Genomic DNA, 53,633 nt, shown 5'->3' with positions numbered 1-53,633 from the left:
TGGCATATACCCACTTGCAACCAATTGTCTTCTTTCCTTTAGGGAGTTGTACCAAATCCCAAGTCTGATTCTTGTGGAGAGATTTCATCTCTTCATCCATTGCCTCGTTCCATTTTGCACTTTCTACACTCTGTACTGCTTCTTTGTAGGTGTAGGGGATTCCATCATCAATCACTGGAAGTGCATAAGCCACCATGTTACAATACCGAGCAGGTTTCTTGATAACCCTTTTTGGTTTACTCGTTGCAATGGATTCTTGTTGTGTGGTTGCTGGAGTTGTTGCATCCTCTTCATCTGAACTTTCATCTGAATCTCCTTCAGTAGGGACTGTCTGAACAGTCTTTATAGGGATGACTGAAGTCTCCAACTCCACCTGTTGTGCATCACCAGACTGTTTTTCCTTCTCCTGTGATTTCTCTTGCTGTAACATGCCAGACTCATCAAAAGTGACATCTCTACTCAAAATCACTTTCTTTGATTCAGAACACCAGAGTCTATAACCTTTCACTCCTCCACTAAAGCCCAAAAATATAGCTTTCTTGGCTCTAGGATCTAGCTTAGATTCAGTAACATGGTAATATGCTGAGCAACCAAATATACGCATAGAGTCATAATCATTTGCAGGAGAGCCTGACCATACCTCCAAGGGGGTTCTTCCATTTAATGCTGCTGAAGGTAACCGGTTGACAATATGACGAGCATAGTTTAATGCCTCGCCCCAGAACACTTTGCTTAGTCCTGAATGTGATAACATACATCGGACTTTCTCCACCAATGTGCGGTTCATGCGTTCTGCTACTCCATTCTGCTGTGGTGTTTTGCGAACAGTAAAATGTCGCTTGATCCCTTCATTCTGACAAACTTCAAAGAAAGGATCTGAAGTGTACTCACCACCATTATCTGATCGAAGAGTCTTAACTCTCCTTCCAGTTTGAGTCTCCACCATTTTCTTCCATTTCAGAAAGATATCAAGGACCTCATCCTTGTGTTTCATCATGTATACCCATACTCGTCTTGAGAAATCATCAATAAAAGTAACAAACCAACGATTACCTCCAATAGATTCATTCTTTGAAGGTCCCCATACGTCTGTGTGAACATAATCTAGGATCCCTTTTGTGTTGTGTACCGCAGTGCCAAACTTGACCCTTGTCTGTTTTCCAAGAACACAATGCTCGCAGAACCCATGCTTCCCAGTCTTGGCGCCTTTTAATAGACCTTGCTTGACTAATCCTTGCAAAGCCTTTTCACCAGCATGCCCTAAACGCATGTGCCAAAGTCTGGAATTATCTGCTTCATCATCTTCTATGCTTTTGGAGACAGCTGCTGTACCAGTAACTGTAGATCCATCCAGGAAATATAAGTTTCCTTTCCTCGTGCCTCTTAAGACAACTAATGCACCACGGATTGCTCTCAGAACTCCACCATGCATGATAATCTTATAACCACTGGATTCTAGGACTCCAAGTGAGAAGAGATTTTTCTTCAAACCAGGTACATACCGTACATCTGTTAGTGTCTTGACTACCCCATTATGCATCTTCAGATGGATAGTCCCAATCCCTTTGATCTCACTAACATCATCATTACCCATCAACACAACTCCTCCATCGAACTCCTCGAGTCTCGAGAATAAGTGCTTGTTAGGGCACATGTGATAGGAACATGCAGAATCAAGAATCCATTCACCACAATGGTTTTCTGGTGATGAGACCATGAATGCAGAGTCTCGTTCATCCTCATCTCGTGCAACGTTCACAGTTGGTTCATCTTTTTCCTTGTTGCCCTTAATTGGACAATCTTTCTTCCAGTGCCCTTTTTTGTGACAAAAGGCACACTCATCTTTTGCAAGATATCGTCTGTTTGATGATTCTCCTCTGGATTTTGAGCGAGATCTCCCTCGCCCTCGAAATCTTCTGGGGTTTGTTCTGCCTCTAACTGTCAATGCTTCTGACGTTGACTCCTTGTGAACAATCTGGTCCTTCTTCCGGTACTCATTGTTCACTAAAGCATTGGACACATCAATGAATTTAATCTTTTCTTTACCATACAGTAAAGTGGTGACAAGATGTTCATATGTGTCAGGCAGTGAATTTAATAACAGTAGAGCTTTATCTTCATCATCAATTTCCACATCTAAATTCTTCAAATCAGCTATCATTTTATTGAAATCATTCAGATGCTCATTCATAGAAGTACCTTTCTTGTGCTGAAAACGGAAGATCCTTTTCTTCAAGTAGAGACGATTCTCTATACTCTTCTTCATAAACTTGTCCTCCAGTGCTTGCCATAATTCCTTTGCAGAGTTTTGTTCTGAAAAGGCGTACTTCTGATCCTTTACAAGACAAAGTCGGATGGAGCTGCAAGCCAGCCGATTTATCCTTTCCCAGCTTTTATCATCCAGATCCTCTGGTTTATCTTCTAGAGTGAAATCTAAATTCATTTGGACAAGCATATCCATGACTTCACATTTCCACATGCCAAAATTACCTTTCCCATCAAACTTCTCCACCTCAAATTTGGTATTCGATACCGGGATGTATTGTGGAGGTATACTAGCATTCCCCACTGATTTTTCTTCTGGAATATCAGCCATTATGACGTCTTTGGATTACAAATGGAATCCCGAACTTGTTAAAACACACACTTTTATGCTCAAAAGTGCCAAAACAGTAACTTCGGTATGCTGTTTAACAAAACGGACACCACGGTTGCGTCCGGAATGGTTGAAAATGCTAGGAACCAACTTGACTCGGCCAAAAACGGGTCAAAAAATCACTGAGTTGGCCAAAAAACCAATCTGACCGAGTTGACTCAGGAAAGGAATATTCTGTCTCTGATAAAGAATATTCTGTCACAGGAATATTCTCTTACTGTTAACGGAATATTCTTATTCTGTCAAGAGAATATTCTGTCACTGTTGGATGACGTGGCCGATGACGTGGCGATGTGGACCCTCTGTTGATGCCGTGGATGCTGACTCAGCGCCTACGTGTCGGATGACGTGGCTGTCTTCTCAGGCGAGAATTCCGGCACTGACTGGTTTTTCCGGCAGTTTTCCGGCGAAACTTCGGCGAGCTCTACAGGGCTCGTTTCAACTCCGATTTCGACGATCTTTATATCGCCGGACTCGTGTCGACGAGAGGAATCTCCGCAGCTGGTCAAAAGCAAGATCCGAGAACTTTGAAAATTCTGCAACTTTGAACAGAGAGCTGAAAAACGTGTTTTTCTGTGTTTAAGCTTCCCTAATGCTCTGATACCAATTTGTTGTGCATACTGGATCGAAAGCAAACACAAAAATAACACAAAACAAGCAAATTTACGTGGTTCCCCAAAACCGGGTACGTCCACGGAGGCAGCAGATTGTATATTAATGGAGGAATGATACAAACACTCAACTCAACCCAGTACAATCCCTCAAACCCAGTGTTTCACTCTTTTCTCAGTATTTCTCTCTCTCTCACACAGTTGCACTCTCTCTTCTTCCTCTGCACACACACTGCACTCTCTCTTCTTTCTTGTTTTTCTCTTGTATCTTCTTGAGAAAGGGAAGCATCAATATAATGGCTGAAAAGGAGAGGGTGGTTGGAAAGGAGAGGATGGTTGAGGGTTGTTGAGAAAAAATGTTGACAATTTGCTACAAAGTCAAATTAGCTTGGGATCGAATATCCAACACTCGCAATCGTTCTTAACATTTCTCGACTAATAAATAAATAAATTCTTAACACTGGAAATATGAGTCGATTTGGAGAATATTCAGAGTTATCAAATTTCGAGGTGTCCATAAATATCTATATATCACTTTAAAGTTTAAACAGTTTAAACGTGCAAGCGACAAAGTAGTGAGTTAAATGCTAGGACCCAGCTCTTCCAGTTGTACTCGGTGGCGTTCGTAAACTCAACTTTCATTGCCGAAAAGCATGAAAGGTAAGGGACGCCTCCTCCAAAAGATCTTGTATTTGAGCTTTTCCTTTGTTGTAATAATAATAAAAAAAAACTTGCTTTTACTGACGTGGCAGCATGCATGTCGGCTGGACCTTGAATACGTGCCAGATTATTTTCCAGAATGGACACGACAGTCCGTTAATTTGTATTAATATTAGTTTCTATTAATTTACGTACAATAATGGTATTTTCAATTTTGTATAGGATAGTAGACAAATAGTGAAGCTCAACCCACAAATTGGCATGGACCGTGTACAGTGATTTTCGTCAACTTTCACATTTAATGCTCGCATGCATTCTTTACTCCTTATCGTCTGCCCTTTTTAAAGCAGGCCACTTTGATCCTACGCCTGGAGGGCACCGTTAATGAATCGTGCCAAAAGATTCAGATGGGAGTTATGGTTTACGGTGTCTTACCCATGATGATGCTAAAGCATTACTCCTCTAGCAGGGCGGCCGTGTGAAAGCTTCCGATATTCCTTTGTCGGCTATACTGCCGTGGTTTTTGTTCAGGACATTATTAATACTTTATATATATATATAGTAATAGAATAGAATTAAATTAAAAGATCACTATTAAAATATGGTACTGATATAACCTTTTTTTTTTAAATTCATTGTGTTTCTTCCTATCATTATATGAATGACTGTTTTATTAAAAAATTAATTGTTTATTATAAAAATAAAATAAAAATAACACCATTAAAAAGATGATGATCAAAAAAATAAAAACTTACCATCTAAATTAAAGAAAGGAAAAATAAACAAAAATCAAACTAATTAATCCAGTTTAAAACACATTACTAATAAACCCTGGGATAAAGATGCAGATGAGTGAAAGAGGAGTTAAAGTGGGAGTCGATATTGGTTTTCTAGTACCGATCGTAAGTTAGGCGACCAACCTAACTAGAAAAATGACTCAGAGAGTCATATTTATTGTTCGATAGCTTAGAGTCAAACCGGCAAGAAACACTCTTTATGTAACCGGCCGCCCTGAAAACCTTCAGGCAGGCATCATCCACGTGAATAGGCAAAGACAGAGCAAACGTCCCATCTGGAATGCTTAGTTAAGGAAACGTTGGACCATTAAATGGAGAGTACATGACTGTAGTGATTCTCTCTCTCTCTCTCTCTCTCTTTCTCTTCTGGTCACCATTTGATGGTAATAAAAATGATAATAATGGTAGTGTTAGTTATAATAATAATAATAATATTAGTAGTAGTAGTAGTATAATTAGTAAAATTAATAGTAAAAATGAAGATAATAATATTGTTGATGATAATAGTAAAAATGATGATGATGATAATAATAATAGTAGTAAAAATAAAAATAAAAATATTTCGATGATGATATAACAATAACAACAACAACAACATTATTAAATTAGTAATGATAATAATAATAATAATGATAATAATATTATTAATAAAAAAAATAGCGGTGATGATAACAACAACAACAACAACAATAAAAGATAGATGAAACAAAAGAAGAAGAAAAATTTATATTAAAAATAATAATAATAGTTGTTGTGATGATAGTAATAATGAAATTAAATATAGCAATAGCAACAACAATAATAATAGTGATGATTATTGTAGTAATGATCGTTAAAATAGTAAAAATATTATTATTATTACTAATAATGATAATGTTAGCAATCGATATGGTAATAATAATAATAATGGAAATAATATTATGGCTATAATAACGATAGTAGCAGTGATGGTATTACTTATTAATAATAGTGATTTTGATCCTTATTTTTTGAAGATTTGATTTTTTTTCCCTTCAATTTCATCTTTTAATATTTATTTTTTAGAAATTGAATTTCATGGTTTTTTTAAACTTGATGCTTCAGGTTTAATTACCCAGGTCACGGGTTTAAAACTGTATTATATTTTAAAAAAAAAAACTATAATTCTTTTTATTTTTAATCGGATTATTCCAGTTAAATAATCTAGACCGTGAATTTGACAGAACATCAGTGTTGATCTAGCCCTAATTAACATTTTTACATATTATTCATAAATTTTTTTTATATAATTTTTTTCCATTTTCAGTACCTAAACATTATTTTATGTTTAAAATGATAATTCAGCCTCGAGCGAAGTACAAACATGAAAACTAGTTAAAAAGAAATGACAACGACTTATTAATTTTAAAAATCAATGAGAAAACGTCTTTAAATCAAATTTAAGGTAACTTAATTAATTTTAATAAACTCTCAAGTACTCTAGTATAAATTCATACCCTTTTCCTAATAACCTTCACAGCTATTTCACTGAGACTTGGGACATGCAGTAGCCACCAAATTTCATACCATAGATCTGATCTACTCTTTATTTTATTATTGTCTTCTTATTTATAATAATCGAGTGCGATCTCTACTCCTTGCAAGATGTATACATATACGTATAACGGTATAAGATTTAAGAAATGGCTATGTATTTAAGTTTTTAACAATCACGCACCTTAATTACCAGCGCTAGAAATAATAATTAAGACTTGTTGAAAGAAGCCACTGCCCATAGAATTATGAAAAGTACTGAATTAAAGAATTGAATACAACAATACTGTTTTTTTTTTTTACTAGCTATTATTATCTAAATGAACATTATTGAACTGTTTATATTAACAGTTTAACACCCAGATAAAGCCTGGAACTGATCAACTAAAGCCAACGGTAAAGTAATTCCTACACAGTATATCATCCTCCCGCCAAACAAACCACCGACCGACCATCTAATTTAATACCCTCATCATCACCTCCTCTTGTTCTTGCTCCCCAACAACAAAGAGACGTAAAAGAGAATCCTAAACAAGAACCCCCAAGCCACAGTGACCCACAGGCAATTCCACTTGCTCAAACCTGTAATATCTTGTTGCTGCAACACGTCTGCCCCTGTAGTCAAGCATGTGGAGCTAGTGATCTTCATCCCCAGTGTTTTGCTCATGGATTCGAGCAATTTAAGTTTCAATGATGTGGGTGCTTCCACGAGTGGACTTTGGTCAAAAATCTGGACACCCCTTACGAAACACTTGGCTGCATCTTGAAACTCGTTTTGCAAAACAGCTTCATAAGGGTATTTCACCAGCGACAAGTAGTGAAACCATATCCAGTAAGAAGGGATTCGATCACGATTGATAAAGAACCCACTAAAAAGGAGGAAATATGCCAAAATAGCCACAACTATGGTATAACCAAGCATGACATGAGGCACCACACCAGATAGAAATGTCACAAACGAACTCCCAGCCCAAAATGAAGCGAAGATTATCAAGAAGTAAAACAAGAACCCTGAAAAACCACCATCTAGCCCAACAGCCCAAAACGTTGTCGCAGCAAACGCAAATGACAAGAAAATCAACGATGGCAGCACAACAAGTCCATGAGATAACACATAAGATGATCTTCTATAAGCATTATAAGCCGTTTCTCTCATGAAAATATACCTTTCTTGAAGAAAAACTGGAAGGGCATCAGCACAAGTGTAGAATGTTGTTGACATGGCAAAAGCGAAAAACCCTAATCGCTCCTGCACTCCTTTTGGTGAACTATCAAGCTGCCAAAACACTGTAGCTAAAATAAACCCAGTAACCATGACAGCACCCAATCGGACCCCAAACAATTCCGGAACCCTTCTTGAATTCATAAACGATCTTCTTGACAACACTGCCATTTCCTTCCAAACCGGATTTGCAAAAGTTGGCACCATTGAATTGGGACTTACAGCATCATTATTAGTAGCACCAGACACCAACTTCCCTTTAGAAATGGCAGCACTGATAGCTTCTTTAAGTGACAAACCACCCCCGTCCGGTTCACCCCTTCCATTTCTTGAAAGCTTTAAATTATGCCATGATTTGTTAAACTCCACCAAACTCTTAGTCCCTCCTGGTGAACCTTCAAGATCTCTAATCAAATCCAAGGCATACTCCGTCCGGTTCTCGCTGTCCGGTATCGGATGCCCAAAGTCCGAGAAATAAACCGGTAAACTCATCGGTGAACCACTATAAACAGTTTGTCCACGCGACAAAAATATCAACCGGTCTAATAACCCAAGAATTCGATAACTTGGCTGGTGCACTGACATAATCACAATACTTCCACTCTGTGCTATCCTTTGCAAAACTTTCACAACCATGAACGCACTTGTTGAATCCAAACCGGACGTGGGCTCATCAAGAAAAAGAATGATCGGATCGTGAATTATATCAATCCCAATCGATACACGACGTCGTTCACCTCCACTTACACCTCTATGCCCTTCATCACCAATTACGGTTTTTGCCGCGTTTTTAAGCCCTAATTGTTCAATTAAGGCTTGCACGCGCAACCGCTTTTTGGATTTTGACAAACTCCTCGGCAACCGAAACTCAGCCGCAAACATTAGAGTTTCTTCCACTGTTAGCATTGGAAACAGCAAATCGTCTTGCATGACGTAAGCTGATATCACCCTCAACATTCTAGACTCCATAACTTCGCCGTTTAGGGTCTTTGTGCCTTTCAAGCTTCCTTTAGCGATTCGGTTCGCAAGTGCGTCAATGAGTGTTGACTTTCCGGATCCACTCGCGCCGAGAACGGCCAGAATCTCGCCATCACGTGCCTCGCCGGAGATGTCGTTCAAGAGAGTCTTAGTGGTGGTGGAGAGGCTTTCACCTCCGACTGGATCGCTATCTGTGGTAGCGCCGGTGCGGTGGATATTCCGGCTGGGGAGAATTGACCGAAGTCTAAACTTCCGGCGAACCTTGACGCTGTAAGTGAGGTTGTTGAAAGAAAGAACAAATGGAATCGATCGCGGAACCTCAAGATTCGTGCTTCCAAGCTCGAGGATCTGGTGCACCGGGGTCTCGCTGCCATTTCCGGTGGCTTCACGGCGGACGTCACCGACGTTTTTTAGTAATTGACCCAGCGTCGACGACGTTGCGGTGGAGGAGAAAGGTGGCTGGGGGTGGTGATTAGTGAAATCCATGGAGATGGATTGGGTGTAAAATGGCATCGTACCAGAATCTCGACTAGGTGAGTAATCTTCTGCTACAACGCGTGACATTTTGATTTTAGCAGCTAGAGAAGTGATTTTAAAGATTCTTAAAGAAAGTGAGGATAACGGTGTGGAGGATGGTGAGGTTGAGGTTGCATGCGTTACGCAGCGGCGGTTAAAAGAGAGGAGACGTGATTAATGTGGTGGTGGTGGAGGTGGTGTTTGGTTGGGGGGTTTTAGAAGCAAAGAGGAGAAGATTTTGTTTCCAGTTCGTTGTATTGTTTTTAAGTTCTGTGGTTTCTATATATAGCGATTTGAACTTCACTGCAAAAGAGAGACTGTGTGGAGAAGTGCTGTGTTAATTTAAGTTTAGATGTTTAATTAATTTTTAATTGTTTTTTTTTCTTTTTCTTTTTTTTCATCGGGGGAGGGGGTGGGAGAAAGGTGACCTAAATCTCCTAAATCTTCTGTCCATCCGTCTTCTTTTCTTTGGGAGAGTAAGATATGACACGTGGGTGGTTTTGGTTGGTGAGAGTTGAAATGTGGCAAAATGGGTTTTGTTACTGGTATTTGTATTTAGGTTTTAATTAAAGAAGGTCGGATGTTGATCTACTGTTTGCGTGAAGCTGGGTTTTAGTCCAAGTAAACAGCTAAAACAAAAATTAGAGGTGAGCATTTAAACATTAGACACTACAAGATTTAACAGTTTTATCGACAGAATTTTTTTATCGGTGTAAGACATATATTCCATCAGTAATTATATTATCGACATACCCAAGCATGGAGGAAAAATTTCATTAAGCATATTAATTAAAAAAAAACTAAGAGGATAAAAGAAGAAAGAAGAAGAAGACATACCCAAGCATGGAGGAAAAGAGAAGGAGATGAGGAGAGAAAAGAAGAGAAAGAAATAGATAAGAAATGATGTTTTTTACATAAAGTGAAGAAGAAGAAGAAGACATACCTTAATGATGTTTTTTACATATAGTGAAGAAGAAGAAGTAGAAGAAGAAGAAGAAGAAGAAGAAGAAGAAGAAGAAGAAGAAGAAACGGCTATATCTCTTGTGAAATAAAGGCATTCAGGCTTTTATTAGGACGATTTACCGACGGATAATTAAATATTAATATTTTTTAATTATTCTGTCGGTAATTCCATCGGTAATATTTAATTTAAATTTTCAATTTCGTAAAATTTTTTCAGAAACCGCCAAAAAATTACCGATGATTTTTCAATCCGTCAGTGATTCCGTCTGTAATATTTAAATGAAATTTTTATATTAATTGAATTTTTTCATAAAACTGCCAAATAACACCGACGACTTTTCAATTCGTCGGTGATTTACTCTCTGGAAAATACCAACGGAAGTTTTCGTCGGTAATTCCCTTTGTAATTAATATGATGAACAATGTTCACAATTTACCAATAAATTTACCGACGGAATTACCGACGGAATTTTTTTCGCCGGTAATTCCGTCGGTAAATCCGTTGGTAAAAATGACACGTCATTTTTTTTTTGCTTTGTTTTAATTTTTTTCCCACGATAATTCCCTCGGTATATACCGAGGGAATTTCTGTCGGTAAAATCCCTCGGAAATTTATCGACGGAAATATTTCCTCGGTATTTCCGTTTGTATTTATCAATTTTCTGGCAGTGAGAGTGATTCGGTTTGGATAAAAAACAAATTTAATTAAATTTATTTTTTAAAATCTAAACAAATTAAATAATTGAATCAATCTATCGGTTTGGTTCAATTTGATTTTATATTTTAAAAAATCAAATAAGTTCAGTTTATTTTTAAATCGTGGATATTTTAATTAAATTATTTTTAATAGATTTTGAATATTTAATGAGCTTTTAATTTATAAAAAGTCTTTAGTTTTAACGAATTTTTTTGTTTGAATTAGTTTGGTCTTATAAGCCGGATTTATTTAAAAAAATTCTAACCAAAATTAAAAAAAATAAAAAAACCATTTGATCCAAGTGATTTTTTCATAAATGTTCTTAGATAATTCCATTAATTTTGGTTTCATAAACCAGATTTATTTAAAAAAGTTTCTAACCAATTTTTTTTTTTAAAAAACCATTCTATTCAAGTGATTTTCTACAAATGTTTTTAGATAATTCCATTAATTCACTCTCATCCCTTTGAAATAAGTGTAGTAAGCTGGTAGCTTCTATTGCTCCCAAGTCTTAAATCATTGAAGGATCACTTTTACCTTTTACAAAATATTTGATATACTTCAAATATTTTTTAAAAAACAATATGTGTGATCATTTAATATATATATATATATATATATATATATATATATATATATATATATAGATATGGCGATTCTCGATCAAATACGGATCATCAAATGAATGAAGTACTTGTAATTAGATGAATGAATCAAAATTCAATCTAACTCACTCATCCCATCAGTTTTGATAACAGTATTATCTTTATGGTCCGTAATGGATTCATAAATATTGATTAAAATGCGTAGGCAATTGCCTCGCTAAGATACAGACCTTGACGAAGCTGTAAAAAACTGCAGAAGAGGATATTTATGTTTTTGCTAAAGCTTAAGAAAAGATAGAAAGATATAGAAACTGGGCCTAGCAGCAAGAACATTTACAAAATAAGTCCACTTTATGAATTTAATTAAACAACCTTCTGATACTCGAATTAACATTAATAGCGACTTGTAGATAAAGATTTATAGCGAAAATGACATGTTTGTAAAAGCTGCTCTCATTATCCACCAGTAACCAATCTTCGGGAAGAGGTTAATTGTCACAAGAAATGTTTGTTTTTTTAGAGTGTATTTGTTTTTTAAAATATTTTTTATTTAAAAATTTATTAAAAAAAATATTTATTTTATTTTTAAAAATGTTTTTAACATCAACATATTAAAAATATTAAAAAGATTTTAAAAATAATCAATCTTCAAATCATAAAAAATGTTAGGTTTTTCTAAAATGCGATGGATATTGCTTTTCAAAACGATTTTTATTTAGAAATTTATAAAAAAATATTTTTTTATTTTTTAAAATTTATTTTTGAATTTAATATATAAAAAGATCTAAAAATATTTAAAAAATAAATTTAAAACTAAAAAAATTATAAGATTTATAAAAATACAATTTAACAAATATATATATATATATATATATATATATATATATATATATATATATATATATATATATATATATATATATATATTGTTTTATTGGCCTGTATGTCTATCAAAAACTGTTTACAAGTTTAAATTAATGACTTCGGTATCAGAAGAGCATTGAATTCACATGGTATATTCAGATTCTAATAAATACAAGCTGTATTTGAACCATCAAAGCTTCAATATTTCAAGCAATAGAATATGGATTGCGTAATGAGCAGGCCCTATACGTGCCTAACCATCATAACATAAATATAATTAAGTTGCGGTGCCTAACTCATCTAAAGTTGGAATACAGAGTCTTTACCGTATTGGAGGGGTGAATTTGGCTAAATGATCGATACTGTATTTGCCCTGCTGAAGAAGAAGAAGACGACGATGGATGCAATTACAGAAGTTAGTAGTTAATTAGCGGGCACCCAGTGACGAGGTCCTAACAATTCCAAGTCTTTCTATTTGTTCCTTCAACCAGGAAAAAAAAAGTAATGCAAAATTTGGACAGTGTAATTAAAGTTATTTCAAAATTAGTCCTATTATGTTCTAAATTTGGTAACTTCTAGTTAAAAGAAATTTTCTAGTATTAAACTATCAATGGATGCCAAGCAGCATATTTGAAACTGAATCAATATAGTATATGACAGCATTGGTTCTATCAAGCATCTCTCAAATTAATTAGTCCATGCAAAGAGGCATGCTCGTAACTCTATGTTTTCTCAAAATGGAATTTTAAATAATATGGATCGGGTATCGATGGCTCCACAGGTTTAATTCAACGAATGGAACTTGTAGAATATTTAAAAAGTTATTTAGTTCAACCAATTTAAGAAAAAAGGAAACCAAATAGAAAACAAAATGGAAAGATGTGGTATGAACGCGCAGACACACACACACACACACACACACAACCCACTCATGATCATGGTCTATCGCAAGTACAATGGACAATTTCCTCAACTCAAATTAAATGATAAACAATTCTTACAGAAGAGTTGTCTTGTTAGCCATGAAGTGCCCACCACCATGCCTATACTGCCCCTGCACCGTCTCAAAAAGGAACAGAAAACAGTGTCAGCATGAAATTCAGAAAGCAGCATGACATTTTTGGTACATAAGACTCTTGGTGGTTTAATGTAGATAGGCTAGCGTCATTCACCAAATTTCAAGCTATCCCGCACCTGCAATTAAAGCTGTGAAAAATCTCCCTGGTCAAAATAGAACATGGGCATAAACAGTCGGCGTGTGTGAGGGCAAGGGCATAGGACTCATTTCTCAACTGTTTGTCAGAATGTAACTCTTATGTCAACCTTCATGAGGAGGAAGGCCGCCAGCAGGTTGTTTTGTTACCCGTCTTATCGAAGCAAGGGGTAATCTGTCATGAACTGCCAAGAGCCATTTCAACAAATAGGACTTGGCCTTTTATCAATAGGATTCACCAGGTACCATTTACTTTAGTAGAGCATTTTTTCAGGTCCAGATCGTGACCTTAAGCAGCCATTTCCTCCCTCTAATTAATCACAGTAGCTTTGAACCAAGCAAGCTGCGCTGTCGCATAATAATAAACATTATTGAGGTTGAGTCTTAGGCATTTAGCCCACATGAAGGTTAATTAGCAAGTTTTTTTCCAAGGAAAAACAACCACCACATATTATATAATAGGTAGTTTGCATTAGAAATAGAGATAATTTAATATGTTTAAATATTATTAAAAAAAACATAATGCTAATATTGACGCTATTTATATAAGTGTTCAACTAGGCATGCCTGAATTCTTAAAGCAACATATAATTATTATCTAGCAATTCAACTAGGTATACAGCCAGACCCTAGTAGCTGCCACACTGCCTTAAAGAAAGATCATCCATCAGGGTACTACAACTGTTCAACTTGATGATAGCATTTGCATTTAAAATTCACAACTTTGAAGCCCTTTTCTGCCTAACCCCATGGACAGAATGGTTCAGAAACATGGAGTTCAAATTTACACGTTAAAACTCTACTTATGAAAAGCATACAATGATCCAAAAGCCCATATGGGTGAAAAGTGCATCAAAGTAAATCTCAGAACTCTGAACCACAAAATGAAGGAAAGTAGCTGAACTTCAACAAAAATCAGTAATGACCTGGTGATGCTTTCATCAAAGCAGCCTCTCACATTTGATCGTCAGAGAAATTGACAGCAAGATCCCAATAGTGGGCAACACCAGCATCAGCTAAATATTTTCGGGCTGCAGCTTCAGTCACACAGTCATGTAAAGAAAACCTGTGGAAGCTAGGTTTGGCAACACTACCTTGCCACACCAGCATGCATTTGTTCACAGGTTTCTCCTCATTGTCATCTCCTTCATCCTCATTAACAGCTTCAGCCCAGTTTATACGCCTAAGCATTAGCTTCCCATACCTTTTGATGGATTTGCTTCCCCCTTCAACCACCACCACACAAATTCCCTCTGTAATCACCGTGCACCCAGTCAAGCGGTTCTCGTGAGCATTGACATCAACTTTGAAGCGAGTTTTCTTGTCTGAGAGGTTGTTGATTCTGTAAATAGAAACATTAGTTTCCATGGTGTTCGGGTCATCAAAGAGCTTTCTCTCCTTCTTTTCACGGCGCTCAGCAGGAGTGAGCTTACGTGCAGTATTTCGATCAATATGAGCTTGTTCACGTTCAGCAGCTGCAGTACGAATTTGCTTTTCAAGTCTGGTGGGATCTTGTGTTGCTTCTGAGCCAAGAACTTTCATTAAATTGCTCATCTTAACCTTTGGTTTTGGAGGTTCAATCAAGCCTTGTCTAATCATCTCCTGTCTATCCTTTTCCCGAGCAAGTCGACGCTGTGTTCTGAGCTTCTTCTGCTCCTTTTTAGTTAGTTTCAAAGGTTGAGGCGGTGGAGGAGCTGGCTCAGCCGGGGGCTCAATAGGACGTGGGTGTTGCACATAGATAGTAATTTTATCCCTTTTCAATCTATGCTCAGTGATAAGAACATCATCATTTTCACCATAAGTCCCACCAGTCAGTAAAGGAGCATCCCTAAATTCAGCAACCAAAAACATATGAACTTCTTTCCAGATAAGTTGTATAAGGTGAAATGGTATTAAGTACATAGAATAACAAAAGAAAAGTTTTCCAACTCTCTTCAATTAGGTTAATAATATAAAATTTGCAAACATCCAGACAGATACAGATGAAACCCATGTCAGGCTTCACAAGAAGGACAAAGGAGCCTAGGATGTACTGGAACAGAGCCCCTGACATCCTCCTCCTCTCTCTCTCTCTCTCTCGCAGCTAAAGGAAATGTTGAAGGATTCAAAGTTATCCACAATTCCTGATAGTCCTGAACCCAGGTTAAAAAGCCACTCAGACCAACTCTGTGAATAAGTAGAACACAACTTTAAGATTCAGTTGTCGTTGCACCTCAAACATATCAACATTTTAGTAACTACACAAGCAGTTGCAAATTGTTCCTAGCATGAGAGTTAGCAAGACCCTTACATCTTAGTAAATACACAACCAGTAACAAGCACTTGTTCTTAAGATGAGATTTAGCAAGCAATGGTTCCAGTTAGATAGATCATGCAGACTCAAATTAGTAAGTAACATATGAAACAAATTCTGCAACGGAGTAACAACCATTGTTGTTATTGGTAAGAACCATATTATATAAAGAAAAGTAAAATGTCAACTTACCACCACTCTACATCGGGAATCGGATCCTTAGGCTTCGCTTTGGTTATAACTCGCTCTGATACCTCTATCAAATTAGGATTTATATCCGGAGCTGCCTTCGCCTTTGCATGTAATGCTTGCCTTGCCTTCATATCCTTTTCTCTTTCTTCTCCAAATTGATTCTGGGAACAGAAATTAAAAACCATAAATATTTGCAAACAATTAAAAATAGCAATGAGGATTTAGCAAAAAGGCGTGAAGGTTGCAAGAATTACCCTCAGTTTCATTATTTCAGCTTCTTTTAACCACTTGCCTTCCTCTACAAACTGGAAGGTCATTCGTTTGGGTCTCAAGAACTTATTCTTATTAATTCCCATTTTCACATCATAATAAGGGTTCGATTCAGGATCCACATCTAATTCAGGTTTAAGAATCTGGAATGCTTCCTTTTTCTGCTTGTTGATGTTGACCTGAAAAAGATCATATGTATCGTGTGACAGCCCTTCTCAGTCAAATATCACAGCTCCAACAAAATGAAACTAAATTAATAATAATAAAAAAAGAAACTGTATAACTTATAAAAATTACCCAACCTTTAAGGTGCTAAGGTTGCTTGGTTTAGTCACATTCACCACATTTCCATGTTCATCTATTTCCCTACCAAGTGCATCCACACGAAGAACAGGGGTCTTAGTAGGCTTCTGTGGCACAGAGACTTCTGCTGGCAACTGGCCAGGGAATAAGTTTATAAGAGGAGCAAACTCAGGGTCCTGGCGAAATCCCATTTTAGCAGCAAGTTCCTGGGCACGCTTAACAGCTTCATAATTGGGTATGCTAGTAATATCGGGCAGAGGTGCCACACCAGTTGAAGGTGTCTTTATAGACACCAGAGTGCTTGTAGATAAGGAGGATGAACTAGAAACTGCCCCAGTCGAAACAGCAGTAGTGGTGGTTGCTGATGGCAATACCCTTTGTGAGCTACCACCTGAACTTGTGTTATTACCCTTGCTCGACTACAAGAACAAACATAACCAGTTCATAAGTACTGGAATCACGGGAGGTAAAACAGTTTAATATTAGAACATGACAAAGAGAGAGATGGCGAAACAGCAGCACATGCAAAGATATGATAGAAATTCTATGATGGGAACTTACCAGGGGTAGCTTCTTCAGCTTCTCTGACAGTTCCTTCTGCATTTGCAAGGCTTTCTTAGCTTTTGCTAATGCATCAAGTGATAGATTTCCACTTTTCCCAGCAGCTGAAGATGTCCCATCTGTACTAGATTTTCCAGGAACCGCATGAGATCTGGCAATACTAACTCCCTTATTTTCATTTGTGTTTGAAATTGAAGATACCTTGGTAGGAAGGGGGTGAACAGGTGCCACAGAGGTCTCAGGCTGATTGCTTGGAGTCTTAGTGAATGATTCCAGAGAAGCACCCTGCAGGTATGGAACAATAAACTTCACATGTCAGCATACAGGCTTGACAATAGGAGCACCTTAAGAAAGACCATAGCAAAAGTAAATTTGTTGGAAGGGTGGGTGGTGGACAACAAATAAGATGCTTTAAAAAGATACTAGGCTAATAATAAAATGAGAAAAATCACGCAAAACGCCACACCACACAAATAAATTTCAGAAGGTTCTGAATGGTGGGGAAATCTACTAACTTCTTCTGTAAAACCCCAGATTCTTTGCATACAAGTTCTACTTGTGCATTATACAAAATCTGAACGTGTATAATTAGGCGTAAAAGTAAAAATCAGACACCACTAACCTTGCTTAGAGAGCAGTTAAGGTTAAAAAATTCATATGCAAGGTTCACAGAGCACATCCTTTTAAAGCGGGTCACACATTCATTGCATAAAAATAGAAAATAAAAGCAGGTCTAACAGCAAAGAGATATAGAATGTTCTTTTCAACCTGCATCTAGAGTGATGGGAATACAGCATCCAGCACCAACTAAGAAAATCACCATTCCATTTCAAAAGTAGAGAACTTTTAGAAAACCATGGTTTGGAATCTCAGAATACAGTTCAAAAGGATCCTATTACTATTATAAAACTGGTTAAGACAGAGAGTCCATGTGCAGGAAGAAACACGCCCGCAAGGCAAAGAGTAAAGGGTAGAGAGTAGAAAGGACAATTAAGCAAGTGAACAAAAGAGGAACAACATTGAGTCCCTTTACAGAATTCCTTAGACATACAAATCCAAAAAATATGAGGATTGCACACCATAAAAGATCTTCAACAGAGGAAATGGATCTTCCAACAATGTGCCCATTGATCTATAAGGACTCCTTGTTAAATAACAAAAAAAACTATAGAGTAAATAAGGAAAAAAATGCAAAACGGATTTCACATATAAGTAAAGACGATAAAAGAAAATACCATCTGTATGTAACTCGACCAAAATCAACAGAAAGAGAAGTTCCAAACCACCCAAACTACATGGCTCCATTGTCCCTTAAAGTTCCATTAACCATTAAGAGTCACCAAAATGCCTACAACATCAAGAACGACATGACTAGCAATGTAAAAGTGATGAAACAGCATTTCTCTGAAAGCAAATATTGCACCCAAAGGAAATAAAATTTCACTTACCAGCTTTCACTTTACACAACCTCTATATAAGAAAATTAAGAACACTACTTGCCAAACCACATATGCCACGAACACTCTACGTCTTCCATCATTTAGCACTAAAATTGACCTCTACTTTTCCTACAGAACCATGTAACTTGAAACATATAAATATCAACATGAGCCAAATAATCGCTAAATTTTCTATTTCTAACAAAGCACAGATACTAATCATCTTACAATTAAAAAACCACAAATTATCCATTATAACACCTCCATTCTCATATTACCTACATAGAAACACACAATAACAGTCCCAGTCAATCATACATGAGACGTAACAAGAAATAAAATAGCTTATAGCTGTGACAAACATACACATAATAAGAAACACAGCAAAAGCAAAAGCAAAACCTGTACAAAAATCAGTAACCGCCATCATGCACACCATATTCAACTATAACAAGCCAGCAAAAGCAAGCATGGTACCGGAGATAACCCCACTCCCAGTCCACCTCCAAATCACACACAGACCACACAGGAAATTGCATAACCCAATTTTCTGCTTCAGGCATAAACTTAACAGAGCTATATCAAATACTGTGACGAACCACTAATCCCATCTCGCCGCTCCCCACCTTCATTATCCCGCATGTAATCCAAAGTCCAAACAGACAATAAAAATAGCTAATTAAACCAAACATGCGAGTACATAAAGAGCATGACCCTACTCTCTATTCTTAATATATCACGCTAGCCCATTTATCTAGACTAAACATCTACACTTAATACGCCGCAAAACAGCAAACACACATCGAAAAAAGCACACTAAAAAACAAAATAGAGTCTGAGAGAAAACTTACATTTGTAGTCTTAACACCACCGTTTTCTGTGGTGCTGCCCCTGCCGCCACCAATTGGCTCATCATTGACTTCCTCCTTCACTCCAGCCTCACTCGAATCCACCCTTTTCACATTCTCAAAACTATTACCATTATCATTGTTGTCAGTCCTATTATCCTCTTCTTTCACTTTTTCACCAAATCTTCTTCTACTCCTCTTCTCCTTCTCAACAACAGCCCTATCTTCACTACCTCCTCTCTCCTTTCTTTTCTTTCTCTCCAAATAATCTTCATCTACAGTCTCTCTTTCTCTCTTCTCGCGTTTTCTCTCTCTACTCCCTTCTCTCTCCTCTCTCGCATCATATGACCTCTCTCTCTCCTCACGCCTCGATGAGGAAGACGATTTGTGATCGTGAGATCTCTCTCGCCTATCCACACTCTCTTCTCGTTCGTGAGATCTTTCGCGCTTTGTATCATCGCGCCTGGATGATTTGTGATGCTCGCGTTGGTGAGATTCTCTCTCTGATCGGTGGTGGTGAGAATCGGAGGAGTCTCGATGCTTATCGTCTCTTGATCGATGTTTGTGGTGGTCACGATCACGGTCGTCACGGGTGTGTTTGAAGGAGCGGTCCATTGCAATCTAGGGTGTTGTTAATTGCTATCTGATTTTGTTGCTCTCTGTCTCACACTCTCTTTTTCTTTATGTCCGAGAGATTAAGATTTTCGTGAAGGTAGTGATGGAACGGCTAGGATTATTGTATTTGTATCTATTTATTTATTTTACGAATTCGGGCGGTAGAGAAATGAATGGGAGAACTAGGAATATTGGCTGTGTATTAAAGCGTGATTTTGGGTGTTTTTTAAATAATTTTTTATATTAAAATATATATTAATAATATTTTTTTATTTTTTAAAAATTATTTTTTATATCATCATATAAAAAATTTAAAATATATAAATTATATTAAATTTTAACAAAAAAAAATTAATTTTTTTAAAAATACAAGTTGAACCAAGTTTCCAAACAATTCTTTAAAAAAACCGGTTCATCGCTAACATTTGAATTGTCCGACTCAATTCACTTGTCGAAATGGAATAATACCGGTATTAATTATAGATGATTTGAAATGATGAATTTTTTGAAATCCCATGTTGTAAAAAAAAAGACATGCAATAAAAACAACAAATAAAATTAAAAAAAAAATAGTAAGAATTGTACTAGAAGGGTGGTTGTTAGCGTTGTAAAAAAATGCTATATTTTTATATAAAAATAACAAAATCAACTTGAGTGGTATTTAATTGGATACCTTCCTAGAAAAATTATAATAATTTAATTTTAATGAGTTTAAATAAAAAAATAATAATAAAAACATTCACAAATAAAACTGGATTTGTAATAAAAAATAACAATAAAAACATTTACAAATAAAGTTGAGTTTGTGACTATGATTGAGTTAGCTCATAACAAAAAATTTATACAAGTACAGGTCTAATATTTTATTTTATTAAAAATAAAATAAATAATGCATTATTTGCTTGTCTAAGTTTCAATAATTGGAGACGTGGTTGAAAATTCAGTCAAGTATTTTTCAAACAAAAATAAATATTTTTTAAATTAGTACCATGTAAAAACACATGATAAACACTATTAAAGTATATAGAAATCAATTTCTCAACTTGAAATGGCCCTAAACCGTAAAAAACACACACAAAATCAAATAGAAAAATAATATTATTTTCAAGACTTGGTCAATCAATAATTTTTTATTTTTTTTTATTTTTCTAACAACTTTTTCTTTTTTAAAAAAATTAAAAAACTAAAAAATAAACAAAATAAAATTATAGACCAAAACTAAACAAACAGTAAAATAATAAAAAACAAAAGTTAGACTAGAAAGTGTCTGATGCGAATTCAATGCTGGTCACAAAGTTTTTACTTATTTTTTAGTTTGTGTTTTTTTTAAATTGTCTTTTTAACACAAATTAAAACTATATCTTATTAGATGTTTGTAAGTTTGTAAGGAAATATAATAAAAAATACTTTTTAAAATATTTTTTATTTTAAAATATATATTTTAAATATCAAGATATTAAATTATAAAAAAACATTAAAAAAAATATTAATTTTAATTTTATTGTAAAAATAAATTTAAAAAATATAGTCAAACCACACTCCCATGCTAACATAATTCGACCCCAAAAAAATTATAAAGCATGACAAAAACCTCTAAACTGACATACTACCTAAAGATAGAATACAACCATCTCGCAAAACAACCGATTACACTCTTAAAATGATGTAATTAAAAAAAAAATTGATGCCCAGTATAAAATAAAAATTCACTATTAGCATGACATTGTTTTCATTCGAGTGAAGCAACCACGTTTTTAATGGTTTTAATTTGAATTTGAATGTTGATGATTTACGTAAAATTGTGACTAATATCAGTCTTCTTTAAATATATTTTGATTGGCGTGGAAAATAGAAATCAGGAGAGAGAAAAGAAGCTTATGCAAAAACTAAAAGGGAAAAACTGTCATGAGCTAAAAAAATTTGAGACACGGACGCATTTATGCTATCCAGCAGGGAAAAAAAACAAAACAAATGGAAATCTATACAAAGTGACTTGTTGACTTGTTGAGTGTTTGAGAGTGTTTTTAAAAATTTTAATTTTTTTTTTAATTTGAATTAATATATTTTTGATGTTTTCAAATTATTTGTATGCGTTAATTTTAAAAATATTTTTTTAAAAATAAAAAATATTATTGACATACTTTTTTGAATAAAAAACACTTTAAAAAGCAACCACAACCACACATTTATAAGGTTTAAATACAATCAAAATATATAGTAAAAATTATGTTTAAATCAAAATAAATATTAAATTTAAGATTTTTTTATAAATATCAAGATAAAAACATATTAGATTGATTTAGATCAATTCGAGTTAACATGATAAGACCATAATAACTCCGTAAAAAATAAATCAAAAGAAATTATAAAATTTAATTTCAAATAAATCTAATGTTAGATGATAAAATTAAAAAAAACTCAATTAAAAAAAACAAAAAAAATAACTCTGTTCAACCCGAGCTAACTTGTCAAACCTACAATATAGATTATAAGACCAAGATAATCCAATAGAAAGCAAATTGAAACAAGCTCAACTTCTGATCTACTTAGTGTTGAAAAATAAAATAAAAAATAGATTTGATTATAAAATAATATAAAAATAACTTGATTTAACCCGTTTTAATTAGCTAAAACCATGACCTGAGTTATGAGACGATGATAACCTCATAAAATCAAAAAATAAAATAAAAATATAAAACTTAATTCCATGTTTAAGGATAAATTTTAAAAAATAATTAACAAAAAAATTATAAAAAATTCGAATCAACCGAATCAAATAATCAAATCTTAGATCTAAATAATAAAACTAAGATATAATTTTATAAAAAATAAATTAAAAAAATATAAATTCTAATTCTTAACCCATCTAATATCAAAATACATAAATGAAATTAAAAAAATAAAAACCTTGAAGGGAAAAAATTATCATTTTAATAAATAATATGAGTTACAGCGAAATAATAATAAAAACTTAAAGAAAAAAAAAGAAATAGTGTTTTGAGTTACAGTTTTTATTTTTTTTAACGAGTAACATCTGCAGGTCCTCGTCCATTTAAGCAGCCATTCAATACGACGTCGCTTAACACAACTTTCAGACACCGGACACCTGACACAGTGACACATGCCCCTAACTCGTCTCATCTTCAACACCAAAACCCCACCCCCTGCATGCCCAACAGTACACACTATCAGCAAAATCAGTTTCTCTAACAACACCATCGCCTTAATTTTCTATTCAATCCCACCTTTTCTTATTTTCATAAACGTTTCCATTTCTTAAAAAATTAAAAAAGAGAGAGAAATGTCGTGGCTGAGATCTGCTGTGAGCAAGGCAGTGGAAGTAGGGAACAATAACAACCTGACCCGAGCAGTTAAAACCTACGCCGACTCTGTTGTTCACCAAGCTGGTCAAGCCGTAGCTGAAGGAGCCAAAATATTGCAAGATCGTATTGTAATCTCTCTTCACTTTGATTTTTTATCTGCAATTAGGGTTTTTTATTTGACTGGATACATTTGATTCTATTTCATATATATATATATATATATATATATTTAATCAAGCTTCTGCGTAATTTAGTTAATTTATCTGTTCCGTTATGAATTTAGGGGAATAGGAATTATAAAAGTGCTAAGCAGACTGCCAAGAGATTAGAGGACGCTGCCGTCTCCTGTCGCGGCCTGGAGAGGGTTTTGTTGCTGAGAAGATGGGTGGTTGTGCTTAAACAATTCGAAAAGTTATCTGGAGGTTTTGCGGAAGATAAACAGACACCCGTTGAGCAAAATGTTGGCCCTGATGTATCATCGGGCAGTCCAAGAAATACATCACTGCCCATGGTGAGTTATTAAATTGCTGTGCACATTGAAATAATCGAACTACCGAAATTACTGGCATCTTGTGCTTGTTTTTCTAATTCTTTATTTGATGGATAGGTTCTGTATTATGATTCTGATGTTGGGGGCGAACCAATGACTTTCCGTGATGTTTTTTTCCAAAGTCAGGCTCTAGAAGGCATATCAATGTCCATGGTACGGTAACTTTATTCTGATCCAGTTTTGTAGATGTGCTTAGAAAGGTGGTCAATACTGGGAATCAATGGAAGAGGATGCTAATATCGCAATGTTTATCCTCCATTTTTAACCCACACTTTAAAAGAATAGTAAACGCTGATGGTTATGCTTTGCAAAAGTAGTTCTCAGTGAATGCTCTTAGTCTTAGGAATGCATTATGTTAGTTTTACATTTGTTAACCTAAGGCGCAGGTGTAAGCAAGTATAGGCAACGACATCATGATTCAATTAATTTTTTTCACAAACTAGAACACAGTTGAAGACATATTAATGAAAGAGCTTTAAATATGCTAAGTTGGACAGGCTTCCATGCTTTCTTTCTTGCCATTTCTGATCGTGGAGGTTAACCGCAGGTTAACATTTTTCTCTGACTCAGATTCTTGAAGCACCAAACGAGGAAGAAATTTCTTTGCTCCTGGAGGTGTTTAGGTGAGTCTTCCAGACTGCTCAATGCATAAATGCTGGTCTGAAATGCCAGCACATATATATTTTAGGGGCTTTCCAGGACCAATTTGGAATTCTTCCTGGTATAGGTCATGGAAATTACATTTAATGCTCTTAGCTTCATGGAATCATTATTACATCAGCCTTAATGTGGCAAGGAAATACACCTATTTTGTTTTGGGGTTCATATTCATCGTCTTGGATATATTTTAAATGATAGAAACTTAGTCCTTATGATCAATACATGTGATGAGCGTGAATTCTTTTTGAATCCCTTTTCATAATCTGGTTACTTGCAGGCTCTGTCTAACTGGAGGACAAGAAGTTCATAATGCAATCGTGAGCAGTATACAGGATCTGGCTTCTGCTTTTGCAAGTTACCAAGATGAAGTGTTGGTAAAGACTTAAGAATGCAGATTGATTTCTGATTTAGGCTAATTGCCATGCAAACTATAGAAAACAGGCTGATGTGTTGTGCATGCAAAAATCATGTTTAGGCGCAGAATCACTTTTGAACATGTAGTACAAAAATGATTATCTGACTGTCAAGTGATGGTTTTTTAAAAAGAAAAGGGCTATTTTTCCGTATCTTGGAAGCAGTCTGGTATAAAGTACATGTTTAGATATGCAGGAGAATTTGCTTTGACTGTTGCAGCTGCATCTAGCATTCACGCTTGGGATTTCTATTTTCATATTTTAGCTTGTATATGAAGATTGCTAGGTTGACAATTTTCCTCTCTTCTTCTGGTTTCTAGGTGAAGCGCGAAGAATTGCTCCAATTTGCACAAGATGCAATTACAGGGTTGAAAATCAATACTGATCTTGCAAGGTTATTATCATTTAGTTTTTGAACTTAGTCTGAACCTCTTTAAACTTGACATTTTTCCATCTTCTTAAGAAGATGTATAAACTGCTGACTTTTTTTCCCATGGATATAAGGTTTCAATTTGCTACCTTCAGAACTACAAATGACTATGAATGTTGTATAATACTGTCCATCCATTTTTTTTCCTTACTATGGATGTCTATACATGGAGGCATGATTTAGTTAACGGACATGCCGGCCTCTCCTTCCCCTACATTCTGATTCACAATCCTCAAGTTTGAATACAGTTCTCCATGTTGGAAGTCTCAAGTTTTAACGACTGGGAACCTGAATTGTTAGCTTGTAAACTAGTGCTAGAACTTGTGCTTCAGTTAGGATTTGTCATGCTGTCACCTGTCTAAATCATCCGCGCACACTTTTCAGTAATTTGATATGTAAGGTACTGTATGTGATATAGTTATTCATTATGAAATGAAGCTATGCAGTCAGTGGTTTGTTTATCTAGTTCTTTCTTTGCCTATTGAATCCTTTCTGTCCACAGAATAGATGCTGAAGCTAAGGTTCTGAAGAACAAACTCGATGGAAGTATGCATTCTGACAAGCCATCAATTGAAGATCAGGAAAAGGTGTCTGATGAAAAGGCCAAAGCAACTATAAAGGTGAGCTTTAGTTTGTGAATACCTCATTTTGTCGCTTTTCTATGATAGGAATATGAGCGTTGATCTCATGCGAGGAGACTGATTGCGTGGGTATTTGATTCTTCATTGGATGCATTCAATGCTAATGACTTGTACAGTGCAGATCAACTCTAGGTTTCTCTCTGAAGTATGAAATGAAACTCAAAATAGTGCAATTTATGAATTGTACATTATCAATGCACATATTATGCTGTCATGGTTATTCTGGAAAGGTGTGCATTGTGCAATAGGAAGGCAGGGAGAAGATTGCCTGGGTCTCCACTTCTTATTCTTCTAATTTGGACAACACAATGTCTATAATTAAGTTGCCAAGAAATCCGTGAACTAAAATCACTGCCTAATTAATGATTTCCTTTTTCTTCTCACTGTCTTAAAGTGTTGTGGGATGTTTAGTGTATTTGTTTATGTTTCTGGAAGCGTTAACTGGTCTGTCTAGTATTTTGTCGAGTAGAAAGCTGTTAACTAAAGATCTGACCCCTGTTTATGTAGGCACTGAAAGAAGCTCTTGCACAAATTCGAATTTGTTCCAGATTGGAAGGCCTTCTGTTGAAAAAGAAAACTTTGAGCTTGGGAGATTCGCCTGAGATTCATGCTCAAAAGGTATGCTATGCTCACGCTGTCGAATTGTTTCTTGATTGTGTTTCTGAAATCTTAGCATCATGTTTGTTTTTTCCAGCTTTTATTATCTGTTAGCTATCTCATGCTTGCCCTTCAAGTTTCTCTTTCATGTTGTCTGTCAGCATGCATATAGAGACTAGTGTCCATTTCAGAATGGATATGCATTGCTGCAGCCTGTATCCTTCATTTTTCTAAACTACAGACAGGGAGCATATTTACAAGTGCGTGTCTGGGGAAGTGAGATAATTTTCTATGCGAGACATAAAAGACATTTGCAGGCTTAAATTTTTACGCGTAAGAAGCTTTGGAAGTGAAAAACAGCAATGATAATGATAGCAGTATATGCAATGATAAGGGCTAGATACCTGGAGCATCACACAGGTTAAATGGGTTCAAATCCTGATAATGAACAATATCGCCTATCAAAAAAGAGAGAGAGAAAACATGGGCAACGATGGTAATTTAGGTACCTCAATTACAAAACTAAGGTCAATAATGGCAATAGCACTAACCGGAGGAATAACTCTAATAAGTACCTTATCTTTAAGTGAGTGATTCCCAAATGAAATCATTTTCTGTGAATTGTTTCCCGAAGCAGGTGGATGTTGCAATGTGTCGAGTCTTTGACATGCTAAATATTGATTTGAAGAAGTCTTTGCCACTTGCTGTTAGTAATTAGCATATCTACACCTCTCATTCTTGTAATCATTTCCTTTTGCGTTTTCATCATTGGATTAATTGCTTGCAATTTTTGGGAGGCCTGTTGTTTTTTCATCTTTATTCTGGATACTTTATATATGTACTATATGCATCCTTTTGTCTTATTAAAATGACACCTGTCTGCTTCACAAATTTACTTCTCCCCTTCTATTTTCTTTCTTTCTATTGTATCTTAAGTGGTGACAGATGTTTTTATTTTCTTTTGAGTCCCAACTACCAACTCTCTCTTTTTTTCATATTAGTCTGAAAAGTTCTTGTAAAAGCTGTGCCAGTTTGTCGCCAACAACATTTTGCTTATATGAGCAGGTTGACAAGTTGAAGGTGTTATTGGAATCTCTTGCTAGCTCTACATCAAAAGCTGAAAAGCGTATCTTAGATCACAGGTATGAATTCATTCTGAAGTATTATTATGCAGCCAAAATGGCTGTGCCCTTATACTCTTAAAACTTGTGGACTCCTTGCTTTCCATTTCACTGCATACCAAACTACTTCACAAGTTCTGTTGAGGTGGCTGAACTTCACCCTTCTCCACAAACTACTAAGCAGTCGTTATTCTTGCTCAAGTTATGATGACATCTTTGGAAAACACAGTCACCTTGGTTCTCTTAAAATATGTTGTCTTCTTGGTGCTTGGGAAGTTCTCTGGTAAAAAGCAAAGGTGATTGTCAAATTGTAACACCTCAAGACCAAGAAACAAGACTTACTAGGGATTCTCTTGGGAACCACTTGTTTGACTTCCAGTGTTTGAGAGTAGATATCATTGAACCCATCATTGCTTTTAGAATTTATGGTGGTTTTTGACCCCCATCCCATTCCCACATAATTCACAGATTGCAAAAAGAAGAGGCACTGAAAGTTCGTGTTGCCAAAGCTGATGAAGCAAATGAAAAGGAGAAGGTAACGTGCTTCAGTAACAATGCCTTCGTTCTACTAAGTTATTATTAGATCTCAAGGTAAAGGTAAAGTGATTATTTTCTCATTCTTTTGGGGTTTGGAATGCAGATTATTGCCATCACATCATGGGTTATCTTAAAAGCTGCTTTAGTTTTTCCTTGTTTTATGTAATGCTTTAAACATTTGTATGCTTGTATAAATAGCTATGTCAAGCCTTCTTTTGATAGTGCTATCTTATGTTGTGATGGTCTGCATGGTTGTGATTTATATTTTCACTCTATATGTGGAGATTTTCTTTTTAGGATTGCCTGCTTCTTGTCCATATATATTGTGAGATTATTGACTGCCCAGTTTAATTGGCTTATCAAGAGTTCTTGTTTGTTAGTTCATATTGTGTTTAGCATTGCATGGTTACGTATCAGTTAGTAATTCATCTAAAGCAAACACCATGTGAAACTTGTGGTTATAGTGGGTGTAAATTTATCCATGATCTGTGTTCTCTGAAGCTTTGGGATATGTGTAGAAAGTAGGAATGCTAGCATGCTTCTAACATGCAGCTAATGTATTTGATTTGATGGAAATTTTGATTTTTTTCTTTGATTCCCTTCCAGGAAATAGTAGCTGAGATATCAGTACTTGAAAAACAAAGAGATGAACTTGAAGCTGAATTGAAAAAGGTTTAACTTCTCTATCTCATTTCCTTTTGCTCTTATAAAACATGTATTTTCATAATTTTGAACTTAAGTTTGGATTTTTGAGCTGGAAGTATGAGATTATATTTACAACTGATTATCTGAATCTTTTTAGTTCACGCTTTCTTTTCTTGTTCCCCATTCATTTGCCCTTTATTGATCACAAGCATTCAAAGACTGTCCTCACCTTATAGGTTAATATCTCCTTAGCTGCTGCAAATGCGCGCCTTCGCAATGCCAGAGAAGAGAGGGATCAGTTTGTTGAAGCTAACAGCCAGATTGTTGAGCATTTGAAAACAAAGGTTTGGATTTTCTCTTCTGGTTTCTTTCTACCTAATTAGGTGCCAAAATAATTGCATAATTTATGGTCTTCGGTACTCAATATTCAACCATGTGATACATCTTTTTCTATGAGTATATAGGAAGATGAGGTGTCAAAATCAATTGCTGCATGCAAAGTAGAAGCAGATATTCTCACTACATGGCTCAATTTTCTGGAAGATACCTGGGTTCTCCAGCGATCTTACAGTGAAGCTAAGGAGAAGCAGGTCAAGTATGTACATCATTGTGGTTTGCATTTTCCTATGACTAGTTGTTTTTCTGTACGATGATCTTGTAATTTCTAATATTGAAAATTGTATTATCCATCTTCTTACCTATTTCCTACATAATTGCTACTTGTTATTTCACTTTCAAGTGATGAACTGGAGACACACGTGGACTATTTTGTGAAGTTGGCTATTCATCTTCTCTCTGAATACAAGGTAAATTTATATTCTTTTTGAAGAATGTCCACAAACTTAACTTATGGCTGTGACTCTCTCTCTCTCTCTCTCTCTCTCTCGCACACACACACAGAGAGAGAGAGAGAGAGACATGCTCTTCTGTGTTGTGATTGAACTTGTGTGTTTTATGCAGAAAGAGTTGGAGCCTTCTATCATCTGTATAGAGAAATTTGTGGAAAGCCTAAAGAATTTAAGTGGAGGGTAATGTAATTTGCTTCACTAATAGGTTTCTGATTGTTTGTTATCCCATTTGTTCATTTATTTTTGACAATGCAGGTTAGAGATAGCATCTAGTGCGGGGAATGAAGATTCTAAAGAATTAAACCCAAGGAAAAATCTTGAGAAGGAATATTTGGATTGTGAAGCAAAGGTATGGAAGTGCTTCCTTAATGCTTCTCATTTCAAATATGCACATGACTGATTTATTCACAGTATTCTGCTTTACCATGTGTAAAATGCTATATTGCTGTTAAATCCCCTTTTGGTAGATGATTTTCCTAACATGGGGTTACTTTAATCGTAAGTATTAGTAATTTTGCCAACTTTTGGATGAAAGAGTCATGAATGAGGTGGGTTTGCATAAATAATTCTTGTTGGCTCATGCTTATAATTTATGATCAGAATCAAATGGCTATCCACATCAACTGTTTAATTTTGTGCTATCAACATAACTTCTTGTAAAAACCTCTCTTTCAGTAAGAGTTGAGCAGAAAACTCTAATGCAGTTTCCTTTGAAGAATATTTTGGCACTTCCATAATTTCTTGTATTGCTGGTTTCAAGTTTCTTTCTCACTATTTTCCAAGTTTTTACTCTATTCTATTTTCTTCTCTGTACCTTTTGAATTTGAACCCATTTGTTTTATATGTGCCTTGCAATTTGTTGAACTTGAAAAGTTGCATAAAGGTGCTAAATAGCTGCACCTGTTGAGGCATGCCTTATTGTGTTCCTGCACGTACATAGCTGGTAAAAGCATTGCAAGCATAGATTGATATCTTAGTTTGGCTGTCTTGTTCCAGATTATAACCACTTTCAGTGTGGTGGACAACATAAGAGAGCAGTTTTATGCTCAAAAAGGGGCAAGTTCTAGGTGGGATTTTGGTTCTGTCCTTGAATTCTTCATCAGTTATTTACATGCTATAATGTTATTCCACTGTGGTAAACATTGCCTGAAAAATGTCATTCCTGGCCTCCTCTATCCAGGAAAGATGATACCTCGGTTAAAGAGCTATTTGATGATATTGAAAAGTTGAGAGTGGAATTCGAGTCAATTGAGAGACCAAATCTAGAACTGGAGGCTCCAACCCCCAAGGCTGATAATTCTTCTGAGAAGGCACTGGGAAGTCCATCTCATACCTCATCACAGAACGTGACTACCCTTAAATCCAATATCGATAAGCATCCCACGGAACCTGCAGTGGAGGCAGATGAGGTGCTCGACCCTGCCGCAGAACTTGCAAAGTTAGAGTCAGAGTTTGGGAAAGATGCTCGAGACTACTCAACGGAGGAGATTGGTGACTGGGAGTTTGATGAGCTTGAAAGGGAATTTAGATCCGGTGATACAGCAACGAAAAACTAGCTCTTTGAACATGCCATACCTGTAGTGAAATTCTATTCATGCAAGCCTGTGTCTTGATGACATGCATCTATATCCAAAAGCTGGATCTTAGATCATAAGCTTTTCCGTGTAACTAATATTTTCCACTGGAAAAAGTTTCAATTTGTTAATTCTTCTGTAAATTCTCAAAGTTGTAAAATGTGACTGATGAAACAAACGAATGGAAGTCTTTGTTTGCTTGTAAAAGTCTGAACCTCACTCGGATCAACTATTCACTTGTAGTAGACGTGCGCGTTTATGCGAGGTGGTCAAGGGCACTCCACAACTTTGTGTACTATTCACGGTATCCTTTTTCCATGAACATCCTAGTTTTGACTGTTATTTTTTGTTCTGAAGTTGTGATGACCATTTGATTTCGAAGGTGACCCGTCATGCATCCCCTTGCAGAGGGATGTTGGAACAAAACCAGAGTAGGTGGGGGCTTTGCTATCTTCTTGATTCGAATTTATGGAAAGTTGAAAAGATTGTTTCAGGTATTGCCAAAAGGTTTCCTAATCTAGGAGGCGGAATTTGTTGTCTTTGGAGTTTGGAGAGCACCATCATCGTGTTGGGTTTTGAACACACGAGTACAGAAGCTAGTGGATTGCAAGCCCCTCCACCTATTATCTCTTGTAAAGGTCGTCACTAAAACTACCAATGCACTGTTTATTTTTGCAGTACAGAAGCATATTCGAAAAAAATGATTTTTTTAAAATTATATATATTTTTTATATTTTTAAATTATTTAATGGGTTAATGTTAAAAATAAATTTTAAAAAATAAAAATATTATTTTAATTTATTTTTTTAAAAAATATTTTAATAACGAACGTAACCTGAAACTAAAACCTAAAACAACTACTAAAACTGTTGCAATTCCTACTTTCGTTTGTCCTGGTAGGACACCCGGCGAATGGAACCCATTCGATCGAAAACAGAGAGGTTCTGCATGTCAATTGTTGAACAAAGAAACTTTGTATTTTTTTTTTAATTAATATGAGTGTTCGGGTAGTTTATATATATTTTAATTAATCTTATAAATTTTAAAATTAATAATTATATAGCTCTCTAACTGTCATGAGATAATTTAAACTTAAAATTACTGGGAAAAAAAACTTAAAATTTAACTGGTTATCCCATTAAAAAAATTAGCATTCTGATTTTCCAGGTATCTATAGCTATCCTTTGCTTGTACTTTTTGTGTCCCTGCAGAATCCAAGTTCATTATTCAAGAGAAAAAAGACCCTTGGGCTTGAATTAATTCGCAAGAACTCCTATATCGAATTAAGAAGGAAGTTTAATTACACCCGAACCAAATCTTAAGGATTAGACAACATGATATATTTGTGAGAATATGTGTGTAAACTCCCTTGAATTGTTTTTGGGACAAAGTACAACATTCATTACCATTCAGAATTTAAAAATGACACGAAGTGCATATTCTCGCGCCTGTTATTCTCTCAATTGACGGGACCGTACAGCCTTTCTTGATTTCCCTTCCAAGGACAGACATTGTCGCTATTTCTACATATTTTGGCAAAAAATAAAAATAAAAATACAAACAAACACGACAGCAAAACAACACAGAAATTGTTCCTTTTTAGAGTTTTAAAGTCAGCACAAACATGAGTTACGAACCCTTGAATCTTGCTGTTGTATACAATCGATCTAAGTTGAAATGGAGAAGGGTTTATCAATTATTCAACAAACGCATCGTGTGCATATATATATACATATATGTCAGCATTATTATTGGATTCGCATAGGCTAACAGCTTGCTCATGACAATACACATGATGGTACCTTGAACATAGCTAAAAAGACTAGAAACAGCTTCTAAGATACAGTAGTTAGATGTGTTTTTCTATGCTTGTTTCAAAACATAACAGCTAATTAACCTATATATAACAAACTGTTTTCGAGTTCTTGAATGATGAGAAAAAAATAAAAAGGATAGAAAAAAATAAAGATCTTGATTGTGGGGAGTGTGTTAAAAGGAAAGACAAACAAAAGTCTCGAGCTTTGCAGGCATTCCATCCATAATTCCCTTCTCTCCACCATCAAATGTCGGATCACATGTTGTTTTCTTGGTGAGGTCAACAACTCTTTCTCTTAAAATCTTCTAATCAAATGTAACCAAAGAAACTAGGGAATGTTGATTGATGGCCATAAGAATCATGAAAAAGAAGAGAACACAAAAGTTGCACAAAGTATCGATCAATTATACAAGAAAGAAACAAAGTGAAAAGACAAACCCAGGAATCAAGTAAAAGTAGTGAAACCAGGTAAAGTATAAAGTGATTCTTTAGCTCGAAGTATTATAATAAGAAAGGATTTTGTTTTTTATAAGCTGGTTTGGTTAGTTGTGGGGCACAGTAAAGGAAGAGAAACCAATGAATTATTGTATGATGAAGACATGAGCTGCTTTTGGATCCGAGTTTAGTTGAAAAGAGCTTTGGTCAGTGTTCCAGAAGATAACAGAAATATCTAATATAATTTCCATGAGCATGCTTTTAAGTTTTGAGTAATTGAATCATTAACAAATAGAAAATGCCATCAGGATGTGGGGATTCTATCCCTTGACTCCCCAATTAGGCATGCCAACTATTTAATTCACTTGCATCTTCTTAATTTCTTGTATTTGTTTTTGCTTCTGTGGTTATAGTTTAATTTGTTTAGCTGATTGAATCAGCAACATTATTAATTAAGCTTACTAATGTGAAATCCATGACATTTTTCTTTGAAAAAACAGAGTAAACAAGAGAGGGAGGAGGAGGAGTAGAGTTAGATCAACTGTTCATTCAAACACCGTTCGATCCAGCCATAAAAAATTGAGAATTAATCAGTCAAGACCCCTTTGAGCTGTAAGTCTTAAATCTCAGTTCCTTTGGGTCACTGAATTAGCTTTGTCCCAATTTTTTTTTTTTTTATACGGCACTTTTTCAAGAAGAAATGGATGGAAAAAGATTTTGAAAAATAACACCGACTGACAGATTGCGCGGTTAGAATCAGTGCATTTAACTGGCTGCGCTGTTAGGACCAGTCAAAGAAAAGACAAGGAAGGCACATAGGTCGAAGACAATCAATATAGCATGAATCATTTACCTGAAAATCACCAGTTAGAAAGAATTACATGAACGTTAGGGCAAAAACCAATATTGAAAAGACTGTCGTCGTGTTAATGCATGTATTCAGATCAGTACACGAGTTTGACACCCTCCTTTCATTAGCTCTACTTTTTTAAAAGAAGAAAAAACGATTTATTTCTTCCTTATAAAGCTAAATGTATAAAAAGATACAAGTTTTAACCATATGGAATACCTGCACCGCCATAAAAGAGGCTAACACGAGCAGGATTTATCTCAAGTTCAGAAAAGCGAACCCTATCCTTCGAGTTAGTGCTCTACCCTTTCACAGCACTATGTTGTTGATGCTCTGAAAACTTGTATCTTTTTATTGTTTTTATTTAAACCATTCAGCGGGCCACCGGTTTGGTCTAATAGCCTCAACCTTTGTGAATCTCAGTTGAGCCTTCTGCAACCTCATTCTCAATTCTCCATAGCAGGTAATTTTGCTCTTTTGTTTTATTGCCAGACCCAACCAAAGGTGCTGTAACATCTAAAATAGTTGGGGGAAAATGAAATTAAAACTAAAAAAATAACTATTGATTTAATCAGTCAGAAAGTTTGATGCATAATGAGCTCTTCAGCCTCATAGCGTATGTGCTGTTGTATATTAACATCAAGCAACCAATGAAGGCTAAGAAAACCCACGAATTTCATTGGATGGAAAGATCCCCCTGAAACCAAGACAATCTCGTCCAGGATCCCTAAACCATTGCCATCCAACATCATTCCCATGTAAAGATGACATTGCAGAACGATCAACCCCAGAGCCCCAGCCAACACTAGCTGCCTCTGGTTCTTCTTCAGCTTTTGATTTTCCAGAAAGGTTTCCACCAAACCGCTGCCAGCAAAAGAAGTCTTCTGCCACATTATCAATTTCAACATTAGACCTTAACCGGTATCTGCAGAATCGAAAATAAGTTAATGCTTACACTGCCACTTGAAAAGAAAAGCCCATAATTGATCCAAATAATCCACTACCGTCATTCCACAAAGCAGTGAGCATACAAGAACAATTTTTGGAAAATGCTTCTCCAAACATCAGATCAAGCCTGAGGTCATAGTAAGGTCTGTGCAAATGAGACATCCATGACTGATCCCTAAATAGCTCCTGCGTGCAAAATCCAGCCAAAAAAAATCTTTTAGGGTTCTGAGGGTGGGTGCATGTGCAAATGAGACATTCATTACTGATACCTGCATGGCTCCAAAATCCCACCCTCTCTTCTTCCTTTGCAGTTTTGAGGGTGGGGCATCAGCTACTACAATTTAGAAGAATAAATAAACAACAACCACTAGGTTTTAATTTTGAAACATCTTAGTTGATAAATCTTGTCCTTAACTTATACGGTCCACAACCTTTTGCTCTAAACCATAATGGGACTACAAATACATTTATACTAAATCATCCGCTAGCATACCGCATTTGTCAACTTTCCCAAATAAAATTCCCACGCTAAATTGATAACTATTCAAATTTATTGCAACCAAGTATGGCTATGAACATTAAATCAAACAACTGTGTAAAAATATTTCTCCTCAATCCAACATCACTATAACCCGCAAACCAAGCAAGCATGTCCGCCCCCTTCAGTTCATCTCCTACTTGCGCAAGGTTCTTTCCTTTCACCAGCTAAAAGGGCCAAATCAATTGAAATAGTATCTTACAACAATCAAACTTTCTCTAAAAACTAAAAAATCTCACAATGAAGTGTCCAAATAAGAGAAACAGATCACTTACTTTTTAAAAGTCTGCAATAGCTCATCAAGAACAGAGCTATCCACATCAGCAAACAACTCCAAATCCCCACAAGGACCTGGCCCGGACCCATCAAGCTTCTCTTCACCTCGGGGCTTTCTGTACAAAAACAAATCAGACAAGAACCTCCCTTGTGGAGTCGAAAACGCAGCGTACATAGGAGGGACAGAGACAGAAGCCAAATTCGGAGTGGGCACATACGACGTTGTCTCGCTAGGGAGTTTCACTGAATTTTTTAACATTGTGTGTTAAAAAACCTTGTAAGAACTTGATTGTGTCTGACTGTCTGGACCACTGAACCGAATTACAGAACGGGGTTTTAAGAGGGAGACAAGTGGACCTGGGCGTGTGTTTGTTTAAGACGTGGTAGTTTTTGGCGAAGATTGATTTGGAAAGACTCATTTTTTATTATTTTTTTTTGGATGCGGTGGTTGTGATGATGGGGATTGAGCTTCCATGACAACTTGAATTTGATTACTGCTAGCAAAGTGAGAAGTGGAACTCAATTATACTTGCATACCCCACGAGCTAGATGCTCGGATTGCTGACACGTGCGTTGCGGACCCAGTGAATGATGTCACGTGCTTTAAAATTGAATTTTAATGCTTCATGAATTGAATTTCTCGTTAAAATTATAATTCTCAAAAACTGTGAAATAACGAATCAAAATTTGACCCCTTTTTTTTAAGCTAACAAGCTGCACAATTTTCTTTCTAAAATCAACTTTACCAAAGGTAAACAGGGCAAAATTTCTTGTTTAAAAATGTAGTTATGTTTATTTTTTAAAATATTTTTTATATTAAAATAATATTTTTTATTTTTAAAAAATTATTTTTTAGATCAACATATTAAATAATCCAAAACATATAAAACAATTAATTTTTAACAAAAATTTAAAAAATACAATTTATACCATATTTTTAAAAATTAATATCTTATTTGTAAATGATAGAACATCCAGGAAACTTTTATTCAATTTTATTACTACTTTGACATGATAAGTGACATAAAAATAAAGAGCCATGGGAATGAGCCGTTAAATATAAATTCAAGGAAAAAGAGAAGTAGAGAAATGCTTCAGTGCTGAACCATTAGATGATTATATTTCGAATTTTATATTTGGAAGCATTCAAAATTCTGACAATTGTCTTCAGTGTAGAACTTTTCATGATCATGTCAGGTCTATTAAATGGTGCACTTCCCTTCCTTCCCACCTCACCAAACTCAGCTCCCACGAGTCACTCCACAGGCACAAACATACAACCCGGAGAGAGAGAGAGTTGCCTTGAAATACTGTGAGTTGCTAGAAATGGCCATGAACCACCTCTTATCATATGACCACGATGATGATGACTACATTGACATGGAAGTAAGCTCATACTCCACCTTCTTCTGCCAATCTATAGGCTCGCCTCCATTCCCAAAAGAGTTCGAGTTCCAAAAGTCCACAGCTTCACTAGAAAAAGACACCACAACTTCCCCAGCTGACGAGCTCTTCTACAAAGGCAAGCTCCTTCCCCTTCACCTTCCTCCACGTTTACAAATGGTAGAGAAAATCCTAGAAAACTCTAACTCTTCATATGATCATAGAAAAGACACATTTGAAGAATTCTTCAGCACCCCGCTAATGACAACTGCCCCTACACCGACTTCGACCAGCACTCCATTTGAATCCTGCAATATTTCACCTGCCGAGTCTTGTTATGTCAGTAGAGAACTAAATCCAGAAGAGTATCTCTTTGAATATTCAAGTGAAACTGGTGGTTTTATCGATGAAAACCCAAAACCGTGTAGGACCAAAAAGCTTAATCTGATCAAACAGTCCTCACTTAGCTCAAAACTTAAGGCTTCCCGGGCTTACCTCAAGTCTTTGTTCGGTAAGTCTGGTTGCTCAGATGATTCATGTACAGTGGCTTCAAAAGTTGCAGATGAAGTAACAGTTTCAAAAGCCAAAGAGACTTCGAACAAATATGTGAAGCCAGCAAAGAAGACGCCTTGTGGGCAAATCCAGAAGGATAAATACCAAGCTTCAACTACTGCATTGCAGAACAAACAAAGGATCAGCGAGGACGGTAGTGGTCGCCTCCACAGGAGATCATTCTCAATGTCCATCAAACGGTATTCAACAAAGAAGTCTTCATCATCATCTGACTCGTCATCATCTTCAAGCTCGACTAGTTCAAATGGGTTTCAACGGCTGCCATTTCTAAAGAGAAGCAGCAGTGCAAAATCCGAGATAGAGAATCCAATCCAGGGAGCAATTGCACATTGCAAACAGTCCCAGCAGCTGTTCCATTCGAGGAAGACTGTAAATGAAGCCAAGTTATACTCATTATCAGCTTCCAGAATTTCCATAAGTGATGAACAAGAAAGGCCAGTTCTTTGCAGAGGCTGATCTTCACCTATAACAAAAAAGAAAGCATAAATTCTAACCTAGTTTCCAATGCTTTCCTTTCTCTGGTTTTTCTATATTGATCGTACGTCTATCCTTTGTTCAGGGAAGGAGTAAAACTCTTAATGCCTGTGTTTTAAGTGCTAGATCAGACCATGCTGCTGTAGTTTCTGAAAACGCCCAATAAATTCTCGTTTCCTTAAAGCGCCAAGGTATAATGAGCACGGCTATATGTGGTAATGAGTGCTAGCGAATTAGGTACTTCTCAAGAGAATGCCAAAGCTTTTCTCTCACTAGTCACGATGTAATAAACAATGTAGCATTATTCATCTTGAAGCCAAATGCCAAAGATAAAAACGAGTAAATCATACAAGCTGAAAATCAAACACATGTTTTTAACATATGCAGGGATATATTCCCTTCTTATAAAATGCCAGCAGTTTTGAAGAGCGTTGTTACAGGTTTCCAATTTTCAGGGGAGAATAGAACTTAAGAATCCTGATTTCAACTCTCTTAAGTATATTTTCCCAGAGGTATAGGATTTTACTTGGCCCTCGGCTAACCTAAAATGTTTCTTTAAGATTAGTACTTTTACCATTAATTGTTTCAATGACAAGGAGAAGAAAATCAATCTTCTTACCATCATTAAGTTCCTCTAGTAATTTGACATTGCTTTCCTGTAAAGTATAGATGAATCTCACTAAGCATTCATTTGAAAACCCCAAAGCAGAGAAAAGTAGAAAGTAATGCAGATTAGGCAAAGTTGAACATCATTATGTCAAGCCAATGATAGGATGACGGATCTAATCATGATTAGGATTGGAAAAAAAACCCCACCTGTCTGCCTCTTAATCGCAACTAAGAGACACCTACCTGTATTTAATATGTAAACAAGGAAAAGTGATTCCAGATAGGTAAAAAAAAAATAAGAAGAAGAAGAAGAAGAAGCACGGTCTCTTCCAACAAAATACATAAAAGGTAAATTACAAGATGTGGAAAAGGATACAGTAGCCAGTCCCTATACATGCCCAGGGTGCTCTATGTCAAGCCTACTGAGTTCAGTAGAGAAAGATATACTACGAGCACGTAAAATGAGAAACAAGAAATCTTCAGGCGGCTCATTTTCCCTTCTTTTAATTTTCTTAGTGGGTGTACTAGACCTTAAAATAAGTGAACATGTCAGCTAGAATTTTGGCAAGATTAGAGCCAAAGAAAGCAGTGAAAAGGCTAATTGATGTTGTTGAGCACTAAGGGATGCCATAAAGCATATATTAACAAACACTTTTCCCCACCCAACTTCCTGGTTTTTCTACAAGGAGAAGTAAAGGTAGGCGGCCTCACATACCTACTGGAAACCAATTAAATAAGTTGCAATAAACTAAGATCTACCACTTCACACGCCTATTTGGCTAATTAGAAATTACAAATCTAAGTTCTGTGGGTGATTGAGAGGTTAATGCACTCAATCTCACCATCGCACTATCTTATGATTGGGTATTGAATTGTTTTTAGGGAAAGAAGACATGATCACAGCCCCATCAAGAATCGCCCACTACTATTGCCACACAGGTTATAAAATCAGAACAAAAATCACATTCGTGTCTCTTGGCGGTCGAGTAAGATAATCTAGGTGAAGTTCAAACAAGTACAAAGTTTATTTCATATGGGTCTTGCAACACCTTTGATAACACACCGAGAGAGGAAAAGGCAAGACCGGACAGCTTGCTTGGTGGGCTGGTTGGCCTAGTCCTCTTTGCTGTGCCTGTCCGGTCAGCTTAAGTGGGCATTTGCCCAGCCCCTAGACAGGACAGCAAGCTGTCCGGTCACATGGGTTGGGCCACGGATTCACATGATTAGGCCGAAATGCAATGCTAGAATGGAAACTAATCGGGGCCCGAAAGAATCGCTGGGAATACCTTTAACTAATGGCCACTTCCGGTCACTAGAAGCCATCCCTTTAGCTATAGAGCTGGAAAAACGCAGATTAAAAAGGTCAGGAGAGGTTGACAGCAAGAATCACGGGCTGTTGCACTCATGCAATAGCATATCAGCAAGCATAAAAGTGGAGTTCTGAAAACAAATCAGGACGCGTGTTTAGGCTGCAATCGAAGCACTATCTGTAGTCAGGAATGTAATAAAGGTGTCAGCACTGTCTGTGTTTAGGCTTCACTTGGATCCTCCTTTTTTTCTTGAGCAATGAAAAGGATGACTCTGAACGCACCGTTTTATTTATTTTTAGATGCCCTTTAATGGGCTCAAGGCCTGAAAGTTGATGGAGAAAATGGCTCAAAAGTTTCCCTAAACCTATTGCTAGTAGGCCCAGTAAATAAATATGGGCTTTCTTGCAAAACCCAGGGTTATATTTTATTTTTTCATGGGAAGGTGCAATAATAGCTACACAATGAGTTATGAGATTATCCTTTTCCTCTTCCTTTTATTTTGATAGATGAAGGGGCTTAAAGCTTAAAAATAAAAGGGATTACTAGCAACACCGTGTGATGGCATAACTATCCCCGACTGCATCTATGTAGAAATGCAAGGTTAGTTTAAAAAAAATTGTTTAAAAATCATTTTTTTTATATTTTCAGGTTATTTTAATTGATATTAAAAATAAAATAAAAATATTATTTTAATATATTTTTAATTAAAATATATTTAAAAAAACATCCGTTAATACACTCTAAAACATTTTTATCATCCAAAAAAAAAAGTCATTTTCACAAGAAAGAGTCAAAATGATGCACTCCAAGAATAGAATTCTGATTCTTGATTCGTCAAGCAATCATTACTCAGATGTATAATATAGTTTATATATATATATTAGTAGGCACTAAATATTCTTTGGTGATTTTTTGTTAAATTTTGCGTCAAGGACACTGGGCACCAATTCTATTTTCTTTCTTTATTTGTTTTTTCTTCTTTATTCGAGGGACCTTTCATTGCGTCAAGGAAGGAGTGAAAAAATGTTAGGCCAAGGAAAAACCTAGGCCTAGTTACGAACCATCCTGCTCGATAACAACATCAAGTCCATGATATCTGATCTGTTACAAGTTATGTACCATCAAATAAATATATTCCATCTGACAGCAGCGATTTGATACAAATCCCACTCTCATTCCCGGTGAATGAAGGTGGCCGGAAATTACCTTATGAATGAAACACACACAAAAAGGGTCCCTGTACAGTACTTGTATTCTTGTAAGAATCATAGTTTAATTTTATATTCAAGGGGAACAGGAGTGCCCCATAATTTGCAGATGCGTTTTTTGTTCCAAGCACTATCAGAAACCTGGTTTCTCAGATGAAAGATCACTTAGGCTAATTAGCAATCCTCAAAGCATTGAGACATTTTCTCTAGAAGAAAGTCTCACCACTACGAAATAGTACTAGGAAGGGTGGCTTTTTTTATCCTGATCCTAGATCAACTGCAGAGGCCTTCGAATTTCATCCTTGCATTCCCAGATATCAACTTTGGGCTCAAGAAAGAAGTCATTCGCCAACATGCATGAAGTAACTTTTGAAAGTACTACTTTTTATTAGCCATAAAGCTTTCGGTTACCTGCTGAACTCCCATTGTTTCTGGTGTTCAATTGCCAAAAGATGCAAATTCACACATTAAAGGGCATAAATTCGGTCGACTTCTGAATTGGAAAACTCCGAGTTATGGTGCCCAGAATTCGATGCACTTCTCTTTGAATGCTTATCCCTTTTCCTCATTGAGCGAATCCTCTTCGACTTCACCACATAATATGTCATGGTTCCAAGAACTGCAGTCATTATAACACCGCCAACAATTGTAATGAACACTGCAGCCCATTCATGTCTACGGCCAACCACTATGTAAGAGGAGGCCATAAAAGCCACTGATGTGCACACGGAAGCCAACCACATCAATTTGTTAATCACTTCCACTACCCGCCTCTCAGCTTTTGTCTCACCTCTGACCAAAGTAATTTGAACCACCACAACAGCCAAGGATGTAAAGAGAGCAATAGCATTAAAGATGAAGAAAATTTTGAAAGAAGCATGGCTCACCACCACAGCCATCCCACTATTTAAATCACCACCAGGTACAGTGAAGATAGCTGCAAAAGCAACGGTAGCAAATAGCACTGCGACCACCGTTACAGAGTTGGTGGCATTGTTGATCCCTTCACGGTGTAATTTTCTAAGCTCTTTTGAAATATTATGCACATTCTTGTTGGTCCTTCTGGTTTGTTCCAGCTGGGTGTGAACATCATTCTTAATTTGAGTGACAGTTTTCCTCAACTCGTCCCTTGGTTGGTTGAGTTCATTAGCTCTAAGAGCACCATAGCGATAAAGACACTCCTTTATATCTGATGATTCTTCAGAAAGGACAAGCTCTTCTGCTATATCAAGCGCTGTTTTGTGGTCTCTGGTCAGAGCATTGACGTTGGTGTCAGGAAGTAATAACAACTCATTCACTATCTGCAAAAGAAGAGTCAACCTTGAGATGTTAATTAATCCACTAAAAGTAATTTGATCATTATTTTTTTAGAATTCGTGGTGTATTTTAAAAAGGGGATGGAAACTAATGAGCAATCCATATCATACCAGAACCTAAATGGGTTGGGTGTGTGTGTCATATCATAGAAAGAATCACACCCGGGAAAACCCACCAGCATGATGCATGCATTTCTAGAATACATAATCAAAATTAAAAATTGAGATTGCATTCTGACACAGATATTGCTTCTAGTTTTGGGAGAAAGATTAAAAATTATCACCTCTGCTCTCTTTTTCCTAGTTGCTACATGTAATGCTGTATTGCCAAACTTGTCCGGAAGCATCACGATCGCAGCATCTGCGTCGAGAAGCAATTTCACCACCTCACAGCTCTGCCCTTTTACAGCCATATGCAAAGCAGTCTGCCCCTTCTTGTCAGTCCTTCGTGCTAACTGGGGATCTTTGTTAAGCAATGCTTTTACAATATCTACATGTCCCTGTCGGGCAGCTAAATGCAAGGCATTTTTCCCATTAGATCTAGAAATCTCCAATAAGCTACCATCCTTCGACAGCAATTCGATGACTACTGCAGTATGCCCTCTTGTTGCGGCAGATACAAGAGGAGTTGCATTCGATGGGCCATGTGTTTGGCTCAGACTGGGGTCGTGATCTAGTAGCACTTGGACAATGGCTGTAATAAAAGTATTATAGTGAGAACATCTTCCCTAGGATTTTTATAAAATGTTATAGGTAATGGGAAAACTGTAAGCCTATATCAAGATTTTTGTGACATCAGATTTCACTGTGAAACTTCTTACAGAAAACAAACCAAAACATTACCCCCAAGACTAAAAGTATTCGATCTAAAAGTAGAGGCATGGTTGAAACCAGTGCTAGCAATTTTCTGGGAAGGAGTGAAAGGACAATGATTCTTGAAATGGAATTTTCTAAAAGATGAGACATGCTCTATGGACTACAGCCCTGGGAAAGCCACTTCGAGACATAATCATCTTTCTAATTATATTCCTGTTTTCTCTTTCGAACTAAAGAGATTACTTATGACGCTCATGATTCACAACTTGAGTTAGCAACATGACTAAGATTATTTCCAGTAAAGATCAAGACTATCCAAGCTTGCTTGATGGCTAAGAAAGATGATTCTTCGTGGTTATGGCACTTTTAATATGGCCGCTTGAATTTCAATGGCTTGAGGACACTTTATTAGAAGCAAATGATGATTGGCCTAGGTCAAATTAATTTCTTTATTCTAGTATATGATAAAAAAAATACAAAAATTGATATCCTCAGCCCAATACTGAAGGATCAAAATCAATAAAAAACCTCATACTAAATGATGAAATTAAAAAAAAAAAAGATAATAGAAAAGAGTCTAGTCGTGCTAGGATATATTTCATTTTCTTGGTAAGAGGTTAGATGTGAAGTTCTTATAATAGTATAACAAAATATACTTCATCATTTGAGGGGTGGAGGAGATCTTATAAACAAACTACCGAACCCAATTCACCATATTGCTTCGTATCTTCTCAAGGAAACAGAAGGACAGAAAGCTACACCATCTACTTTATTGAAGAATCATAATATACCATGAACCTTAAGACTCATCATCAAAAAACCACAAGTAACCAAAAGGCCAGATTGCTTGAGATATATGGGATTGTTTTATGGAAAAGATAATGTAAGTAATAATTGAGCTACCTATAATTGCAAGATAATATACTGCCATCAAGCAACACGTAATTACAAACAATCAAAATCTACAAATTAGTGTGCAACGACGAAATGCGAAAAGCTTAGATTATTACCATGGTGACCTTGGACGGCAGCAATATGCAACGGGTCATACCCGGACCTATTCTTCCTCGTGAGGCACTCCTTATTCGAATATTTCAGTAACTCCTTAACCACCTCAAGATGCCCTTTATCTGCGGCAGTAAACAGCGCAGTCTCCCCTAACTCATTCACCTCATTAACCACCGATGCCCTTATCTCTGCAACCTCAGCATCAAAATCAGCTCCACTCAAAGTCCCCACCATTTGAGAATTAATATCATTAAGTATCTGCTGCACATCAGCCAAATTGCCACGCTGGGCCGCCAGATGGAGCTCAGTATCGTTGTGGCGACCAGTGACTTGTTTTACATACTTCTTCTTTCCTGCTTGATCGATTCGTTTGCCAGAATTCGACAAAACTAAAGCTGGGGCAGTTGATGTTGAAGATGGTGATGGTGTTGGTGATGGGTCGGTAAGAGGGTTTTGGTTTAGTTGTGGCTGCACTAATCCCTTCTCTAAATCCCTCTCCGACCCTACAAAAATCCATCAATTAATCAATCACAGAGATTATGCAAAGTCAAACAAATACTACTACAAAATTTGCTATTTTTACTCTGCTTTGTTTCAAGTGAAAAGGGATATAGAAATATAATATTGTTCTCGGAGAAAATGGAAAAAACTTTATATGGGCTGTAGTCCTGTAGTAAGACACATGATTTGCTAGATTCAAGGATGTGATATTCTATCAGAATTCAGCAACCCAATTTTTCTAGTTCCATTTCCTTCAAAATCGGGCAGATATAGGCTTGAATTTAAAAGAATATTTATATGCATCTCAAAAAGAAGAAGAAAAGGTAAATTGATCAGGGAAAAATTCAAAAGTCTCTTTGACTCAAGGGAAAATCACAAAGAACCAGAAAAATTAAATCTTTGTTCCGATTACTACTGAATTTAGCTGCAAAATACATCACTTTTTCGTACCATCAAACAAGCAAACAAAGCAAATGAATAAGTAAATAAAAAGATCGGAAGAAGCAAGAAAATATATGAAGGGATGTTGATCTTTGACCATTAGATAAAATATAGAGACATAAATCGATGTGTGAATAGATTAGTACAGTACCTTCTTCCATAGGTGAAGCCATGGTTAGGACTTGGAACTTGCTGGTGAAGTTGGAAAGAAGAGAGAGAATGGGCGTGTGTGTGAGCGATTGTACTAATAAGAGATTAGACAAGTCAAAGGAAAGTTCGTGGAAGGAAGAGAGCATGAGCGTGCACCATTCTTCGATGTTGCTTTTTGTTTGTTTCACTTCGAAAAGTTTTTACTTTCACTACGCGCTTCTTACTGAATTATTTTTATTTAGAGTATATTTTTTTATTTTTAAAGTATTTTTTATTTTAAAATATATTAAAAAAATATTTTTTATTTTAAAAAAATATTTTTTATATTAATATATTAAAATAATATGAAAATATAAAAAATATAATAATTAAAAATTAAAAAAATTAAACTTTTTAAAAACACTTTCAAAATGCAATACTAAATATTACTAATTGATTTGTGTTTTTTTTTAATTTAAATTAAAAAATACTCATCCTATTAAATTTAATTAGAGTAGCTGTGATCTATCGGTTGAAAATAGATTAGGTCGGTATCAAAATTCATATGAACGAAACAATACTGTGTTTGATAAAAAATAATTTACACGATATCCCATAAATTAACTTAATACCTAAGTTTTATTCGAACGGATCTGAAACAATACTGCTCGTTTCAGACAAGAAGTCGTTTTTTTTTTTTTTAACTCGGTATGATATTTGTTGGATTTTACTTGGGAGCCGTCATCCAAGGCAGATAAATCTGTACATCAATTAAATTTGCTCTTTCCTTGTCCCTTTTTTTTTTTTTGCCGTTGGAGTTTTTTTAAAATATTTTTCTGATTTTTAAATAAAACAATTCAAATTTTTATAAAATGTTTTTTAAAACACCATTCTAAACAACCCTAAATGAAAATCCTAGAAGTTCAATGGGTGAATGGGTGAATCGCATGTGTTACGGTTGAGTGATTTTTTTAGACCAATTTTCAATTTAATTTAAATAAAAATTGTTCATTCGCGCCAAAATTGAAATTTGCAAGAATTTTTGCGCCAACTCACAAAATATATTTTTTTAAAAAATCAAAGTTAAGGAGTTTAATCTAACACAACGACCTTGAAGCTAGTAAGTTCTAGTAATCAAGAATTCTAATCTTACTAGAAGCATAATTCTCTCTAAAATTTTATACTTATCGTGAAATCTTATAGCATTAAGGTCATGTTTGTTTCTCGAAATTCATTTTCCGGGAAACTACTTTCCAAACTTTCCTGTGTTTGTTTATCATTAGAAAAGTTGATCAACGGAAAACACTTTCCGGTCAACGGAAACACTTTTCGGTCAACGGAAAACACTTTCCAGTCAAAGAAAAATTTGGTTTGGTTTCTAGGAAAGTGTTTTCCCTTTTGGCTGTGTTTGTTTTCCGGAAAGTGGTTTATGGGAAACCACTTTCCAAACTTTCATGTGTTTGTTTGCCATTGGAAAAGTTGGTCAACGGAAAACACTTTCCAGTCAAAGAAAAATTTGGCTTGATTTTCAGGAAAGTGTTTTCCTGAAAAATTTGAGCGGAAAACACTTTCCGGAAGTTGTGAAAAATTTAGAAATGTCATTATTTGCTGATTATATCAAATTTGATCCTCCAACTTTTGATTGCTATATATAATTTGTTTTGAATATTTATTTTTCAATTTCATCTCTTAAAATTTAATTTTTATATTAATTTTTGTCCTTATTTTTATAATTGCTATTTGCTTTTTCCTTGTCATTTTTTTATTGAAATTTTTTATCTATCAAATTTGGTCCTCATTCTTTTGATTTTTACTTATTTTATTTGAAATAATTTATGAAATGTTAATTATTATTATTTTAATTTCTTCACCTTTTATTTTTTTTTAATTTTTTAGATTTGATCTCTATTATTTTGATTATTATTTATTTTATTTGAGATAATTTATGAAATTATATTTTTTTCAATTTCATTCTCATTCAACTTTTTTATTTGTGAGATTTGTTTCTTATTATTTTAATAAACTTGAAAAAATAAAACATCAATAAATTATTTTCCAGCTCATTTTCCATAACATAACCAAACACTGGAAAGTGTTTTCCAACTTATTTTTCATTACACTACCAAATATCGGAAAATATTTTTCTGAAATTCACTTTTCCGAAATTCACTTTCTCAAGAATTTACTTTTCTTAAAATTTACTTTTCAAAAAAAACTACTTTCCTGCAAATAAACGGAGCTCAATATTTATCCATAAAGCTGGTTTGCGTGCGATGGATTTGGCGCACAAATTCTACCCCTGACAGGATAGTGAATAAAATTGGAATAAGTGGATCACGTGGAGAAACTATAGGCTACAGCACAAACTTTATGCAGGACCACTGGGCCCTGAAGCTCCAAATTTTCCTCTCGTCGGTCGAATAAGAGTAAATGTGATAGGACAGGATATTAAGCTTGGCAAATAAAGTCCATACTCGCGTATAAAGAAATCCATAGCTGGAGCACATTTTCGAGGCACCGGAGTGGAAAATAATTTTTGATGACCATCGTCAGGACGGGAATCGGGATGCAGTATTATGAGTGATGAATTTTGGCAGCAAGCAAAGGCAACGGACCCAAAAATCCAAGTAACTCCGGTACCGGATTATATCTAAGGCCTGTTTATGGTGAATTTAAGAAATTTTTAATTATATTTTTTAGAAAAAAGCTCGTGATATTTCAGAAAAACACTCTAAAAATAAATATTTAATTAATAATAGAGATCAAGAAACCCTTTATTTCAATGACTCAGTAAGTTTTTATAATTCATAATTTTTATCTTTTGACAAAGAACAATACTAAAAATTTATATTTCAATCATAGCATTTAATATTCATTACGTGTCAAAGAAAAAAAAAATATTTATAACTCATTAAAATTTCGTGATCCAACATGTCTAAGAAAATTCCCAGAGTCACGAGTACTTGGGTTCGACAAGTAACTGAATTTAAAGATATTAGATTTGGTAGCTCGATCTATACGTGTTTGAGTTCAGCACCTGACTAAGCTCAAGAACAAGGTTTAACATTTTATTAGACTCCTATATATTTGGACTCATTGCTTGGGCTCATTATTTGATATTAGAGTATGTTTGACAATGTGGTAGCGGTTGCTTTTCAAATAACTTTTCATGTCGAAATGCATGCTAATGATGTTTTTTTATTTTTAAAAAATTATTTTTAACATCAGCACATCAAAACGATTCAAAACATACAAACCATATTAAAATTTATCAAATAAATAAATAAATAATTTTTTTAAAAACACGATTTGCACTGTGTCCCCAGACATATCTAAACCTAATAATAATAGGTTTGATAACACATTAAATTTTTTAAATATCCTAGCTTAACGCTTTATTGAGTTTAAAATTATTGGATATAAGAGCTTGTCAAATCTATTCATAAGACGAGCACAAAAATATTGAATCATCATCATTCCTCTACTTTCTTTAAAATAAAGAATTCAGGTAAAAAAGAAAAGCATGTCGATTTATCACTTTCGAAGTCTAGTTTCTTTCAGTGTCATCATCGTTGGCATTTTGACAACGTAATTCCAAATTTAAAAATTCTTCTCACAAAATGCTGTGGCAGGCTAGAGAACAAGTGGAAAAAGGAAAGGTGGTTTCCTGTTAAAAGTTCCTTTTCCTATGATTTTGATGCAGATTAATTTATGATATATGATAATGATTTTACCTCTAAAAAGTAAACGAGTGGATTTTAGTTGTAAAAGAATCATTTTAATTTAACAATTTAAATTATTAAATTATATTTGAAGATATGATTTATATTATTTTTTAATATATATTCTCAAATAAAAGTTATTTATGCTTGAAACTTATATAAACTCATACTATCTTATATTTAATTTTTATCAAATAAATAGAGATAATGAGATTTGAGTTCGTGATTATCTGGTTATCAATACTTTGATATCATGTTAAAGAATCGTTTTAAATCAATAACTTAAGTTATTAAATGAAGTTTTAAAATATAATTTTTATTATTTTTTAATATAGATATTTATTAATTTTTTTCCGGATAAATAGTAAATCCTTAACCGAGGTGATGACAAATACAATTTTAGGCTTTTTACTTAGAGTTGCGCTTACTATTGTAGTTAATGTGAGCACATCCTCGAGTCTCATTTTGATGATTATTTTGTGAGATAAGGTTTATTTTAGAAATAGATTAATTGGTAAGTATTTAATATTTATACCTTGTTTTTAGATATTATATTATTTTTGTAAGGCCCGGTCCGGTTAGACGGTTTTAGTTTTTGCAATATTCCTCCTTCTATCAAGGATTTACTCCATTAAATAATCACTCTAAGTGGGTTCCTAGTTCGAAGTAAAGTGGTTCAAACATAACTTGCTGCATGCTTGGCTTCTATTCAGAATTCAGAATCAATAGCCTTTTAAAGTTGCAAGATGGCAGTTGCTACCGTAAAAGATGCATAAGCAAGCATGATAATGGAGGTTTACGAAGGTAGACTGTACATCTGTCGTCTCCCTCTCTATGAAGGCTTACTGATCTTTATATTTATTCGTCTTTGTTTATATTACATAAAACTTTCAATCTTTCACACTTGTCTTCATTAAAGGTCCGCATAATTTTTTTCATGAGCAATTTTCATTAAGTATATAGACAAGAAAAAAATATATTTATATATAAAAAATTAAGATGATCCCAGGAAAAAAAATACATAGCTTATCTTAGACATGTATTAAAAAAATACTTTTAAATAAAAATTATAAACAGAAGTATTGAATCAAAGGATACTGCATCTATCTTCATGTTCAAATAATTCAGATGGTTTTACCTAGTTTCATAGAGATTAAATTTCTTTTATATCCTTGTCCATATAAATAAATAAATAAAAACATAACTCTATAAAAATGAATATAATTGTCATCCCCATATTCGGATATTCCTATATGCTGCCTGTTGCAGCGAGCACGGAAGTAGAATGCAAAAGACTAGCTCGCTCTGTACGCGCCACACTGCTCCGTTGTGAACTAAATTCTTGCCGTGAGACCGTTGTTGTCCATTTCCACTGGGATTATTAATTATTTTTATTACTCTTTTCGACGCGGGATGGAGCTAAATTCTACAAAAGCTGTACACTCAATTTCTCGCACGCACAGACCCGATCACGCCACACGCTCTCACACACTATCGCGCGCACTCGCGCAGGACTCTGTACTCAACACTATAAAGCAATCAGCCAGATTTGAAAACTGCGTTGCACTGTCAGCCGGTATAATTTTTTATATGCATAGAAAATATTAAGGTGTTTCAAACATGTCTAGAAAAAAAAAAGTCGAACCATAAACTTGAATATGTTTAATAAAGTTTATTAATTTAAATAATATAAATAAAAAAATATAATTATAATAAAAAAAACTAGTAAAAAAACTAACCATTAAAAAAAAAAGAATAAAACTCATTCGGGTTAACATATTAAATTTATAATATTGTCATGATATTATTTTTCTATTTCAATCCACAAGTAAAGAAATATTTTTGTTTTTTAAAATTCTTTTTGTATTTTAAAAGTGTTTTTTTTATTTTTTTTTAATTTTTAATTGATTTTTTTGGTATTTCCAAATCGTTTTTATGTGCTGATATAAAAAATAATTTTTTAAAAATAAAAAAATATTTTAATATATTTTCAAATAAAAAATACTTTATAAAACAACCTCTATCTCAAATATTATTTTAATGCTAAAGATTTACAGCACAAAAGTTAGTCCATTTTGTCACGGGTGAAGCATGATTAAATATCATCTTTGGTTGTTTTTATTCTCTAATCAATAGTTTAGCTTTTCCCAGAATTAAAATAAATCCGGAAAGCTCACTAAATAAATAAATGCACAATGTTACAGAAGCGTGAATAATTCTGTCCTTGCAGAATGCATGGTAAAGGGATTCATGAAACCAGAGGTTTTTGAGTTTCTGTTGGCCCAGGACAAGTTTCGTGTTGACCTGGAACACCTAAAAACTGCAAAAACTCACCTCAGCCAGCCGATACTGGAAGAATTTAACATTTCAAATTAATTAACAGGGGCCTTCACAGAACGAGGAACCTTCAAAAATTGGCGTATGCATGCCATTATGAGTATCCTTTTGCTAAAGGCAATAAAGTAGCTTGCTTTCTGTTTACTGCATGACTCCATGATGACAGCCGAGCTCCTGTTCTCTCTTATATTGAAACGGCGATGCAAAGCTTCCTTCCAACGTGGGATCTTCCCATCATAGCTTTTCTATATTTAAAGCTCTCTATCTAATTAACTAGTCCTCCGTCAAGTTTGTTTATTCAATACAAGTGTGCATACTACCCAAGAACACATTTCAGACCCAACAATTTCTGTGAAATTAGTTTCTGATTTTGGCCAAGATAAAAAAAAGTTGACGTACTTTAGGCCTGGAGCTCAAGGGTTCTGCTAAATAAGTCGATTACTGATACTGGTACGTGTTAATTGAAATTTTGTTGGGAAACTAGTACTTTTCAAGAGAAAAGAATTAATATTATGATTGTGAGGGAGGTACTGTTACTGAGAACCAGGAAATAAAGGAGGAAAACGATGTGAACAACAAGTACTGAAGGAAAAGAGCAAGCCAAAGTTTTGTTGTCCAACTGAGATCAATTATTTCTCAGTTGACTGTACGAGTGGAAGTTGGTGAAAATCACGTGTATGCATTAATTCGAGTAATTTATATTGAAAAATAATATAAATTATATTTTAAATTTTATTTAATAATTTAAATTTTTAAAATAAATTAGTTATTTGATATCATATCATAGTTTTGATAATTAAACAATCATAATCTTTGATATCATCATTCTCACTTAACTTGATAAAAAAAATTAAACACAAAGTAATGTAATTCTATATAAATTTTAAATTCAAATAATTTTTATTTAAAAAATATATTAAAAAATAATATAAATTATATTTTAGATTTTATTTAATAATTTAAAATTTTAATTGAATTAATTCTTTAACTTTAACTTCCAAGGTTCCTCATTTGTAGTTGACGATCCTCTCGCTAGTCAAACCAATCTTGAACTTGCAAGATTTCTTCAGTTCGATATGAGGTCCTCAAGATTCGTTGAATTCATGCCGGAAGAATTTTCTCAGAATAAATAGCAGCTAGCTAGTATTTGGAAAAACTTGTTCCAATACACAGAAGATGAAGAATCTCACAGGCCTTCCTCTTTTGTAGTTGACGATCCATCCAATTTGAACTAGATAAATTGATGCATCCTCGCTCTTCTATATGTTGGTCTAAAAGCCAGGCGTATAGGTAACCTCTGCACTCCTTTAGTCTTTCTACTTTCCACTTCATCCTTCCCACCATCTCTTCCCTGCATCATAAATTTGTAGATGTATCAGGCGGACGCCTGATTTTGCATGTGATTTTCTTTTGATGGGTCAAGTTCTTGCCCCGAGGAGGTGGCTCTGTGATATATGCAGATTGAATGCATATCAGAGGTCGTCCTCTCATAATTAATGCCTTTTGCTTCGAGCAGGAGATAGGTGTCTTGACGACATAAAATCAAAGGTTACTCTGTCGACGAGAATAAGATATCAAAGGTTATTTATTTAAAAATATATTAAAATAATATTAATTTTTTTAAAATTTATTTTTAATATTAATATATTAGAACAATAAAAAATATATTTTTTTAAAAAAACTTAGCTGGTGCACTACAGTATTCTAATAGCTTTTTATCGTTTTATTTAAATCTAGTATTGTAATGGGTGCCGATATTATAGTTATTAAACCCGATCTGAGGTTGACT

At 35.1% G+C, this 53,633-nt stretch overlaps 6 protein-coding genes across 20 annotated transcripts; 2 read left to right on the top strand and 4 right to left on the bottom strand.

Moving 5' to 3' along the window:
• Nucleotides 1-6,482: 6,482 nt before the first annotated feature.
• Nucleotides 6,483-9,250, bottom strand: LOC133704113 (ABC transporter G family member 6-like). Its single transcript, XM_062128867.1, has one exon. The coding sequence runs from the start codon at nt 8,998-9,000 to the stop codon at nt 6,712-6,714; it is 2,289 nt and encodes a 762-aa protein (XP_061984851.1). The 5' UTR covers nt 9,001-9,250; the 3' UTR covers nt 6,483-6,711.
• A 3,613-nt stretch (nt 9,251-12,863) lies between these two features.
• Nucleotides 12,864-19,932, bottom strand: LOC133705227 (protein RDM16-like). Of its 12 annotated transcripts, XR_009844230.1 has the most exons (12): nt 19,204-19,339; nt 18,581-18,630; nt 18,362-18,481; nt 18,149-18,261; nt 17,115-17,198; nt 16,914-17,032; nt 16,352-16,771; nt 16,034-16,228; nt 15,780-15,940; nt 14,221-15,122; nt 13,276-13,637; nt 12,864-13,135 (listed from the first exon to the last, which is right to left on the bottom strand). XR_009844230.1 is itself a non-coding variant. In XM_062130357.1 (7 exons), exons 1-6 carry the CDS (start codon nt 19,813-19,815, stop codon nt 14,249-14,251), a joined length of 2,547 nt encoding a protein of 848 aa, XP_061986341.1. In that variant the 5' UTR covers nt 19,816-19,932; the 3' UTR covers nt 12,864-13,135; nt 14,221-14,248. The 12 variants fall into 12 exon arrangements, 2 of the variants coding, with proteins under 2 accessions (XP_061986341.1, XP_061986340.1); XR_009844225.1 differs by having other exon boundaries at nt 16,914-17,198; XR_009844226.1 differs by lacking the exon at nt 18,581-18,630 and having other exon boundaries at nt 16,914-17,198; nt 19,204-19,343.
• Nucleotides 19,933-22,892: 2,960 nt separating this feature from the next.
• Nucleotides 22,893-31,452, top strand: LOC133705725 (uncharacterized). The gene is made up of 18 exons (XM_062131090.1): nt 22,893-23,266; nt 23,422-23,649; nt 23,746-23,841; nt 24,259-24,311; nt 24,626-24,722; nt 25,082-25,155; nt 25,694-25,811; nt 26,340-26,450; nt 27,495-27,571; nt 28,019-28,085; nt 28,694-28,759; nt 28,969-29,076; nt 29,197-29,327; nt 29,472-29,538; nt 29,693-29,760; nt 29,836-29,929; nt 30,577-30,647; nt 30,761-31,452. The coding sequence occupies exons 1-18, from the start codon at nt 23,117-23,119 to the stop codon at nt 31,134-31,136; spliced, it is 2,052 nt and encodes a 683-aa protein (XP_061987074.1). The 5' UTR covers nt 22,893-23,116; the 3' UTR covers nt 31,137-31,452.
• A 3,344-nt stretch (nt 31,453-34,796) lies between these two features.
• Nucleotides 34,797-36,503, bottom strand: LOC133704995 (putative transferase At4g12130, mitochondrial). Of its 4 annotated transcripts, none has more exons than XR_009844172.1 (3): nt 36,017-36,503; nt 35,211-35,389; nt 35,009-35,139 (listed from the first exon to the last, which is right to left on the bottom strand). XR_009844172.1 is itself a non-coding variant. In XM_062130080.1 (2 exons), exons 1-2 carry the CDS (start codon nt 36,274-36,276, stop codon nt 34,913-34,915), a joined length of 528 nt encoding a protein of 175 aa, XP_061986064.1. In that variant the 5' UTR covers nt 36,277-36,503; the 3' UTR covers nt 34,797-34,912. The 4 variants fall into 4 exon arrangements, 1 of the variants encoding a protein (XP_061986064.1); XR_009844174.1 differs by having other exon boundaries at nt 35,051-35,180; nt 35,287-35,389; XR_009844173.1 differs by having other exon boundaries at nt 35,061-35,180; nt 35,260-35,389.
• Nucleotides 36,504-37,268: 765 nt separating this feature from the next.
• LOC133704229 (probable membrane-associated kinase regulator 4) lies at nt 37,269-38,566 on the top strand. The gene has a single exon (XM_062129006.1). It carries the CDS (start codon nt 37,344-37,346, stop codon nt 38,427-38,429), a length of 1,086 nt encoding a protein of 361 aa, XP_061984990.1. The 5' UTR covers nt 37,269-37,343; the 3' UTR covers nt 38,430-38,566.
• A 2,953-nt stretch (nt 38,567-41,519) lies between these two features.
• Nucleotides 41,520-45,964, bottom strand: LOC133705427 (ankyrin repeat-containing protein ITN1-like). The gene is made up of 4 exons (XM_062130623.1): nt 45,808-45,964; nt 44,717-45,217; nt 43,175-43,584; nt 41,520-42,875 (listed from the first exon to the last, which is right to left on the bottom strand). The coding sequence occupies exons 1-4, from the start codon at nt 45,950-45,952 to the stop codon at nt 42,042-42,044; spliced, it is 1,890 nt and encodes a 629-aa protein (XP_061986607.1). The 5' UTR covers nt 45,953-45,964; the 3' UTR covers nt 41,520-42,041.
• Between the last annotated feature and the right edge of the window lie 7,669 nt (nt 45,965-53,633).

The sequence above is a fragment of the Populus nigra genome, chromosome 10 (genome assembly GCF_951802175.1).
Source record: "Populus nigra chromosome 10, ddPopNigr1.1, whole genome shotgun sequence".
Lineage (NCBI taxonomy): Eukaryota > Viridiplantae > Streptophyta > Magnoliopsida > Malpighiales > Salicaceae > Populus > Populus nigra.
The sequence above is the reverse complement of the archived record's forward strand: the minus strand, read 5'-3'. Positions and strand labels throughout refer to the sequence as shown.

Bases quoted from the DNA above. Each gene is read 5' to 3' on its own strand.
- LOC133704229 (XM_062129006.1), top strand. From the start codon at position 37,344: ATGGCCATGAACCACCTCTTATCATATGACCACGATGATGATGACTAC.
- LOC133704113 (XM_062128867.1), bottom strand. From the start codon at position 9,000: ATGTCACGCGTTGTAGCAGAAGATTACTCACCTAGTCGAGATTCTGGT.
- LOC133705725 (XM_062131090.1), top strand. From the start codon at position 23,117: ATGTCGTGGCTGAGATCTGCTGTGAGCAAGGCAGTGGAAGTAGGGAAC. The intron at 25,812-26,339 runs GTGAGCTTTAGT...CTGTTTATGTAG, and splicing joins AGGCCAAAGCAACTATAAAG to GCACTGAAAGAAGCTCTTGC. The intron at 30,648-30,760 runs GTGGGATTTTGG...TCCTCTATCCAG, and splicing joins CAAAAAGGGGCAAGTTCTAG to GAAAGATGATACCTCGGTTA.
- LOC133705227 (XM_062130357.1), bottom strand. From the start codon at position 19,815: ATGGACCGCTCCTTCAAACACACCCGTGACGACCGTGATCGTGACCAC. The intron at 17,199-19,203 runs GTAAGTTTTCTC...CCATACCTGCAG, and splicing joins GTGGTGTTAAGACTACAAAT to GGTGCTTCTCTGGAATCATT. The intron at 15,123-15,779 runs GTAAGTTGACAT...TGCTGAATTTAG, and splicing joins ATTCCCGATGTAGAGTGGTG to GGATGCTCCTTTACTGACTG.
- LOC133705427 (XM_062130623.1), bottom strand. From the start codon at position 45,952: ATGCTCTCTTCCTTCCACGAACTTTCCTTTGACTTGTCTAATCTCTTA. The intron at 43,585-44,716 runs GTAATAATCTAA...CTTTTATTACAG, and splicing joins TGCCGTCCAAGGTCACCATG to CCATTGTCCAAGTGCTACTA. The intron at 42,876-43,174 runs GTGATAATTTTT...CTTCTTTTGCAG, and splicing joins CTAGGAAAAAGAGAGCAGAG to ATAGTGAATGAGTTGTTATT.
- LOC133704995 (XM_062130080.1), bottom strand. From the start codon at position 36,276: ATGTTAAAAAATTCAGTGAAACTCCCTAGCGAGACAACGTCGTATGTG. The intron at 35,181-36,016 runs GTAAGTGATCTG...TCGATTCTGCAG, and splicing joins CTATTGCAGACTTTTAAAAA to ATACCGGTTAAGGTCTAATG.